General features: G+C 34.3%; 3 protein-coding genes across 3 annotated transcripts; 1 reads left to right on the top strand and 2 right to left on the bottom strand.

The window, feature by feature from the left end:
* Positions 1-8,210: 8,210 nt before the first annotated feature.
* On the bottom strand, positions 8,211-8,801 carry LOC131874902 (F-box/FBD/LRR-repeat protein At1g13570-like). The gene has a single exon (XM_059218848.1). It carries the CDS (start codon positions 8,799-8,801, stop codon positions 8,211-8,213), a length of 591 nt encoding a protein of 196 aa, XP_059074831.1.
* A 29,689-nt stretch (positions 8,802-38,490) lies between these two features.
* Positions 38,491-39,977, bottom strand: LOC131032909 (F-box/FBD/LRR-repeat protein At1g13570-like). The gene is made up of 2 exons (XM_057964010.2): positions 39,093-39,977; positions 38,491-38,793 (listed from the first exon to the last, which is right to left on the bottom strand). The coding sequence occupies exons 1-2, from the start codon at positions 39,975-39,977 to the stop codon at positions 38,491-38,493; spliced, it is 1,188 nt and encodes a 395-aa protein (XP_057819993.2).
* Positions 39,978-63,003: 23,026 nt separating this feature from the next.
* On the top strand, positions 63,004-64,048 carry LOC131874903 (uncharacterized). Its single transcript, XM_059218849.1, has 2 exons — positions 63,004-63,150; positions 63,410-64,048. Exons 1-2 carry the CDS (start codon positions 63,004-63,006, stop codon positions 64,046-64,048), a joined length of 786 nt encoding a protein of 261 aa, XP_059074832.1.
* The last annotated feature ends 8,041 nt before the right edge of the window (positions 64,049-72,089 follow it).

Genomic DNA, 72,089 nt, shown 5'->3' on the forward strand with positions numbered 1-72,089 from the left:
ATGCACACCCTTAAGAGCAACACAGTGAATCCAATCAGAAATCATGTCACTTGAACAGCATAATCAGGCATTGTTAAACTCGAAAAGGTCAAGCGAACAAGAATGAAGCTCAAAAATACGTGCTATTATATAGAATGCAATCTGCAAGTCGTCTAGGGTTAGTCAACTTCTTTTCCAAGCCATAATGAAGCACGGTATGCTCAAAGCCTAATGCTTGAAAAAATGGGAGAAAGGTTAGGGCATTAAGAAACTAATGGGAGTCAGAAATATTTATAGCGGTTTAAACAAATAAAGAAAAGGAGCTCAAAGCCAAGGCATGCAGCGTGAAGTAATTAAAAGTGTTCCACAATCTATCGTATGTTGCCAACTCCTTTTCATTTACCCCTTTTGTGTGGGAAGCTCAAAAATACATTCTAACGATGGAGAAACGAAATCATTTGAAAATTTTAGATTTTTTTTGAGACGAGAGAAAAATGCACTGCTTCTTTGAAGGGTATTTTACAGAGAATCAAGCGCAAAATGCAACCTACAAGTCGTCTAGGGCCAGTCGACTTCTTTTTCGAGCCATAATGAAGCGTAGTATGCTCAAAGCCCAATACTTGAAAAAATGGGAGAAAGGTTGTTGATAATTGATGCTACTCTAGGATGCAGCTCCATGCAGCTCCAGTTTGGACATGAATCTATCCATTCATCACCAATGCATAAGCTATTTTTCGTTTAAATCAGTTCTTGTTTATTCATGCAAATAAAGCATGTACTCCAGCATGCATTAATCCTTAGGATTATTTTTAGTTTTAGTTTTTGCATGAGTTTGTTTTTAGTAAATAAAGCATGTTGTGCATGGCTACACTTGGGGAAATTGTAAGCAATGAAGTTTTGATAAAAAAAGGTGTTGAGATCTTTTATACCCAGATGGAATCATGTAGCAATAATCATAGAAGAAAGCAAGGATTTGACAAAACTATAGTTTGATCAACTGGTTGGATCCCTGATGTCTCATGAAGAAAGATTGAAAGATTCTTTTGAAGGTGTAGAGAAAGTGTTTTCCTCTAAATTGTTAATCACAAAAAATGAAGATGCAAGCTGCAGTAGTGCCAAAATCAATCAAGGCCAAGGTAAAGGGCAAAGCCAAAATTCTTCAAGAGGTAGAGGAAGAGGTGGCTCAAGAGGAAGTGGTGATTTTAGAGGAAGAGGTAGAGGCGGATTTGATAAGAGAAATGTTCAATGTTACCATTGTAACAGGTATGGCCACTTTGAAAGAGAATGCAGATTGAAAGAAGGTAAAAGTGCTAACTATGCTCAAGTAAGTAGTGAGAATCCTTCTGATCACTTATTTTTATCTTATGCAAAGGGTGAAAATAATAGTAAAGATGTTTGGTACCTAGATTCTGGATGCTCTAACCATATGATAGGGAATGAGAAGTTGTTCTCAACAAAGCATGGAAGTTTCAAATCCAAGATCCCGATTGGTGATGATAAATCATTGGAGGTTGCTGCCAAAGGAGCTATGGAGGTCCAAACAAAAGAAGGTATAAAGAGTATTCATGATATTTATTATACTCCACAATTGAAGCACAATTTGTTAAGTGTTGTGCAGCTATGTGAGAAAAATTATAAAGTAGTCTTTGAGACTAAGACATGTACTATCTATGATAAGAATAAGGGTAATAGGGTGATCACTGTTATTCCTATGACAAGAAATAGGATGTTCTCCTTGAGGTTTGGTGAACATAATAATAGTTTGGCAAATATGGCTTATGAGGATTCAAGTTGGTTATGGCATCTCAAGTATGGGCATTTAAATTTTCATAGTTTGAAGTTTCTAAACTCACATGCATTAGTTTCTGGTTTTCCCAAGGTTGAGGAACACAAGGAGGTTTGTGAAGGTTGTGCTAAAGGAAAGCATGCAAGAGAAAAGTTTTCAAAGAGAAATGCATGGAGGGCTCATCACCCACTTCAGCTTGTTCATTCATATATATGTGGTCCTATGCAGACTAAGAGTTTGGGTAAGTCATCATATTTCATCACTTTTATTGATGATTACTCATGAAATTGTTGGGTATATTTTTTGAAGGCCAAAGATGAAGCCTTGGATACATTCAAGAAAGTTTAAAGCCCTTGTGGAAAATTAGAAAGGGTGCAAGATCAACTATTTAAGGACTGATCGTGGAGGAGAGTCTTGCTCAAAGGCTTTCCAAAATTATTGTGATTTTAATGGCATCAAGAGGCAACTTACTACTGCATACACACCTCAACAGAATGGAGTATCTAAAAGGAAGAATCGTACTATGGTTTAAATGTCAAAGTGCATGTTATAAACCAAGGGATTGAGCAATTCTTATTGGGGAGATGTAGTTGCTACAATGGTGTACATCCTCAACCATAGCCCCACCAGTGCACTAGAAAAGATGACTCCTTATGAAGCTTGGTATGGAAAAAGGCCTAATGTTAATCATTTCAAATTTTTTGGTTGTTTGGCTTATGTGCATGTACCTGATCAAAATAGATAGAATTTAGATGCAAAGAGTGAGACATGTATTTTTATTGGATATAGTGAGAAAAGCAAGGCTTATAGATTGTATAATCCCCTCACTAACAAGCTAATTATCTCAAGAGATGTGATTTTTGATGAAGGGGGAGTTTATGGTCATCAAAAAGGCCATGTTGAGAAGCCAAAATATGTTTTGAATGATGATATAATTACTTATATTGATCATGAGCAGCCAACTAATGTTTCTATATCTAGTGGTTTAGCTCCGCCAAGCAGCCCTTCATCAATTTCTTTAGTACCAAGTTCAAGTCTAGCTTCTTCTCCAAGTTATACAAGGAAGGTAAGGAAATTGAGTAATATCTACCAGAGGAGTGGAAATCAAGTACATGAAGAAAACCCAATAGGTGAGACAATGAATTTTGCTCTATTAGCCAAGGTTTATTTTGAACCATCATGTTTTGGAGATGCATATACTAATGAGGTTTGGGTGAAAGCCATGGAAGAAGAGATGGATTCCATTCACAGGAATGACACTTGGGAGTTAACAGAACTTCCACATGACAAAAAAAAGTATTGGCACCAAATGGGTCTACAAGACCAAGTTTAACAATGATGGGAGTGTTGAAAGATACAAGGCAAGATTAGTTGCTAAAGGCTTCACACAGAAGTATGGAATTGACTATGAAGAGACATTTGCACCAATAGCAAGACAACAGACCATAATAATGTTGATTTAATCAGCAGCTCAGAAGAAGTGGTGCATACATCATATGGACGTGAAAAGTGCCTTCTTGAATGGGTACTTAGAAGAGGAAGTATATGTGGAGCAGCCACAAGGTTTCGAAGTGGAAGGAAAAGAGCATCTTGTTTACAGGTTGAAGAAGACTTTGTATGGCCTCAAGCAAGCACCAAGAGCATGGTATGCCACGATTGATGGATACTTTCAGGTGAATGGATTCCAAAGAAGTAAGAGTGATCCTACCCTTTACTACAAACAAGAAGGTACTGATATTCTCATCATAAGTTTGTATGTTGATGATATTTTGTATATGGGTAGTAGTTCTAAGATGAAAGATGAATTCAAAGCTTCTGTGATGAAAGAATTTGAGATTAAAGATCTTGATCTGATGAAATATTTTCTAGAAATGGAGGTTTATCAAAGTAAGGATGAGATTTTTGTTTATCAAACAAAGTATGCACAAGATATGCTAAAGAAATTTAATATGATTGATTGTAACCCTGCCTCCACTCCAAGTGCTCATGGAGTTTTGTTATGTGGAGATGATGGTGTTGATTTAGTTGATGAGACAACTTAAAGAAGTATTGTGGGGAGCTTGATGTTTCTAATCCACAGGAGGCCTGATATTGCCTATTCAGATTCACTTGTTTCAAGGTATATGACAAATCCATCTGAAATACATATGAAGGAAGCCAAGAGGATTTTGAGGTATGTGAAAGAGAATTTAAGTATTGGTATTCATTACTACTCTTCTGAAAAGTTCAATCTTGTAGGCTTTAGTGATTCAGATTGGGGAGTAGTATGGATGATCGTAAATCTACATCTAGAAATTGTTTTTCTTTTGGTTCTGGTTTGATTACCTAGAGCTCGAAAAAGCAAAGTATTGTTGCCCTCTCATCTATAGAAGTGGAGTATGTTGCAATTACCTCAGCAAATACACAAGCTCTTTGGCTCAGAAAAGTTTTGGAAGAAATTGGAGAAAAACAAATTAAACCTACTGTAATTTATTGTGACAATGTGAGTGCCATCAACTTAGCTAAGAATCTAGTTCATCACAACAGAACAAAGTATTTTGATTTGAAATATCACTTCATACAAGATTTGGTGTAGAAGAAGGATGTTGAATTGAAGCACATCAACACCCAGGATCAGCTAGCAGATATATTCACCAAAGCAGTTGCGAAAGCTCAGTTTATAGCACTACGAGATAAGATTGTGAGCCTGCTCAACATCAAGGGGGAGTATGTTGATAACTGATGCTTCTCTAACATGCAGCTCCATGCAGCTTAAGTTTGGACATGAATCTATCCATTCATAACCATGCATAAGCTATTTTTAGTTTAAATCAGTTTTTGTTTATTCATGCAAATAAAGCATGTACTCCAGCATGCATTAATCCTTAAGAATATTTTTAGTTTTTTTTTTGCATGGGTTTTTTTTTAGTAAATAAAGAATGTTGTGCATGCACTTATTGTATTCTTAATTTAGGGAGTAGTTTGTTTTTTTAGTTTGAGAGCCAAAGTAGCTTTCCATGCAATGCTAGGAATATATTTAGAACTGCAATTATTATTATATATACAGCCTCTATGTAATTTTTTATTCCGAATTGTGATTTCTTTTTGCAATTTATTCTTTTTGTTTGTTATTCTTTTTTATTTCGTATGTTGCCAACTCATTTTCATTTACCCCTGTTGTGTGGGAATCAACTTTCATTTATGCATTAACTGTTGTTGTTTTGCAATATGTCTTTGGACACAAAATAGCTATTTAGTTTTTAGAATGTATCAAACATCATTATTTTTTATATTATAAATACATTACAATTTTAAGAATCTTAATGAATACTTTGGGGCTATAGTCACTTGAGATTGTTGGGGTGTTTGACCTTTCTATTAAAAAAAATAATATATGTAATGAATACTTTGGGGCTATAGTCTTCAGTTCTCTCTCTTTTTTATGTAGAATTTTTTTTTCATGATTTAAGAATACATTGACTAAAATCTATATGTCTCATATCTACAATTATATTTAATATTTTTTTATTATGAATATTTCAAACTTGTCATTTTATCCCATTATAAAAAATACAATTTTTTTTTTTTCATTTCTTAATTTTATATAATTTTTTAATAATTTTCTTCCTAAAGATGAGTGTAGATGAAGTCAGACTAAAGCTTCATATATTATTGACAATTTAAACATTTTTTGGTAGATAAAAAGATTAAAAAAAATTTAACCTTTCATTAAAATATTTGAAAAAAATAAAAAACATTTGTATGATGTGTATTTTTTACTCACCCATGCCCAAATTCCTATAGATATGAGTAGACTAAAGCTTCATATATCACTAACAATTTAAATCTTTCAATGATTTAATGATGATGCTGCTTTTGATTAAATTTTGTTTGGATCCATAGAAATAGAGGAAGATTTGTGGACTGGGGCTTTATAAAAAGATTTGGAAGGAATGAGAGAAAGATGCACAAGATTCAAGAGGAAAAATAATAATATTAATATATCAAAAAATTCCTAAAAAATAGAACAACAATTAAGAGAAACAAGAAATGAACAAAGGACAAGAACACAGAGTAGAAATGATAAAAATTTGAAAAGACAATTAAAAAGGATAAAAATAAATACTAAAAGTTGAAAAACTAGAAATGAATGAGGAAAAAAAAATTTACCCAAGATAAAAAAAATAATAATATAAAAATAGAGATAAGAAAGATAAAATAAAACACTAAGGTTAAAAACCAAAACACACACCAATCTTAAACATTGAGCCTCCTCCTAGGCCCCTTTTATATCTTTATATTTTTTTATTTTATTTTTTAGTCTTCTTTGTCTCTCTCCCTAGCCTTGGCTTGCTTCACCCTAATCTTTTTGTGCCCCTCTTTCTTTTAGATTTTCCTAATTATCCTTTCCCATCTTTCCCTTCTTCCTCTTTCTCTTTTTTCCTTCACCTAATCTTACACATACACTTGCACTTTCACTTTCTCATTTTGTTTATGTTTTTTAGCCACTCTCTTTCCCATTCTCAAAAACCTCTTCTTATTCATTTTTTGTAATATCTTCCTTTTTGGTTTTTTTGATTCTATCTTTCATTTTTTTTAGTTTTTCCTATTTTTGGGCATACACTGACACTTCTCTTTCAAAATTTTATCTTCTTAATCATAGGCTTATTGTCCCAGTATCTTTTTTTATATTTGTACACATATTTGTACTATTATATAAAATATATATAATGCGGCAACTTTTTTAACTATTCAACAATATCAGCTTTAAAACTCAAAAGGTGCTTAGTATATTTTCAAGACATATTTTTAGCAATTTTGAAAGTTCAATTGGTACTTTTTCAAAAATTTCTCATCATTAATAGATTTTATTTCAAACAAAAATTAACATAAGTATTATTTCCATACTTTATTTTATTTTATTTTTATTTCTATATATATATATATATATATGTCAGTAGCATCCGTAGGGGCAATTGAAAATAAATTAAATTATAAAATATTTATTAATTATTTAATTATTTAATAACTTATAAATCAAATAATTTATTTTAAATAAATTATTGAAATTATTTTAAAATTAGCAAGAGTTGTTATATGTTATTTAGTTTTACACTTATGCTTTCAATTCGTTGAGGTTTATCATTTCTATATAGGATGAAAACATTAACCCCTAATCTAATGAGGGTTAGGATTTAATTATATTTAGTGTTCAATTTGGTTTACAATTAAGGTTTGATTTTGTTTTAGAAATAAAAAATACAAACAAATTACTAGAAATTACTACAGCAATAAAAACATAAATATTTTTACTCAAATGATCAACTGATCAATTGATCGAAAACAAAAGACATCACATCCCAAATAATAAAAAACCTATAATTATCTACTTCATCTAAATTATTTTTTAACCTCTCATGGAGTTCTCCTCATGCAAAAGGGGAGGAATTAATCTTATGCCAATAAATGCTGGAGAGAAAACATTCCAGAAATAGCTTTACAATTAGTCATCCTCTCCACAAAATAAATATTTATGTATAATAACACCATTCATCCTTCCACCTGTAATATCAAAACAAAAATACTTCAATGTATTTCCTTCCAACTGTAAAATTAACCCCAAAAATAATAAGCACAAACCCTAACTAAACTCTCCGTCGATCTCCCAGATAAACCCTATCTTCCTCTTCACCGCAAGATTCCGTCTCACTCTCAGATGAAATTCACAAGATCGCAGTCGACGCATATCTTTTCGTTTGCAGTACACCGTGATAAGAAAACTTTGGTTTCTGTAGATGGTCGCTGAAGATTCCAAGCCAGATTGATAAATTCCTGAGCACGAACGCCATTGAATCCTTTCCAAGCCAGATTGATAAATTCCTGAGCACGAACGCCATTGAATCCTTTCTTTCGCGAAATTAATAATGTTTTCAAAGCCGGAGCTATTCCAAAAAGACAGGAAAGTAGATGCACAGGGTGATGAAAGTAGGTTATGTTCAAATGAACCCACTTTAGATTCTCCAGCGGTAAAATTGCCTCATCATCAAGCCGAAAGAAGTCTGTCTGCATTGCACCATCAGATCAAAGAAAGAATATCAATACTTTTGAGAGATTGAGTCAAAATTAGTAAATAAATATACAAGACAATACAATTCTAATTAAAGATTCAAATGGAGTATTATAACCCTAACAAATAATAGACGAAAAGTACAAAAAAGTCTGTAAATGGAGAATAGTACAGTATTCTTAATGCCTTGACTAGAAATGCTACACTGGAAGCGGTTGTCAATTTGTCACACTCACGCTTTTGTTTGGAAAATTAGATATACTAAATTTGATATAAAATAATCCATTAGAACTTACATCCGAGCATTGACCCTTGTGTACACACATATGTTCCAAGTCTGGAAATTCTTTGAGAATCTTTACATCGCGCCAAAAAATGCCATTCAAAAAGGTTTAAGGTTTAAGGTTTAAGTCCATTGCAGTTACTAAGGATTAAGGTTTCCAAACCTGGACATAATTGCAACATGAGCTCAACGATCTTGTCATTCAGATCAACATTACAAAGATCCAATGTTGTCAGGTCGGCCAAGCCACCAAAACCGTCTGGTAGATTTGTCAGTAGAAAATTCTTTAAAGCCAAAGATCTGAGATTTTGACATAAAAATATGGCTGCCGGAACTTCATAAATTTCTGAAACCTTCTCTACAATCTTAATCTCTTGCACGCCTTTAAGAGCAGCGCGATGAATCCAATCAGAAATCTTGTCACTTGAACAGCAGAATCGAACATTGTTAAGCTCGAAAACTTCAAGTGGACCAGAATGACGCTCAAAAATAAGATCTATTATATTTTGGATTTCAGTAGGGCTACGCGATGAAGAAAAGAAATCCTCTGGAAATTTTAGATTTTTTGCAAATGTCCAGCAAAATTTCCATCCTTTTGAGACAAGTGAACAATGAACTGCTTGTTTGAAACGAATTTTACTGAGAATGAGGGGCAGAATGCAATCTGGCAAGTCGTCTAAGGTTAATAGACTTCTTTTGCGAGCCATAGCGAAGCGCAGTATGCTCAAACCCTAACGCGTGAAAAAATATGTGTGAGAGATTAGGGCATTGAGAAATCACTGGGACCCTAAATATTTATAGCAATTTAAACAAATAAAGAAAAGCAGCTCAAAGCCGAGGCGTGCAGCGTGAAGTAATTAAAAGTGTTCCACAATCGTATATTGCCAACTCAGTTTCAGTTTTATTCTTCTATTAAATAGTTAATTTGAAAAGATTAATTTATTCAATTCTTTTTTACTAAGGATCAGAATCTGACCATAAAGCTCAAAGGGATCTTTTGGATTGCATACCTTCTATCTTGGATGCTGACCAGAATTCCTATATTACTGCTATCCCTACTAATGATGAGATTTTGAAGGATGTCAATTCTTTTGATGGTAATAAGGCCCCGGGCCCAGATGGCTACCCTATGTTTTTTTTTCAAATGTATTGGCATATTGTTGGAAGGGAGGTGTCCAGTGTGGTGAAAGAATTCTTTGGTGCCAGGAGAATTCTAAGAGAATTGAATGGTACTTTCGTTGCTCTTATTCCTAAGAAGATGGGGGTTGTCTCCATGGATCCTTTTAGACCTATAAGTCTATGTAACTCCCTATACAAGATCATCTCTAAACTCTTGACTTATTGGAAATCTTGTTGAGAAGGGAGAGTTTAGAGGTCTTAAACCTCCATCTGTAGACCAAGTGTACTCTCATCAGCAATTTGTGGATGATTCAATTATTATGGGTAATTCTTCTATAAAAGATTCTAGAAGCCTAAAGAAAGCTTTGGATAGATATGGGAGTGCAACTGGTCAATTGATTAATTGGTCTAAAAGTTTTGTTTATTTCATAAATACTCCAGAGAGAAGACATACAAAGATTAGTGCTATTTTGGGTAGCCAAATGGGGAATCTCCTTGCTTCCTATCTTGGGCTTCCTTTATGTCAGGTTCCTCCTGATACCTTTTGGGGTGCCCTGGTGGATAAAGTTCATAAGAAGTTAACTAGATGGAAAGGTTCTTTGCTTAGTCAAGTGGGAAAGGTCCAACTTCTAAAATCAACCCTCCACTTCTAAAATCAACCCTCCAGAGTATTCCTCTTTATGCCATTAGTCTTTTTAGAATTCTTGTTAAGTTTTCAGAGGCTATTGAAAAAATCCAAAGAACCTTTCTTTGGACTGGGGTTGAGGAAAAGAAGAGAATGAATTTGATTGCATGGGATAAGGTGTGCAAACCTATAAGAAAAGGTGGACTTGGTCTTAGAAGAATCAGGGATATGAATGAGTTTCTCATGGCTAAGCAGATATGGAGAGGATATAAATCTGAGGGAGAGTGGAAAATGATATGGGATAATAAGTACAAAAGACAGCGTTTCGACCCTTCATAGTTTCCTCAAGGCTGAAGATATTCCAATTGGATCCAACATCTAGAAAAATATCACAAGAACTAGAGACATAATACTCAAAGGAGTGAAATGGAAGGTGGGGAGGGGCAATTTGATTGCATGGGATTTGTATGCAGAATGAGGAAACCATTACTCACATGTTTATCCATTGTCCTTTCTCGGTGGATATTTGGGCCAGATGCCTGGACAATTTCAATATCAGTTGAGTTTTCCCTGAAGCTGTCCAAGATGTCTTCAATTCCTGGCTTCACCCCTCCAAGAATAATTCAATTAATCTGCTATGGAAATTTTCTTTACCGCATATTTGTTGGGGAATATGGAAAGAGAGAAATGATAGAGTGTTCAGAGATAAGGCATCAAAAGGCCAAATTATTTTTGAGAAAATTTAAAGAAATATGGTGGAGAAGCTCTACATAACATGTGGAATAATGAATCCTAAAGATCAAGGGGATAAAATCATTTTTAAGAATTGGAGATTAAAGGGGAGTGAAATCATATATGCTAATCCTAGAGACGAGGTGAGATGGGAAGGCCCTCCTCAAGGATGGATGAAAATCAATATTGATGGTGCTTCCAAGGGTAATCCTGGTAAGGTAGGGTGTGCTATGGTATTAAGAGATGAAGGGGGAATATGTAAAGCTATTAAATGTATTCCTATAGGTCACCAAACCAATCATGTTGTGGAGGCCATTGCTGCTTATCAGGAGTTGGTTCTTGCTAAAGATTCAAACTCAACAAAAGTGTGGGTTGAAGGAGATTCTGTAAACATTATTAACTGCTTGAATAATGTTTTCCCACCTTATTGGTCTATACACAATGCCATTGAAACTGCGAAGGATATAAGTAAAACCTTTGAAATATGTATTTTTACACATGCTTATAGAGAAGCTAACAAATGTGCTGACTGGCCTACCAACCTGGCTTGTAGCTCTGACAAAATTATTACCCTTTATGGTGAGAGTAATCTCAAGTGTGAGGTGAAGTCATTGCAAGAACTGGATCGGATCCAAATGAAACAACGTGCCTTAACTAATCATAATCTCTAATGCTTTATTCTCACTTGTCGAGGATTGATCACAACGACGACGAGGTTTGTTTTATCTATCATATCATATTTATTTGGCACGGATTCTGGGTGGCTCTGCATAGCAACAATAAAATTGTTAGGTTTTTTCATAGAGCTTGCAGACAAAATAACAGAGCCATGATAAGGAAGAACTGGGAATAAGAGGATAAAATGGGGGGCAATAAAAAGAGGTTTGAACCGGCTTCTTGCTCAAATTGGAAGAAAAACAAAGATGTATGGGAGATTCTTCAAGATGGAGGTTTGAATGTTTTTATGGAAAGGCTTTGTGGCAAAGACCCTTCTGTCATGAAGAACTTCATAAAAACTTGGAAGAGTGGTAAGATTCTTGTTGGTACCCAGAGGATGCAAGTGGATGAGGATGTCATTGCAGAAGCTACCGGTATGGTGAAAGATGGTATGAAATTCTATAGAGATAGAAGTATGTCTAACAAGTCTGTGGATAGGTTTCCTATCACAGATGGAGAAAGAAGAAAATTGGTTAAGGTGGACAATCCCTACTATTTGCCTAAGTGCATTTGTAGGTCATGGAGGTTTGTGTTGTTTGCTACCATCAGCTACATTACTCTGGATGAGAGATTCACAAGGGCTTATGGGCATCACTTCATGCTGCTCAACCACTTCTGCCATGGTGATAAGGTTAGTTTTTCGTACTATCTTGCATGCTCTATGGATCATACTATTCATGAAATGTAGAAGGATTCTCAAAATGATCATGCCCTACACCAGATTTTAATGGTTTTAGTTTATAAGATGTTGAAAAATAAAATTATTGAGAAACCCGTCAGTCAAGGAAAACAAATTAGGGATGATGAAACTGAAAGTGAGGATAGTGGGTTCAATCTTTATTCTGAAACTGAGGGTGAGTTTGAAGATTTTAGCAACAAGGGGAAGACCAAGGGAAAGAGCAAGGGGACTACTATGGAGTCTGACCTCTCGAAATCTAAGGAGGAGTCATTTGATGATAAAATTATAATGAGTAAGAAAAGAAAGGGGATGGGGAAGCAAACCCAGAGGAGCAAGAAGACCAGTAAAGGGATAAATAAGGTGAAAAGGAAGATTATTGTCTCTTCTGATCAGGACTCTAAGGTTGAAAAAATGTACAAGAAAGATGAAACGTGGGAAGCTGACTATGGGGAGAACGCAAACACTTAGAGAATGTAGAATGAAGATCAAGAGAATAATAGGGCCAATCAAAATGTCAGCCAAGGCACCATAGGTAATGATAGTATCAAGGGTTTCTGTGAGGTCATAAGCAAAATGGTGAAAGAAATTAGCGAATTGAAGACTGATCTCAATATGATCAAAAGGGCAACCATAAGTGAGAAGCCTCTTTTTGAAAATGTCAAAATTAATGGTGACCATTAATAAGGCTAAAGCTATTGAAGCAATGGCCAATAAAATTTTAGAAATGGAAAAGAAGGTGAAGGAGCTGGAAGGAATCAGAGATGATAAAGGTTTGGGAATTAACTTGAACGACCTTGTCAATGGGGTGGATAAGATGGAATTAACTATGAAGATGATTGCTGCACAAAATTTCTAGATCCTTAAGGACACTGTTGATCATGTTAACATGTTGATAAATAAATTTGAATAGATCAAAGGTAATGAAGATGAGAAGTAAAAGACCGAGAAGACGGGTCATGAAAAGAGAACAAGGACCAACACCCGGAAATAGGTGGGCATCAAGGAAAAAGAGGTTGATGATATGAAGAACTCTGCAGTCAATATGAAGCAGATGGTGGTACATGTAGAAGAACTCATAAGAAATATCTAGTTGTCTCAGTGCTATCTTTGTGCTATCTCGGTGTTGTCTTTTTGTTGTCCTTTGGTTGTCTTGTGTTGTTCTCTTTGTTTGTGATCTGTTTTTGTTTTTCTGGGATCTGATCTTTGATTAGGTGTCTAGGCACTGTTATTTCTAGTCACTTTAATGCTTTTTCTTTTTCCTTCTATGTAATCAAGGTTTCGGCTTCTTCCCAAACACATGTTTTTAATTATTCAAAATAAAGAGAGCTCCTTAACCTGCAAAATTATTATAAGTATGTTGCACACAAGACTTGATTTTTTTTTAGAAGGAATGGGCTCTTTTTATAGGGAAAATAGGGCAATGGATGGTTGAGATTGAATAATCTCAATAAGGGCTATGATTGAAAGTTATCAATCCATGTGAGCGATTCAGTCGAATCTCAAGTTGACAAATGTCACCTTGAGAGGGCTTGAGAGGAGATGTAAGAGGCATTAAATACCTGAGGAGACATGAAGGTTACCTTAAGAGGTAAGGTTGTGGTTAGGTTAGTGGATAACCAATGGATAAAGCCTTTACCCAAGGGATAAACTCTTGTGCAAGGGTTAATAGGATAAATAGGGTCAAATCCATGAGTTCTTGATAAGACCCTTGGGTTAGTTGAGGGTTAAGTTAGAGAGAAAGTCTCTAACCATGCAAGAAGGTTGAATTAACCATTAATGGTTATGAAGACTTTGGAGACAAATTTGTAAGAGCCCTTCCAAATTTGGGGAACTCAACAAGTTAGCTTGTTGAATGGATAAAGCTTTTATTGCTTTTAGAAGACTTTCCTCCAGATTTGAGAAGTGACCTCCTCAAATTTAGGGAAAGGACATGATTAGGAGTTGATTAGGCTAATTAAAAGAGTTTAGAAGAATCTAGAAGGATCTAGAAGAGGTTTAGGAGGCAAGTGGGAGATGTAGGATTTTGCAAGTGGGTGGGGAAAAATGAATTTAATTAAAATAAAATTGATTTATTTCAACTGTTGGTTGCAACTTGCATTTGTAGGATTTTGCAAGTGGGGGGGGGGAGGGGGTTTAAATAAATTTAGATTTATTTAAATGCACAAGGGGTTTTAATTAAATGTATATTTAATTAAAATGGCTAGAAGGGGAATTTTAATTAAATGGCTATGAGATAGATTTTAATTAAATGGCTAGGATAGAAGAAGGGAAATATTAATCAAATCTTTAATTTGATTTATAGGCTAATTTAGAGACGTGGGGATATTAATTAAATCTTAATTTAATTAATTGAAAGAAATAGGGATAATTAAATGAATAAAATTCACTTAATTTGTTGTGCAACTTTTAGGTGTCTAGAATAATATTAAAAGCAATGCCAATATTGCTTACATAAATTTGACACCTAAGGGATCATATGGTGTCCTAAAGGGTCATAGGACACAATATGACCCTTTCCCCCTCCCTCTCTCTATCTCTCTCTCTATCCCTTCCCCCTCCCTCTCTCTCCCTCTCTCTCTCTCTCTCTCTCTCTCCCCCACTCCCCCCTCTTCCTCTCCCTAATATCATATACTAATTTATTTATAAATTAATATATTGTATATTAATATATTATATATTAATAAATAATAGATTAACTAAGTGCAAATTTAGTTATTGAATTTACTTATTAAAATCGGGTATCTGATTATATTGGATATCCGATTTATGTTGTAAAAATTTTTAATTTTAAATTTTGGCTCAGGTTTCCCTTGGGATTTGGCTTGAAAGTGACAAGCCTAGAAAGTCAACCTAAAAAAAACATGTTTTTCAATATTCCTTGATTTTCCAGACTTTACACTAGTGGCTAGTGACTCTTTTTATAGCCAAAAATGATAAAACGAAAAGGATTTTTTAAGGACATTCTCATCTTTCCAACAATATAAGGCTTGTCTTATTTCGAATTTAATCAACAATTATTATTTATTTTCTAATTGAATTCTGATAAAAGTCCTGATTGATAGACTGATTGAAAAACACTCATAACTTTCAAACTATATAACATTTTTTGAATTTGAAACATGCGTCACATCCTATGCTTCGTCCAATACAGGGAAAAATAAAAATAAAAATGAATTTCATAAGGTTTTGACCAAGTTAAGGTGGTCAGACATAGGAGTTTTTGAATTTCTGAAAAGTTGTAGTAAAAAAATCATAAATAATTATTTACTTTATAAAAAATTATTAAAAATATGTGTCACATCCGGGCATGAGTCTTATACTTATATTATAAATATTATAAAAAAATATTATTATTTTAATGTTATTAGGGTGGTCAGACATAAGCCTACTTCTTATCTTTTTCCTGAAATTTTAGTACCATTGCATTGAAATTTGAAATTTTCATCAAATAAGATTTTTTTTTTCCAAAAAACAACTAGTAGCTTAGAAACTAAATTCAATTTTATATAGATTCTCTTCTTACATATTTTTAAAATAATGTTCACAACTTATTCAAATTTTCATGTCAAGTTGCATAACACTGATTTTCTAAAATTTCATTGCCACTTAAGGGCCTATTTTGGCACACCATGATCTTGCACATACCCCCTAAGGGGTCACGCACGTGTTATAACACATGTGTGACCCCTTAAAACCACATATGACACCTAATAAAATCCTAGTGTGTACGACGTACCCCTTAGTCCATCACATACTTTCCTAAGGGGTCATGTGTGGTCCTAAGGCATCATGCATGTGTTAATGCTTCCATGACCCTTTAGGACCACATATGACCCCTTATAACCTCCTAGTGTATATGGCATACCCCTTAGGATCACATAGTGTCCTAAGGGGTCATATATGGTTCTAAGGGGTCACACATGTGTTCTAACACGTGTGACCTATTACGACAACATATGACCCCTTATAACATTCTAGTGTGTACAACATACCCCTTAGGATCACATAGTATCATAAGGGGTCATACGTGGTCCTAAGGGGTAACACATGCGTGAACCCTTACAACCACATATGACCCCTTATAACATACTAATGTGTATAACATATCCCTTAAGATCACATAGTGTCCTAAGGAGTCAGATGTGGTCATAAGGGGTCATGCATGTGTTCTAACACATGCATGACCCCTTAGGACCACATATGACCCCTTAAAACATCTTAGTGTGTATGGCATACCCCTTAAGATCTCATAGTGTCCTAAGGGTCCATATGTGGTCTTGAGGGGTCACACATGTGTTCTAACAAATCCATGACCCCTTAGAACCACATATGACCCCTTGGTAAATCCCAATGTGTATGACATGCCCCTTAGTCCATCACATAGTGTCTTAAGGGGTCATATGTGGTCCTAAGGGGTCACGCATTTGTTCTAACATATGTGTGACCCGTTAGGACCACATATGACCCATTATGACATCCTAGTGTGTATGACATGCCCCTTAAGATCACATAGTGTCCTAAGGGGGTCATATTTGGTCATAAGGGGTCATGTATGTGTTCTAACACATGTGTGACCCCTTAGAACCACATATCACCATAAAATCCCAGTGTGTACGACATACCCCTTAGTCCATCACATAGTGTCCTGAGGGGTCATATGTGGTCCTAAGGGGTCACGCATGTGTTAACACATGCGTAACCCCTTAGGACCACATATGACACCTTATAACATCCTAGTGTATACAACATACCGATTAGGATCATATAGTGTCATAAAACATCATATGAAGTCATAAGGGGCCACTCATGTTTTCTAACACGTGTGACCCTTACGACCACATATGACCCCTTATAATATCTTAGTGTGTACGACATACCTCTTAGGATCGCATAGTGTCCTAAGGATTCATATGTGGTCATAAGGGGTCACACATGTTTTCTAACACATGTGTGATCCCTTAGGAGCACTTATGACCCCTTATAACATCCTAGTGTGTACGACATACCCCTTAAGGTCACATAGTGTCCTAAGGGGTCATATGTGGTCCTAAGGGGTCAGACAGTTTTTTCTAACACATGTGTGACCCCTTAGGACCACATATGACCCCTTATTACATCATGTGTGTATGACATACCCCTTAGTCCATCACAAAGTGTCCAAAGGGGTCATATGTGGTCCTAAGAGGTCACACATGTGTTATAAGACATGTGTGACCCCTTACAACCACTTATGACCCTTATAACATCCTAATGTTTATAATATACCCCTGAGGACCCAATTTGACCACATACTTATCACATTGTGATTTAGTCAAGATTTTCTCTCAAGTCCCTTAATTTAATCGGCATGTATTTGAATTAGTATATACATGTACATGATTTAGTCTTTTGAGCTCTCTTCCCTTAATTTTCTCAGCATGTGTTTTAATTTTTAAAAATTATGTTTTAATTTAGTACATGTATATATCTTTAATGATCTCTCTCTTTGAAATTAATGATATCTCTCTCTCTGCCATGAAAATGATCTCCCTCTCTCTCTCATTAATGTTTAAATAATTTAAAATGTATGTATGTGATATATAGATAAATTTATATATTTTTAATGATCTCCCTCTCGCACTCTTTAAAATAATTTATTTAAATTTGAATTATACGATAACTTCATGTATATAGACAAAATATGTCAGAACTTCATGTATATAGATGAATTATTTGAGTACAAGTCATATGTGTACATTTTAAGTTAATGAGCTCAAGATTAATGATCTCTCTCTCTCTCTATAATTTAATTTATTTTAATTTAATGTTTTAAATTGAATGCACTTCATGTGTGTGTGCTTACATAAATTTTAACTTTATGATCTACCTAGATAGATGGAGGATCAGGAGCCAGGCCATGTACCTATTTTTGATCATGATCTTGATGCAGAGGCTCCTGGTTAGGATCCACCTCCATGGGCTCCTGATAAGGACCCTCTCCTTGATATCGATACCATTTTCCATCGTAGTGACCATGAGGTGAGGAAATTGAGAGGTATTTTAGATGACCCACAGACTAATGGCCTGTATAAGAGTACATGCGAATCCATTTTAGGAGTTTATAGTCTTTGAGGGATCATATAGTTAGCCACACCTCATTTTCACCATAGGTTATAGATTCTATATATAGACAATTGAGGGCTGAGGTGAGGGGTCCTCATTCCTTCGTGGATGTGTTGGGGGCAGTCTCGAAGGAAACTATTAAGGAGAGATGTTTTCCACAATATCAGGAGAAGAAGAAGGTGAGAGGATATCGGGTGGCACAATGCATTGATCCATAGGTTGCAGAGTTGATTTACCCATGCTTCTTAGCTACCCATGGTCATTATCCTAATAATCACCAGATGTTGTTATACTTTGCACAACAGGTCTATGTTGAGGTTCATTGTTAGCTGAAACCCAATTACCTTGACATTCCTGGATATTATGGATAGGGGAGGGGCAATATTGCTGATAGAGATGCATATTGTAGGTGTGATAGAGCTCCGCCCAGACATAGGGAGCTTGCTGGTGAGAGATTTCTGGCGATAGCCCAGACCCTCACCCCCACAATAGATCATGTTGTGATTGTTTCGTAAAGAGAAGCAATTGATAGGATTGAATATATTACATCAATAAAAGCCACCATATCATTAGATGGGTTGGGTAGATATATGATGAGCCGACAACATTCCAGATCATCCACAAATGCATCTTTCAGTCACGTGGTGGCTTGAGATTTAGATTAGTATGTTATTGTTGGCATCCCCTCAACAGATGATGTAGTGGCTATAGAAGGAGGTGCTAGACATGTACAGATGTCATAGTATCTATGTGAGGACTTTTTACATTCATATCAGTTTATTTCATCTCGACTTGGGATACCATTGGCTACTATTAGAGTTGAGATTCTTAGAGACATGCAGGCTACTGCATCGTGCATATGCCAGGACGGTCACATCATTCTCATCACTCTACATATGCTTCGGGTGACCCACCTACAGATCACTCTGTTGAAGCAATGGAGCATATAAGGGCTAATCAAGTCCATATCACAGATGAGGGCTTGGATTCATTTGAGGTGCACTTACGAGGTCTAAGCCAGAATGGTTTTATGGATATGCTACTCACATCAGACACTTCATCGATTCCTAGTCATATAGTTAGCCCCTTACACTCAATCATTCATACAGGTAGAGAGAGATATGCATGCATGAATGATGTGGTTGATATGACCATAGGAGACGATCAGACTATATAGGCTCCTGATACATAGGTGTGTACATGCGCATAATTTTTAAAAGGATGTACATGCAATTTTTAAGATTTAATAAATAACTTTAAATAAGTATCATTTATTGTTCAAAGAAATCCTAAAATATAAATGTGTATGTACAACAGTACCTCATGTCACTCCTAGCTTGAGTTCAGAGCCACGTGTGCGTAGGCGAGATGCTTTGGATGCTACACCTGCTAGTGGACAAGTTAGTTGTGGATTTTGTAAGTACATGTGTGTTAGAATATATTTTAATTTACTCTAGTCTATTTGATTATTTAAATTTAATATTATACATGTCTAGATATATTTTTAATATTTAAATATAAATTCTACTTTTGCAGGGGTCTATTAGACATGCAGACTCTCATCAGGACTCTCACTCAGACGGTTGCTCTGTTTGAGGCCGACATGATGCATGTTGATTGGCCACTTTATATCTCATCTGTTTATATTTTTATATAGGCATTCTAGAATTTCATCTAGACATGCACGTATTGCTACATTCAGACTTGCTTTACATTGCTATGTATTCAGAGTTACTTTATATTGAGATTTTATTCTTGGACTTACTTTATATTGCTATGTATTCAGATTATATCATGTGCACGTTAGATTATACTTTATATATATGCATGTGTTTATTATTATATTGTACTTGAGTATAAATAATATACATGTACAACTATAAATCATATGTGTTTGATTATACTTAAATATCTAGAAGCCTCTCCACATAATAACTTTTGAGTAATTTGAAACTTTTATTGAACATTTTTTAAATACAAAATGAAAAATTTTGGTTTATTATTTTTACACATAAAAAACTTTTTTGAATACAATAGATGAACAAAAAAACATTTTTTTAATAGTTTGTTTTTCCTCCACATCATCTAACTATTTCTAAAGTCATGTAGAATTGTTTAAAAAAAATCTAAACAAATCTAAATTGTAAAATAACATAAATCCAATGAAAATCACAATTGATGATATCAATTGTTTGAAAATAATTTTACTAGTAGTTAAGTCAAAAATGTTTATTTTAAAATATTTAAATATAAATATTAAAGCTAAATGATTGTTAGAAATGAAAAAAAAATGTGAGTGCCAACATCTCATATTTATTTCCAAGATCATTAATTGGATTTCATAATAAATTGTAAAAAGAATAGAACTAAATGCGCTACTATATTAGTATGAGTTAATTACAAATATTTATTTATTATACATTGATAGATGTATCAAATAATGTCAATATAGGAAAATGGAAAGGATGGATTGCATAAATAAAATTATTATATTACATTTAATTGATTATTTCATCACATTATATTTGATCTATTACATATAACTTAAATAATTAAAAAAATAATTTTTAATAAAAAAGGAGAGTAAAAATAATGTAAATTGGTATTTAATTTATGTATATATATTAATATATAGAGCAATACTATAAGTTAGTGACAAATATTTCACACCAAACACTCAAGGTAAGATATATAATTTTTTTACACTTTTGAATATTTGTTTTGATTTTAGATTTTATTTTAAAAAAATATCAAAAGATGGGGTAAGAAAGGAATATGATTTATAAATCCTCATCTTGAAATTATATTAGAATAAAAGAATGCATATAAGCAAATAGATCTCAATGTAACTAATTTCTTTTCTTAACTAAACACAACCATAGTGCTACAAATAATTGAAATATTCAAAATATTCTTGAATCATAAACAATAGATTGAACATCCATTTTTGGTGCAACTTAATAAGATTTATATGTATTAAATTAAATAATAAATAAAAAGTTTCTTAGACTAACCACACAAGGAAGACATGCACTATTTACAATTTCCTAACGTATGAACACAAGATTGACTAAATACCTGTGGCATTCGCATTCACAATAAAAATTCAACAAGACTCGTCAATAAATATTGAAGTAAATTCTATTAAAAATTTCATATAGTTATATTATGCATTTAAATTGAATGTATAGTTGTAAATGCATTTAATTAAAAATTATTGGTGTAAATAATTATTCATCATGGATATTATTACATCTTACTTAATTTTACTTAGGAAATGCATTTCATAGTAGTTTGGGTATGAGACACTTGGGTGTTTTTGCCACATTGGGATAGTGTGTGTAGGAGAATTTCCACCTTTTGTGGACTTATCTTGATGTTACATTCCACATTCAGTGGGTGATCCACCTCATGTGGAATATCATATTGTTTCTATTACCTACCCACACCTATTTCCTACCTACCCTTGTTTCTTATTGAGCCACATGTCATGTTTGTGTGCTCACATATCCATATAGCCTTGCCTATATATGCAGACATATTCATTGTATGTAACGATTGATGATCCAGTTTATCATTATTTTCATCTTTGATAGAATACAGTTTATTCCTATCATCTATTTTGTTCTCTTATTTATGATTTTCATTGCCTCTTTATCTTGGCAAAATGTCACATGGTATTAGAGCCATTACAGTGTCATTGGTTTGCCAATTGAAAGAAATTTGATGCTATTTGGGGTTGTGTATTTTGGAGCTTTATATTGCAGGTTATTATTGAAGCTTGATGGGTCAAATATGAGGTTACCATTGGATTGAGGAGGTCCAATAAAGTCAATTTTGTCTTTTGTTTCATCCAAATCGGACTTCGAAGGCCAAATCTAGAGGTTGAAGTTTGAAGCTGCGACGGAAATTTTCTAGAAATTGTAATTTTGCAGGCAATTTTCAAATAGTGATATCTCACTCATCCGGACACCTTTTTTCTAGCAATTTTTTTTTGTTTTGGGGTAGGATTTCCTGATCGGTACAGTGGTGCAAATTTTTTTTGATTTTCAGATACAGGTTTTTTTGAAATCGTGAAATCCCAATTTTTACAACTTTGGAGGCATCGTTTGGGCTCATATGGACTCTTTTTCAGGTGCCATTTTTTTGAAAGTGCATAATTTTTTGTCTTCTTTCATTATCTGCCATTTTTTGCAGTGATTTTGAGTAGAAATTGTACTTTCAATATTTGGTCATTTTTTGGCCTATTTGGTAATTGCATTTTTCTCGGATCTCAGTTTAGATCACTAGCAGTATTTGTTGAAGTCTCTTATATCTCATTTTGATAAGTTGTAAAGTTGACATCAGAAGTCCACATTTCTTTGTTTTGTAAGTGGCCCATTGTACATGCACTAAGTATAAATTGCCAAATCATGATTTTGGGGGGGTTTCTTGATTGAGTAATTTGGTAGGGTGTCTTGTGTGATTGTGCCTCTCTCTATCTTGTGTTTTTCCCTTTTTGCTACTATGGGTTCTTCTAAGTTTCCTCTCTTAACTCCTCATAATAATGGTACTTGGAAAATTGATGCATGGAGTAAACTTATGGAAAAAGGACTAACTCATTACATTGATGGAACTATTGTTTCTCCCGCTGATCCTAAGATTGATCCTGTTGGTCACTTGGATTGGCTCACTAAAAATATCATGGAAATTGGTACCTTAAGAAAGTATGTATCAAAAGATCTCATTTTTTATATTGAGAAATGTACTCTAATCAAGGATGCTTGGCAAAAGTTTCAAGACTTGTATGGTCAACTTGATGAGATTAGGGGATATCAAATTGGTAGTGATCTCACCATGTTAGATCCCAAGAAATTTGATACTATACAAGATTATGTCACTAAGGAAAAAGAGTTGAGGGTACAACTCAAGGATTGTGACATTGATAAGAAGGATACTCAATTGATCTTCAACTTGATCGGCAAGCTTCCACAAGAATATGCAAAATTTGTTTCTAGTTTCCAAACCCATAGGATGACAATGGGTTCAAGCTATACAATGCCTACATTTGATGCTTTCACCAAAATGTTGATGACAGAACAAACTAAGTTGATAAGCATGGGCACTATTAAGACTTCTAAGTGTGGCAAATCAAGAGAACAAAGGAAATCAAGGAAAGGACAACTCCAACAAGAAGAAATGGCAATCAAATCCTAAGGAAAAAGCACCATCTTCTCCACAATAAGGAGATTCATCATCTTCCAAGAGGGACAATTCAATGAAGAGGGAGAGACCTACTTGTGCCTATTTTAAAGAGTTTGGTCATGAGGAGCGTCGTTGCCATTCTAAGAAGATTGATGAGCTCACACATATCTTCAAAAAACATAACATTGATTTGCCTAATATGTACAAGAATGATGATTCATCAACTTATATTTCCTCACATTCAAAAGGAAAAGGGAAAGCATTCATGGCTTCTACAAGTGGGAAGACTCAGTCTTTTGGGACAATAAAAGGAAAAGCTCTTTGTGCTACTACAACTCATGATTCATGGAGATGGCTTCTAGATTCAGGGGCTTCTCATCATATGGCATCTTTGCAGTCTATGTTTTCTACATTGTTTGTATGGATAATCAATCAACATCTTGTAATGATCTAGTTCATCATATTTTGCATCTTGATAGAATACAGTTTATTACTATCATCTATTTTGTCTCTCTTATTTGTGCTTTCCATTGCCTCTAGATATTGGCAAAATTTCATAGGTTTCCCAATCATGTCCATGTATGTATGATTGCCCATCAAAATTTGCGGCACGGTGCAAGGCTCAAATGTAGAGAATTGTGGAGTTCACACCTGAGTCAGTTTTCATTAGAGACTTGGAGTCTAGAGCTATCATTGCGACTGGGGTGGTTGACCATGCATCTCGGTTATACTCCTTTTCATTTTTTTTTTGATGACGATGATTTTACATATGATGATTCTACACATGATGATCACACTTCTTATGATGATTCAAATTTTGAGGAGAATTATGGGTACTTGAACTTAGGAATTCTCACATTTGACCCCATTCTTGAGCCTTATGTTTCATCCCCTCCTATTGATATCACATCACCTATTGCACCTGATGATGTGGATGGTGTGACAGTTTTGCCTTCATGTGATTCAGTGCTGCAGGACATTTATCGTCTTCCAGCTTCAATTTCTTGGGATGATTACTTGACAGACATTGCAGGTTTTTTTGTGGAATCCTACATTGCAGATTTGGGAGACACCATTGATGATATTCATCTTCTCTTTGATGAAGATGATCCTTCTTCGATTGTTGTGAGGGAATACTCTGACCCTCGTGTTCATTCTCTACATGATCATTCTTTCAAGGTTGATTTGATTGTGGATTCCTATGTACAACAGTTGGAGGAGGTCTCTTTATCCTTTGAGGAGACATGTGAGTCTTTGGCTATTGTTCTACAAATTCATCTCCACTAGATCTTGGAATGCCTTTTTCTGCATTGTGGAGCAGTTTACCACCTTTGGAGGGGGTATCTTTCAGCATCGACATGGGAACACTTGAGCAGTTTTCAGAGACTTCATTCATCATGATTTTTTTTCATACATCTTCCCTTCATGATTGAGGAGGCTTCATGGATACACCTTTGGTTTTGTTTCTTCCTAAGGGGAGGAATGTTGTTTGACATTCATGGAGTAGTTTCTTCATTCATCATCGAGCTTCTATCATTGGTGCAGATTCTACATTGGGGGGGGCGGGGGGCTTCCTAGCTTCTCTTCTTCTCTCATATGGGGGGGACTTTTTCCTCACATGGGGTTTTGTTCCTCACATAATTCTATGAAAGTTCTCCTGTATAGCTTTCATCTCTTTTTTTGGGGGGGGGAGGTATTTTTCTCTCTTTCTCTGCTTTGTGAGAGATTTCATTGCATTGGTTTGCATGAATTTGCATTTGTACATGGGTACCTAACATGGCCTTGTAGCCGGGACCTATCTTGCATTGCTTAGTTGCATTGTAGACTTAAGTGCATTCCCCTAAGTTGCACTTAAGGGCGGGTGTTGGTGTAAATAATTATTCATCATGGATATTATTACACCCTACTTAAGTTTACTTAGGAAATGCATTACATAGTAGTTTGGGTATGAGACACTTGGGTGTTTGTGCCACATTGGGATAGTGTGTGTAGGAGAATTTCCACCTTTTATGGACTTATCTTGTTACATTCCATATTCAGTGGGTGATCCAACTCATGTGGAATATTATATTGTTTCTCCTACCTACCCACACTTATTTCCTACCTACCCTTGTTTCTTATTGAGACGCGTCATGTTTGTGTGCTCACATATCCATATAGCCTTGCCTATATATGCATGCTCATATTTATTGTATATAATGATTGATGATCCAGTTGATCAGTATTTTCATCTTGATAGAATATAGTTTAATCCTATCATCTATTTTGTTCTCTCTTATTTGTGCTTTCCATTTCCTCTTTATCTTGGCAAAATCTCACAAAAATGAATACATGAACTAATTCATACTTAAATACAAAAATGTACTAGAAATAATTTAAATCAAATTTCATACATGTCCTAATTTAAAGATATACATGATCCTAATTGTGTATACATCTGGGCTTAAGACATTTTCAACTCATCCACATGTCACAAATTTTTACTTTGTACATGTGTACATGCACGTATGTTATTATTTTTAACATCACAAGATATATTAAAATTAATTTATGGGTTCAAACACATTTACTTAGGTGAACTATTTATATTTCATACCCATCAAGTGGTGCAAATCACTCTTCAATAAAACTTCATATTTTCTCATGATCTTCACTATCTAGTCTCCACTTTTAAGACCGCCCATGATGTGGAACTGTATGAAGAATTAGGCCAACATCAATAGCCAAGTAGCTATACTGATATAGCTTGTTGTCAATTTGGTATTCAGTGAAATGAATCCCATGTTTAACAATTTTAATTTGTTTGAAATATGTCCCTTTCACTACAACTGAGTCTGCATGTACATGTATAAGAAATGCGAAATTAAAAATTTGTGTAAGATGTGTATATAAAAATTTAAACATGTGCACATGTGCATGTTTAAAATAAATAAATAAATTTAAACGTTCAAATCAGTTAAAACCTGTGGGAAAGGACATTCCATCGCTTATTTCAAATTTTGTTAACTTATTTCTCTCTTCTATTCAATATAATAAATAATAACTAACACCTTCTATATTTCCATCTTCTACTATGACTGCAAAAATATCTCCTGCAATTCGAAACAAGTTATAAATTTAAAATATACTCGATTAAAAACTTATAATTTATTTACATACGCAACTTTTTTTAAAGGAAATATATAAATATAATTTAAATGTGTATACCTTTATTAATCAATCCTAAAATATGGTCATAATCAACAGAAAATCAAAGGAATGTCTTCAAAGGTTTCATCCTCATTTTTCTCGTATGTGTCAGAAACATCTAGTGGCACCAATTTTCATTCACTGACATATCCAAGCTCTTGGTTCTTGCAATAAACATAGTTTTCTAAAATGCAATTAGAACAAAAACATGAATAATCCCTAGTGTACAATGTCTTCAAAGATTTCGTCCTCATTTTTCTCGTATGTGTCAGAAACATCTAGTGGCACCAGTTTCCATTCACTGACATGTCCAAGCTCTTGGTTCTTGCAATCAACATAGTTTTCCAAAATGCAATCAGAACAAAAACCTAAATAATCCCGAGTGTATAATGTCCATGGGTGATTATATTTACTAAAATCTTTATGTCTCGTATCTACAATTATAGAATATATTGACTAAAATCTTTATGTCTCATATCTACAATTATATTTATAATATTTAATATTTTTTTATTATGAATATTTCAAACTTGTCATTTTATCCCATTGTGAAAATACAATTATATATTTTTTCATTTCTTAATTCTATATAATTTTTTAATAAGTTTCTTCCTAAAGATGAGTGTAGATGAAGTTAGACTAAAGCTTCATATATTATTGACAATTTAAACTTTTGTTGGTAGATAAAAAGTTAATATAATTAAAATTCATTATATTGGTTTTATTTTGAATTTTTATTTTTTTTAACCTTTCATTAAAATATTTGAAGAAAATAAAAAACATTTGTATGATGTGTATTTTTTACTCTCCCATGCCCAATTCCTATAGATATGAGTAGACTAAAGCTTCATATATCACTAACAATTTAAACCTTTGTTGGCAGATAAAATGATAATATCATTACAATTTATAATATTGATTTTATTTTTAAGTTGTAATAAAAGCTGAGAAATTTTGAACATTAGTTAAAATTAATGATAAGAGATTTCCACAATCAATGATTTAATGATGATGCTCTTTTGATTAAGTTGTGTTCAGATTTTTGGATCAACATTTTGGATCCATCAAAATAGAGGAAAATTTGTCGACTGATGCTTTACAAAATGATTTGGAAGGGGTGAGAGAAAGATGCACAAGATTCAAGAGGAAAAATAACTAGCTTATATATATTTAATAATATATATATAATAAGCACAGAGATATTCTTCTAGAGGCACCTATTTTCTATTAATTTATCAACATTAAATGGAAATAGGGGCCTCGAGAAGAATATATCTTGGTTTATTTTATATATATAATTAAATATATATAAGCTAGTAACAATTCCAACATGAATTGAAAGACATGACATAAATTAATTTTAAATTATATATTGTTGTATAGTTGTATATTTTGGATTGGTACAGTGTTAGATTTAGGATTCCATTTGGTTCAATTCTAGATTTATAATTATAGCTAGGATTGGAATCAAAATAGTAAGCCTAATTCAATAAGGATTAGGGTTCATTTTGGTTTACTATTAGGGTTAGGATTTGATTTGGTTTAAAATAGTAGGCCTAATTCAATAAGGAATAGGGTTCTTTTTGTCTTGCAATTAGGGTTAAGGTTAGGGTTGTTGTTAGGGTTTACATCATTGTTGAGGTTAGGTTAATGGCCAGTGTTTGGATTTACATCATGTTTAGTGTTACGGTTAGCGTTAAGATTGTGATTAGGCTAGGATCTAGGGTTATGGCTAGATTATGTGTAGGGTTACGGTTTATATCATAGGGCTATGATTAGGGATAGGATTATAGTTAGGGTTTACATCATTGTTAGGGTTAGATTAATGATTTGGGTTTGGATTTATTTCATGATTAGGATTAGGGATAGAGTTAGGATTGTGGTTAGGCTTTGGATTAATCATTATGGTTAGGATTATGTCTAGGGTTAAGGTTAGAGTTAGGATTATAGTTAGGGTTTACATCATTGTTATGGTTAGGTTAATGGTTAGGGTTTAGATTTATATCATTGTAAGGGTTAAGGTTCTAGTTAGGCTTAAATTTTAGGTATATGGTTAGGATTCTCTCTGTGATTAGAGTTTATATCATAAGGTTAGGGTTATGACTGCGGTTAGGGTTAGGGTTAAGGATTAGGTTTAGGATTATAGTTAGGGTTTACATCATTTTTAAGGTTAGGTTAATGGTTAGGGTTTGGATTTGCATCATGTTTAGTGTTACAATTAATGTTAAAATTGTGGTTAGGCTTAGGATTTAGGGTTATGGTTAAGATTATATGTAGGGTTAGGACCTTTATATCATAGGGCTAGGGTGGTTATGGTTATGGGTTAGGGTTAGGATTATAGGTAGGGTTTACATCATTGTTAGGGTCATTTTAATGGTTAGGGTTTGGATTTACATAATGATTAGGGTTAGGGTTAAGATTATGGTTAGGATTAGGATTTACATTTATGATTGGGCTTAGGATTAGGGTTACAGTTTATACATCACTGTGTTAGGGTGAGGGTTAGCACAATGGTTAGGGTTATGGTTAAGTTTAAGATTGTGGTTAGGCTTAGCATTTATAATTATGGTTATGGTTATGTCTAGGGTTAAGATTTATATCATAGGATTAGGGTTAGGGTTAGCATTATAGATAGATTTTACATTATTCTTATTGTTAAGTTAATGGTTAGAGTCAGGGTTAGGGTTAGGGTTAAGATTGTGTTTAGGCTTAGGATTTATGGTTACGATTAGGATTATGTGTAGGGTTAGGATGCATATCATAGGGTTATACTCAAGGTTAAGGGTCGGGGTTAAGGGTCATAGTTATGGCTTGTATCACTTTTAGGGTTAGGTTAATGGTTAGGGTTATGGTTGCAGTAAGGGTTTATATCATTGTTAGAGTTAGGTTAATGGTTATGCTTCGGATTTAGTATTATTGTTATGATTTTTTCTAGGTTTAGGGTTTATATCATGGGATTAGGATTAGGGTTAGGATTAGGATTTATGATTATGGTTAGTTTTGCAATTAGGGTTAAGGTTTATATCACAACGTTAGGGTTAGGATTAGCATCAGGGTTAGGGTTATAGTTAAGTTTATGATTGTGGTTCAAAGGATTAATATTTAGAATTACGGTTAGGGTTATGTCTATGGTTAGGGTTTATATCATAGGGTTAAGGGTTAGGGTTAGGGTTCTAGATAGATATTACATCATTCTTAGGTTTACGTTAATGGTTAGGATTAGGGTTAGGGTCAATATTATGTCTAGGCTTAGGATTTATGGTTATGCTTAGGATTATGTGTAGGGCTAGGGTTTATATAATAGGGTTAGGCTTAGGGTTAGGGGTTAGGGTTAGGGTTATAGTTGTGTTTTGCATCACTTTTAGGGTTTGGTTAATGGTTAGGGGTTGCATTTACATCATGGTTAGGGTTAAGGCTAGGGTTAGGGTTAAGATTGTGGTTATGCTTAGGATTTAGGGTTATGTTTAGGATTATGTCCAAGGTTAGGGTTTATATCATAGGGTTAGGGTTAGGATTAGGATTAATTTTATGGTTTATATTATTGTTAGGGTTAAGTTAATGGGTACAATTTGGATTTGCAACATGGTTAGGGTTAGGGTTTGGCTAATGGTTATGGTTTGCATCACTTGTAGGGTTAGGTTAATGGTTAGGATTAGGATTGTAGTAAGGGTTTACATCATTGTTAGGGTTAGGTTAATGGTTAGGTTTTGGATTTAGGGTTTAAGGTTAGAGTTAGGGTTAGGGTTACGATTATTGTTAGGGTTAGGATTTAATGTTCCTGTTATTATTATTTCTAGGGTTAGGGTTTATATAATGGGCTTAGGATCAGGGTTGGGATTTGGATTTATGATTATGGTTAATTTTATATTTAGGGGTATAGTTTATATCATAATGTTAGGGTTAGGGTTTATATTAGAGGGTTAGAGTTCAAATTAAGGGTTAGGGTTAGGATTATAGTTAGGGTTTATATCATTTTTAAGGTTAGGCTATGGTTAGGATTAAGGTTAGGGAAAGGGTTAAGATTATGGTTAGGCTTAGGATTTAGGGTTACATTTACGATTGTGTCTAATGTTAGGGTTTATATTTATTGTTATGGTTATGGTTTGGATTTATTTTTATGGTTTGCATCACTTTTAGATTTGGGTTAATGGTTAGGATTAGGATTGCAATACGGGTTTACATCATCATTAGGGTTAGGTTAATGGTTATGTTTTGGATTTAGGGTTAAGGTTAGGGTTAGGTTTACAATTGTTGTTAGGATTAGTATTCAGTGTTATTATTTTGATTATTTCTAGGGTTAGGCTTTATATCATGGGATTATGATTAGGGTTAGGATTAGGATTTATGATTATGGTTAGTTTTGTGTTTAGGGTTAGGGTTTATATCACAACATTAGGATTGGGGTTAACGGTTTAAGGTTTATATTAGAGGGTTAGAGTTACAGTTTTAAGGGTTAGGGTTAGGATTTTAGTTAGGGTTTACATCATTGTTAGGGTTAGGCTAATGGTTAGGGTTTGGATTTATATCATGGTTAGGGTTAAGGTTAGGGATAGGGTTAAGATTATGGTTATGCTTAGGATTTAGGGTTATGTTTAGGATTATGTCAGGTTAGGGTTTATATCATAGGGTTAGGGTTAGGATTAAGATTATGTTTATGGTTTATATCATTGTTAGGGTTAAGTTAATGGGTACAGTTTGGATTTACAACAGGGTTAGGGTTAGGGTTTGGCTAATGGTTATGGTTTGCATCACTTTTAGGGTTAGGTTAATGGTTAGGGTTAGGATTGTAGTAAGGTTTTACATCATTGTTAGGGTTAGGTTAATGGTTAGGTTTTGGATTTAGGGTTTAAGGTTAGAGTTAGGGTTAGGGTTACAATTATTGTTAGGGTTAGGGTTTATATCACACCATTAGGATTGGGGTTAAGGGTTTAAGGTTTATATTAGAGGGGTTAGAGTTATGGTTTTAAGGGTAAAGGTTAGGATTTTCGTTAGGGTTTACATGATTGTTAGGGTTAGGCTAATGGTTAGGGTTTGGATTTATATCATGGTTAGGTTTAAGGTTAGGGACGGGGTTAAGATTATGGTTAGGCTTAGGCTTAGGGTTACGTTTAGGATTATCTCAAGGGTTAGGGTTTGTATCATACGTTAAGTGTTAGTGTTAAGAGTTAGGGTTAGGATTTGAGTAAGGGTGAAGTTAGGATTATATTTAAGTTTAGGGTCAAGTTATGGTTTAGAGTTCAATCAGATCTAGATTAGAGATATTGTCAAGGTGAGGGTTTTATTATGGTAAGGTTTTCATTATAGTTAGTGTTTGTATTTTTTTTATGTTGTTAAATGAATCAATAATTAGTTTTAGAATAAATTTAAAACTAAAACTTATATAGCTTTCAATGATTAGTGTATGCTTTTAATGTTTATCAAAGCTTAATGTTAATGAAACCAAAATATTAATGAAGAGTTTAAAGTTTATGATATAATTTTAAAATTTTAAAAATTATATTGTTAGAGTTAACTTTAAGGTTAGGTTAGGGTTGAAATTCAATTAGAGAGATTAGGTTTAGGGGTTAAGGTTATAGTTAATTAGAGTTTAGTTTGAAGGTAAGGCTAGTAGGTAACTATTGTAAGATAATGCATTCATAACACTTATTATCATTTTTAATAAAATATTAAAAGAATCTTTAATATTATGTACTTTTCTTATGAATATTTTGTTTCCTTGTTTTAATATTTTTATGAAATAAATACGTTGAAACTTTGTTCTAATGACATAAAGATATTTTAAAATAGCTTAAACTCTCTTTTAATTGAAGTGATATTTTTAGTGTAACCTTTATTCCAGCCCTAACCCTAACAATAATTAAGGCAAAATCTTAGTTGAATTCTTATCAAACCCCAATGTTAATAAAATCAAATACTTAATTAAGGGTTTAACCTTTATAAAATAATTTGAAACATCAATATACATTTAAAAATTATTTGAATAATAATAAAATTAACAAAGGTTGTATAATAGTAACATGATATTTCTATTTTTTTCTTATACTTATTTATGTAATATGTATTATTTATATATTTTAAAATAAAAGTTAAACTTATACTCTACAGGTACAGCCTGAGTTGGCTTAGTTGTGGAGAACTTCTGCTCTTGAAGGAGAGGTCACAAGTTCAAAACCCACAAGGGGGTAAGGTATAAGATAACAAGAAATACCTATTTTGTGTGTTGATCCCAATTAATCTGAAAAATTAGATTTAAATTGGTTTTTTACATCTGAAAGGCCCAACCTTTAATGGTATTCATCTACACATGTATCCCTTTGCTATTCCCTATAAAATCCACATAAATTAAATTTCATGTTAATCAAAACAAATCTTGTGACTTAAGTTCCCCACATTCATGTTAATCACATCAAATCTTGTGAATTCTTTTGATGTCGGATTTGTTTGAATTATCACTGCAATCCCCTATACTTGCATGCATTGAGATCGGATTAGTTTCTCTTTTTCATCTTCCCTGGAAGTCAAAGCTGTATAAATAGAGTGACACAATCAAATATGCAATGACACAGTGTTCCAAACCTGATGTTCCCGCCAATCATCTATAAATGGAGGATATCTTTCATTTGCCATTTGACTCCATAATTAAATCTCATCTTCCAGGAGAGATTATTTGATTTTGTTATGAACTTGAAGTGGTTGGAAATTGTATTTTAGAAATGACGGTACCTCTTTCACTACGTTATCTCTTGGATATGAAGGAGGTATAAAGTCATTTTTTTGTGGGAACTTGCATCGAACTGGCAAAGGCCCTATGATGTGATATTTTACAGAATCACCATCCTTCCACCAGCCAATTTGGGAAATATTTTGGGTCTATAATGTAATGTGATCTTACCCTATTTCATCCGCTTTGTATTGCAAGTTACAGTCCTCTGAGGGGATTCGTTATCTAGAGGAAGGACATAAATAAACAATTAAAAAATTGAGAACAAAAATATACACCTCCAAATTAGTAAGACTTCAAATAATGGAAGCTTATAGATAGTGTTTCATTGGTTCAACATTAAAATATTATGATAAATTAAACGCCACTAACATTAGAATTCAAGTTTATATACTATTGTTACTATATACGGTGAAATGGATAACAACAATATTGAAAGACTAAATGAATTCAACCACAAAACCCTAGCCTAACAACAACAAAGATCCACCATAACATATGGAGATTACCTAAGACAATGCAAATCAAATGAAATCACAAAGATTATACCATCACATGTCCAATAGGGTTTGGATCTCCATTGATCTTGCTTGATATATTTGCTCTCAGATTTTGTGTGCACAAGAGCTGAATAAAGAACAGGAATGTGGTTGCAAGTAGGATCGCATATGAAAGATCGAATTCTAGGATGCTTGATTAGAATGTATATGTCCAGGGGGTTGATAATGAAGGAAGCATCTCCTTATATAGAAGACACTATAAGAAATGGAGGGATAAGATTAAGAGGTGTAAAAGATAAATGGTCGGCTATGATTAAAGGGTAGGTAGAAGAAATAAGAAGATAAGAAGAGGGTAGGTAGTGTAGGAATTAAGAGATGAATGACATGTGTCATGGGTAGAAAAGGATAGTGAATTAATTAAATAAATAAAGATTTATTTAATTAATAGAAGAAGTGGGATCAATTAAATAAATAAGATATTTATTTAATTTAGGAAAAGGAAAATTTAAATAAAGAAATGTATTTATTTAAATGAGAAAAGGCTTAGAAGAGGATTAATGAATTAATTAAATAAATAAAGATTTATTCAGTCAATAGAAAAATTAGGCTAAAATAATTAAATAAATAAAGATATTTATTTAATTAGACTAGACAATTTTAGGTGTCTACATTTTGCCCCTCTTTGAGATAATGCAACTTGTCGCGTTGTTTCAAAGAAGATAATATGAACTGATACAAAGTTGCCCCAAGATGGGAATGATATGCCCCCTCGAAAGATTGGATGAAAATGTCTGGAAAGATCGCAGACAATCTCTCGATAAGAAAGAAAGGGTAGAATGGACTGACTGGATAGGATAGAGTGACAAAGTCACGGGATAAAAAAGACTTACTCGGGAGACTAGGGCTAGGGCTAGGGTAGTCTATAAGATAGACCACGAGGGGAAAACATCCTCATTGTCATCCACACATCTAAGAGATCAGAGTGCAGAGAGAGAATAGTGCATCAACAATCAACAGTGATGGCATTGGTGCACAAATTCAATCACGTTCACCAATTTCAGAGGCCAGTAGATGCAGGAGAGCCGGTAAGTACCACAAAACCTCCTTGTACTTTGTTGCATTAATTGTTGTCATAAATGCATGTTAGGTAGCACATTTAATGCTTTTTAGAATATGTCAAACAAAGTCAAAAAATGCTAAGGCACGTCTGTGTTTGTGCCAGGCGCGTCTATGAAGGAAAAGGTGTCTATGTCAAATGCAAGCATGTTTGTATTGTGCAGGCGCACCTATGCTATGTGGGCATATTTGTGAAGAGCAGGTGCGTCTGTGCAGAGAATAGGCACATCTATGTATTTCAGGCATGTCTGGATAGAGCAGGCACGTTTGTGTAATATGTAAGCGCGTTTATGTCATGAATGGGCATTTATGTCATGAACGGGCATTTATGTCTTCTAGGCCAAATCGGCAGTTCTATGATGAACATACGTTGTCGATTGGATAATCTGCTGAGAGGATACACTCAAGAAGTTCATCTACAGAAGACTAGGATAGCAGATAGGGCTAGGATTGACAATTTTGTGATAGAACATACGTTGCCAATTAGGAAACTACTCAAGAGGATACACTCAAGTAGAGGCCCTAGGATAGGATAGATCAAGGCACTTTGTGATGAATAGGGAGTACCAAGACATAGTACTTTGTGATGAACATGGAGTACTAATATGAGCAGCACTTTGTGATGAACAGGGAGTGCAGAAAAATGTAGTACTTTGTGATGAACAGGGAGTACCACTAGGATAAACAACAACACTTTGTGATGAATAGTGAGTGTCACTGGGACTGACAGAGCTGATTTGTTTGACTGCAGGAGGACCTACCTATGCTAGAGTCACAGGAGAGATTCCCATTGACTTAGAGCTTACGACCGGAGCTGACATTTGAGGATAGAGCAGCTTTGAGGTTATGGGTTTGCGATTTATTTTGTATGTGCCTGAGTTTTGGGTGAAGATGGGGTTGCTGACTGCGTTGGCTGAGAGATAGCACTTAGAGACTTGCACATTCCATTCATCAATGGGTGAGATGGCAGTCACCTTAGAGGATGTTTACAGGATATTGAGGATACCGATCGGTGGGGACTCAATGTTTGCAAGTGTTTAGACTCAAAATGACTCAAAGAAAAGTGTGTTGTTTGACGTAAAAAAATTTTGCATACACTTGAAGACACAAAAGACACAATGTTTTGATGTTTGGTCTTGAATGTTTGACTATTCAAAATAAGACAAGCACAATTCTTATGGTTGGCCAGGACAATATTTGTTGATTTCACATGGGGTTTCCCTAAGGCTATGCTATTCAGAATGGATACTTAGATGCTTGACCCCACTGGCTCCAACCTCGGCACTCACTTCTCGAGGCAGCCAAGCATCAGTCTCTATGAAAACTCCCCATGGAAAACTTTGTATCTCTACTAAGAACTGTATGTGTGTGGATCACTCTAGAGGTCCGACCTCCTGACCCAACAACTAGAAGTATTTTGGCCTCTAAAACAAAAAGGTGCTAGTAAGGGCATCCACTCGTATGGCCGTACATGCGGCACTTTCAGCTCTATAAATACAGAAGGCTCCTAGTCGGTAGGGGTTACACCCTACAACTGATCAAATAAATTTGATCAAACGGGTTTATGGGGAGACATAGTGTCAGTATGAACTAATTAGCACACATTATCCATAGCTTTCACAATGAATACAGTTGTCTATAGTGGTTCGGAAGAGGTGGGTTTTCCTCACTACCACTTGGGTCGTTCTCTCCTCACTAGTAGTCCTAATGACCACATGGGGAGACAGGCCCTCTAGAGATTAAACAAAAAGATCCTATTGCCCAAGACACAAAAGACACTGGTTCAATTTTAGTGCACCAATTGAAGTGTTTGCTAATCTATGAAAACAAGACACACAATAAAGATCAAAAACCCTTGCCGAGATCCTACAACAAAGATTTGTTAGTAGTTTGGATTGTTTCAAATGATCACCCCTTCTTGCAAGCACACAAGTTAGATAAATTTTAGATCCAAAAGACTTTGTGAAATAGGGGCCTTCAACGAAATGATTTTTCTTTCAAGACAAGCTGCACCAATTTTGTTAGCTAGATCTGAAGATGTTAGCTCAATATAAACCAGATCTGAAATCTGAATGATGAAAAACCGAATCAAAGAAACCAACATGCAAAACCTGAACACAGACGCGATTATCAGTAACACAAATGCTATACAAATACGTAAACGCGACTAGATCTGACGCAGACATAGTTCCTGAACATAGACGCGCTTCTCGAACATAGATGCATTTGGAGGACTCGTAAACGTGATTAGCAAACACAGATGCAATTCCTGCAATCTGCAAAAAAAGAATAATGTCGAAGACGCAAACGCGATTCCAGATGTAACAAATGTGGCAGAAAATCAAAAACTCAATCTAAAGGTACACAGACGCGAATTTGTCGAAATGTTATCAGAAATGTTAGATTTGCAACTTCAAAAACACAAAATCTACACAAAACATGTTAAATGCAAAAAGGACAAGCATCTCACCAGGCATGCCAAAATGTATACGGTAAAAATAGATAACAACAATATTGAAAGACTAAATGAATTCAACCACAAAATCCTAGCCTAACAACAACAAAAATCTACCATAACATATGAAGATTACGTAAGATAATGCAAATCAAATGAAATCACAAAAATTATACCATCACATGTCCAATAGGGTTTGGATCTCCATTCTTCCCATCTCCATTGATCTTGCTTGATATATTTGCTCTCAGATTAATAGATTTTATTTCAAACAAAAATTCACAAAAAATTATTTCTATGCTTTATTTTATTTTTAATTTTTTTTAATTTTCACAACAAAAGACTAATTGACAAAATAAAAATATAAGACTGAAAAGGTCACCGGAGATTGAACATATAAACTACCATATATATATATAGAAATATATATAAAGAAAGCTGAGAGATATCGAGGCTTTTATTTCAAATTTTAACTTAAAATATAACTTTGTAAATAATAAATGAAAGCCTCCATATCTCTCATCTCTTAACTTAAATGAATTATTGAAATTATTTTAAAATTAGTAAGAGTTATTATATGTTATTTGTTTTCATTGCTTAATTTGGTTGAGTTTAGCATTGGGGTTAGGGGTACAGTTAGATTTATGGTTCAATTTGATGTAGGATATAGGTTTATTTGGTTTAGTGTTTAGTGTTACATGTAGGCTTGGGATGAAAACATTAACCCCTAATCTAATGAGGGTTGGGGTTTAATTATATTTAGTGTTGAATTTGATTTACAATTAGGGTTTGATTTTGTTTTAGAAATAAAAATACAAACAAATTACTAGAAATTACTTCAACAATAAAAACATAAATATTTTTACTCAAATGATCAACTCGTTGAAAACAAAAGACATCACATCCCAATTAATAAAAAAACTATAATTATCTACTCCATGTAAATTCTTCTTTAACCTCTCATGGAGTTCTCCTCTTGCAAAAGGGGAGGAATTAATCTTATGCCAATAAATGCTGGAGAGAAACATTCAAGAACTAACTTTAAAATTAGTCATCCTCTCCACGTACAAAATAAATATTTATGTATAATAACACCATTCATCCTTCCAACTTCAATATCAAAACAAAAAAACTTCAATGTATTTCCTTCCAGCTGTAAATTAACCCCAAAAAAATTAAGCACAAACCCTAACTAAACTCTCCGTCGATCTCCCAGATAAACCCTATGTTCCTCTTCACCGCAAGATTCCGTCTCTCTCAGACGAAATTCACAAGATCGCAGTCGACGCATATCTTTTCCCTTGCAGTACACCGTGATAAGAAAACTTTGGTTTCTGTAGAAGGTCGCTGAAGATTCCAAGCCAGATTGATAAATTCCTCAGCACTAACGCCATTGAATTCTTTCTTTCGGGAAATTAATAATGTTTTCAAAGCCGGAGCTATTCGAAAAAGACAGGAAAGTAGAGGCACAGGGTGATGAAAGTAGGTTATGCTCAGATGAACCCACTTTAGATTCTCCAGCGGTAAAATTTCCTCATCATCACGCTGAAAGAAGTCTGTCTGCATTGCACCATCAGATCAAAGAAAGAATATCAATACTTTTGAGAGATTGAGTCAGAATTAGTAAATAAACATACAAGGCAATACAATTCTAATTAAAGATTCAAATGGAGTATTATAACCCTAACAAATAATAGACGAAAAGTACAGAAAAGTCGTAAATGGGGAATAGTACAGTATTCTTAATTCCTTGACTAGAAATGCTACACTGGAAGCGGTTGTCAGTTTGCCACACTCACGCTTTTGTTTGGAAAATTAGATATACTAAATTTGATATAAAATAATCCATTAAAACTTACATCCGAGCATTGATCCTTGTGTACACACATTTGTTCCAAGTCTGGAAATTCTTTGAGAATCTTTACATCGTGCCAAAAAATGCCGTGCAAAAAGGTAATTCTTCTAAGAGTTCTTAGAGCTGTAAATGATTCAAGTCCTGCATTTGTACACAGGCTTAAACATGCTGGCAAATCCAATTTCGTCTCGGTGTTATCAAGCAATATTATAAGGCTTGTTAATCGCGGACAACTTGCTGTTATTGCTTTGATTTTAGAGGAGATAGACAGAGCAATGAGACTCTTTGAACATATCTTTAATCTTTCAAGTCCATTGCAGTTACTAAGGATTAAGGTTTCCAAACCTGGACATAATTGCAACATGAGCTCAACGATCTTGTCATTCAGATCAACATTACAAAGATCCAATGTTGTCAGGTCGGCCAAGCCACCAAAACCGTGTGGTAGATTTGTCAGCAGAAAATTCTTCAAAGCCAAAGATCTGAGATTTTGACATAAAAATATGGCTGCCGGAACTTCATAAATTTCTGAAACCTTCTCTACAATCATAATCTCTTGCACACCTTTGAGAGCAGCGCGATGAATCCAATCAGAAATCTTGTCACTTGAACAGCAGAATCGAACATTGTTAAACTCGAAAACTTCAAGCGGACCAGAATGAAGCTCAAAAATAAGATCTATTATATTTTGGATTTCAGTAGGGCTACGCGATGAAGAAAAGAAATCCTCTGGAAATTTTAGATTTTTTGCAAATGTCCAGCAAAATTTCCATCCTTTTGAGACAAGTGAACAATGAACTGCTTGTTTGAAAGGAATTTTACTGAGAATGAGGGGCAGAATGCAATCTGGCAAGTCGTCTAAGGTTAATCGACTTCTTTTGCGAGCCATAGCGAAACGCAGTATGCTCTAACGCGTGAAAAAATATGTGAGAGAGATTAGGGCATTGAGAAATCACTGGGACCCTAAATATTTATAGCAGTTTAAACAAATAAAGAAAAGTAGCTCAAAGCCGAGGCGTGCAGCGTGAAGTAATTAAAAGTGTTCCACAATCGTATATTGCCAACTCAGTTTCATTTACGCATTTACCGCTTTGTGTGGGAATCAACTTTCATTTAGGCGTTTATCGTTGTTTCATCTTCCCACCCACTTTGCACGATATTCAACATTTTTTTGGGACATCTAAAGTCCACCTCTGTAATATGTTTTTGACTTTTTTTATTTAATTTTTAGAATGCACCAAAATATCATTATCTTTTATTTATTATAAATAAATTATAATTTACTTTTTTTCAAATTCTATATTTAAGAATTGTAATGAATAATTTTGACTCTTGTTTAGCATGATGCGTTGGGGCTTCTTTAGGATTCAGATGTAGGTAAGAGTGGTTATGGTTGCTTGAGTTTGTTGTGGTGTTTGACCATTCTATTAAAAAATAAAATTAACAATATATTTTTTAATATTAAGTTTTATGTCAAATTTATACATTATAGTATTTACCAAATTAAAAATATTTTGTTTAGAGATATTATGATGTAGTATCATTTTGTTTTTAATTGTGTTTATATTGAATGGGGGTTTAGAAACATAAAAATATTGATAATAACATTATTTGTTTTAAAGTTGGATCTGTTCCTACTTCACCATACACCTTTTTATGTATCTGTATACACATAAAAATTGGCTATGAGCGATTAAATAAATAATTTATATTTATTTAATGTTTATTTTTCTAATAAATAGTTAATTTGAAAAGATTAATTTATTTAATTCATTTCGTGTCTTTTTATTAATTAATTTAATTGAAATATTTTATTAATTAATTCATCCATCCTATTCCTCTAATTAATGAAATATCTAATATTTAATTATCATTCTAATCAATTAATTAAATATCTAATATTTAATTATTTCCTCCAATCATTTAGCATAATCATTTAGCATAGTCATTTAGCTTTGCATATCATAGCATTAGTTAACTACTAGTTATCAGTCCATTCTTCATATGTCATCTTGGAAGCTATCACTGCTTGTCTGAGAGCACACCATCTGCAACAAGGAACACTGGAGTTAGGACATAATGAGACATAAATCATGAAGGTAATAATAGCATTTTTATTTCATATGTATTTCATGTAGCTTCATTGGTTGAGTTTGGATTTCTTGTAGCATTTTCTTTGTATTTTATGAAACTAACTTGTTGCAGGTAGTATTCTGATGATGAAATTCAAGTCGACACATTTTGGCGCCCACCGTGGGGCTCAGAGCCTCGCATATTCTTTCTAATATCCTATCTAATTCTAGCAAAAAGAAAATTTAACGCATTTGTAATACAGATTCACGCTTGTGTGAATTCGGATAGCCCCTTTATTTGATAGGTTAGCACTTTTGTCCTTCAGGTTAGCGCATGTGTCATTTAGGTTAGTGCTTTTATCTGTAAATTAATGCATTTAATCTTCAAAACAACGCTTTTGTCATTCAGGTTCGTGCATTTGTTAGTTTGGTTAACGCTTTTGTTAGAGAATTATCGCTTATTAGTCTGCAGAGAAGCGTTTTTGTGTTTTAGGTTAGTGCTTTTGTCCTTTAGGTTAGCGCTTTTGAGGTGAAAGACAATGCATTTGTTAGAGTAACTAACAAAATTTTATTGCAGGTCTGAATGTCCAAGAACTTAAATTTTTCAAACTATGGAAATGCATGTGTAGGGTTATTTTAAAAAAAAATTCATGCATTTCCTCACCTAGTTTATTAAGAGTCCTAATTTGGAAAGTAACACATCATGTTATGTTCATTTAGCTTAACTAAGGCGGATAAATTAATAGCATGCAACTTGCATTTTTGAGTGACTTCTTTAAAATAGTTGCATATAGATGTTACAAAAGCTAAAATGGACGTGTTTTTCATGCTTGATGAAGTAGTAGGTAAGTATGCTCTCACCATTATATGGTGATTAGAAAACTAGGCCTACTTGCTTTTATGTATAACCTTTAGAGGGCATGCCTTCCCAAGCTACCTTGAGGGGGCCAGTGAGAGGGGAATGACCCAAAGTGGAAACGGGCTAATACCGAGTCCTTCCAATCCACTCTAAATAAATCATGTTTGTGACAAAAGTCACAAGCAACATGTGTTGATAAGTTCATACAAACACTATGTTTCCCCATAAACCCTATGGAGCGTAACCTCTATAGGCTGGGAACCTTCTATAATTACAGAGCTGAAAGTGTCACATGTATGGTCACATGACCGGAAGCCTTTACTAAAAACTACTTGTAATAGTTCCCAAAATCCTTCTAGCTGTTGACGCGGGAGGTCGGACCTCTGAAGCGGCTCACACACAAACGGTTCTTAGAATAGATATAAAGTTTTTCATGGGGATTTTTCATGGAAAATGGTGCTTGGCTGCCCCAAAGAAGCAAGTGTCGAGGGTGGAGCTAGTGGGGTCAAGCATCTAAATATCCTTTTTGAATAGTGTAGCCTCGGGGAGAAACCCCATGTGAGATTCAACAATTATTGTCTTAGCCTACCATAGGATTTGTACTTGCTTATGCATTTTTTTTTTCAAAAAAATTGTGTCTTCTATGTCTATGACATGTTCAAAATGGTAAAAAATTGAAGAAAATCATCTTCTAAAAAAATGAGCAAAAATCCAACAACTTGCTGAAGGATTTGAGAAAAATCCTTGAAACATAATCAGAATGGCGCTTTCAAACAACAAAATAGCGCTTTTATCCCATAAGTTAACACTCTTTGCCGCAAGAGTTAGCACAAAAGTTTTTTCAATTTCTAAAAAGCATATCAAACCAAAATTTCAACATTAGTATCAAAACACTTCTTGAGTAGATTTGTCTCTAAACAATCACACATTTTCAAACTAGTTCAACAATTGGGTCACTAATCCAATAGGCTCTTTCTGAAAAGTTTCCATAAGCATAAGCATTCAACAAGCTCTTGATTCAAACATTTTAAGTGCAAAAAAATCAACATCATTGTCAACTCTCTCATCGGGATATAGCAAATCCTCTATCACAAAGCTTGATCAATTCATCTTATGTTCATTATCTTGGATATATCTTTCCTATTTTTGAACTTAAGTCATATCAAAATCAGAATTGCACCAACATTGGAATCAAACAAACTTGTGAACTATTAGATGCTTATATGAATTTTAAGTATTGTCTTAAGAATAGAAAACCCAGTTATAAAGCTACCTAGGAAAGAATAAGATTCTTGTATATAAATTGCAAGATCTTATTAAGACATAGGACATTCCTACATAGTTTTCGTCACTACTTACGTGGTTACAGAACAGAGTTTGATGGAGAAATTTTGCAAGGACGTGCTTTTCAACAAAGAGATGCTTTATCATGGCGAACAAACAATAGTGGTAAAATCACAAGGCATATCTTCCTAATCCAACAATCACCTATTGACTTGTCCTTTGAAAACTTCAAAAAATATGAAACAATCACATGCCAGTTTAGACTCTAGAGCTCAATATGAACAACTTAGAAAACAACAAAAACAAATGGAAGAAGAAGATAATCCGATATTCCAAACTTTTGGGTATATCACTATTGACGAAGAAGCAGTCAATAGCACCATTAGAGACCTCGAGCAAGATTTCAAATTTTATAGACTAATGGAAAAATTATTGGCAAAACAAAAAGAGAAATATCTTTTGATGTTGGCAAAATCAGGAGATAAATTACCACAAGACTTTAACATAGAAAGCTTGAAACAAGATGTAAAGGCAAGCAACACCCAAAACACAGATGATCCAAATAATGAAGATGTGAACAAAGAAAGTCATGAAGAAACAAGAAAAGAACAGGATGACACAAGAAAAGAGCATAGTGATAAAAGAACTTACGAAGAAATAAGGAGAAACTATATGGATAATTCATTGTTAAACCTGACTCAACAAATGCAAACTCTACAACAACAGATAAAGGATATGAAAGGGAACAAGCTCCAAGAAGTATTCATTAGAACATATCTGCCCATATCCTTTCAATAAAAATTTGAATATGGCATCATTTCCACAGCATTGTGAGATCCCTAAGTATGACAAATACGATGGAAAATTGGATCCTCGGGATCACATTAGGCAGTTTTGTACTATGAGTATGGAATTCACACACAACAAAACTTTATCTGATGTGTCTTTTCCCTAGGAGTAGCAATCAATGGAATGGTTATCAAGATTACCATCCAAAATCAAATCTTTTGAAGAACTCATGAATAGATTTATTTCATAGTATTCCTACAATGTAAGGAATGAGATAACAATGCTGGATTTATGATATGTTAAAAAAAAGAATGGTGAATCTTTTATGATCTTCTTGCAACGACGGAAATGGATGTTTAATAGGTATCCAAGAAATGTACCTGATCAAGAAAAGATGGACATATTCATTGATAATCTTATCAGTGAGATGAGTTATCGACTAAAAATGTAGTGTCCTCCCTCTTTCACCAAGCTGATGTCTGAAAATAGAAGATACGATGGTAAAGAAAGGAGAGCTAAAACTTTACAATAATTATTACAACAACAACAATGACAAACCTAAATTTTGGTCAAAGAGTAAGAATGTCATCAATGGAGGAAATGACGACAATAGTGCTATGAAACAACAACCAATTTTTAATCTCTCAAGTCAAATCCCAAACAATAACAATCAAGAAAGCAATAATGCCAAGTCTTTCTTCTCCAATCCTCGTAGGCAAACATTGGAGAACCATTAGAATCAGCTTTAAAAACTCTTCTTGCAAACAAATTGATTGTTTTACCAGAAGCAAGAAGTTATGAACCACCAATCAATCCTAATTGGTGGAATAACAATCATTTTTGTAATTACCATCGGAATAAAGGACACCAAACAAATGATTGTTAGAGATTGAAACACCTTATCCAAGATCTAATCGATAATGGAACTATAATGTTGGATAGCCATAAGATAAACGAATCACACCTAGCTTTCAAAACTCCACTCCTGAATTATGAAAAAGGTGAACCATCCCAATTAAAAGATGACAAAGAAAAGCCAAAGTGAACTACACAAACATATGATGATGTGGTAAATGTCATCATTGTTAAAGATAATCCACCTTCAGAGCCAATCAATGTCATTATGAGAAGCAAAGAAAAGGTCACCTTTCCGGGTATAATAAAAGACTCAACATCCACTTCACAACAATACGATCTAGTAGAGCAATTACAAAGAATACCCACTCAAATATCATTTTGGAACTTCTCAAAGTTTCACCTATGCATAAGGAAATATTGGAAAAATCTTTAGTGGAAACAACAGTTCCAAAAGACATGGATGTGGATCAGTTCCAAAACATGGTGGGACACCTTATAGCCCGTCATTGCTTATCATTTTCTGAAAAGGATGACGCATCCTTGCAACATCCTCACAATGCTCCTTTACATGTTGAAGTCACCATTAATAAAAATCATGTCAAATGCGTACTCATAGATGGTGGAGCGGGCTTAGACATTTGTGCATTAAGTTTAATAAAAGTTTTGGGATATTCAAAAAATGCAGTAGATCCAAAGAAGAAAATAACTATTAAAGCTTATGATGAAGCAAAGCGTTCTTCTAAAGGAACTATGGTGTTTCCAATCAAAATAGGACCTATGGAAAGGAATACATTATGTTAGGTTTTAGATTTGAACCTCTCTTACAACATTCTTCTGGGAAGACCGTGGATTCACACCATGCAAGCAGTTCCTTCTACATATCATCAATGTGTAAAATTTCCTCATGAAGGACAATAGGTCAGTATAATTGTATACTTTAGCCAATATTGCAATAATCTGAAGCCAACACAAGATACAAGAGTTCCACATAATAGAGAGTCAATATATCCTACCAAAGAAATTCAAGAAAAGTTATGGGAAACCTTTGAGAAAAAGCTCAAATTGAATGATGAAGGAATGGGAAAATATTCTTTGCATAATTTTCTACTTTCACCTAAGTCATATGGAAAGCCTACAAATATCCAATCAAATACCTCAGAGAAATCAAAAGATATATTTAATGGAGCATTTGTTAGAGCTGGAACCCTTGAAGAAGAAACCGAAGACAAGGACATTCTTGGTTGGTTGTACAAAGATGAAAATGAAACTAGAGCAACAGCTGCAAAAGTCAATATTCCCATAGAACAATATGGCAATGGTTATAAATTCATGCAAAAAATGGGATATGAAGGAAAAGGACCAATTGGTAAGCGAAATCAAGGTATTTCAAAACCTATTTGTCCCCACTCACAATCTAAAGAAGATAAATTAGGGCTTGGATATGTCAAAACAAATCAAAAGCAACATAATCATAAACAGCCAAAGTGGAGAAAGAAATCAGTCTCTAAAGAAGAACAATGGATAGAAAAGCTACATCAAGCAGCAGAAATAGTAGCCAATAAGCGAAAACAAGAAGAACCTGAGAAACAAGAATAAGAGATTGCAATCAAAAGAAAAGAAGAATCTTGTGAACAAGTTCAAGGAATATCAACAAGTACAAAATCTAAACAAGATATTCCAGAAGCAGTGAAAATTGAGATGACAGAAATCAGAGAACTTTTTGCACCATACAACATTCCTATGTGGTATAGTGGTATAGCCCTAGACAATGGTTTAGAGACAGATTCAAATGAATATGAATGGGGTCCAGATGTCTCATCTAGTATATCAAGTGAAGAAAGAAATGAAGAGAAAGCAGCCATCACAAAGGAAGACTTGTTTATTACAAAACAAAAGATGGAGTTAGAAAGAAGACAAGAAGAACTCAGAATGAAGGGAAAAGAGGCATATACAAGACAACAAAAGAAAGAGGATGACAAAGACAAAGAAATAATACCACAAGAAGCAAAAACACATATAGATCAAGCACCTGGAAATATCAGATTTTTATCAAATAAAGAGAAAGATGTACCAAGGTATGGTAGATGTTGGTGTAAATAATTATTCATCATGGATATTATTACACTTTACTTAAGTTTACTTAGGAAATGCATTTCATAGTAGTTTGGGTATGAGACACTTGGGTGTTTGTGCCACATTGGGATAGTGTGTGTAGGAGAATTTCCACCTTTTATGGTGTTGATCTTGTTGTTACACTCCACATTCAGTGGGTGATCCAGCTCATGTGGACTATTATATTGTTTCTCCTACCTACCCACACCTATTTCCTACCTAACCTTGTTTCTTATTGAGCCACATGTCATGTTTGTGTGCTCACATATCCATAAGCCTTGCCTATATAAGTAGGCTCATCTACATTGTATGTAAAATGGAACAATTGATCATTTATCTATTGATGAGAATATAGTTTATTCTTATCCTATATTTTATCTCTATTTTACTTTTCATTGAGCTCTTGATCTTGGCAAAATCTCACATGGTATCAAAGCCATTGGGGCTTCATTGATTGGTTTTTGGAGACATTATGGAAGGCTTCTATTTTTGAATCTGAGGGACTGTATTTTTTGGAGGCATCTTAGAGCATTTTCGACCTCACCATTGCGTTTGGGAGGCCATTTCCATAAAAATCAAGTATAAATTCAACCTATTTTGGCAAAAATCGATTTTTGGGTGTGGAGGAAATTTTCTGCCCAATTTGGGCAATACGGTACGTAATTTTTGGATTTCTTATCCAAAAAAAAATAAAAACAAAAATTTTGGAAATTATTTTTTGGGATCCATACCTTCTGCCTAGTCAGCAGTGCACAGTCAGTGCCACATTAGCAGTCCAGCTGGCTGCCAAATCACCTTGCCACATCAGCAGCCTAGTTGGCTACCACATCACCTGCCAAATCACTTGCACAGTCAGGGCCACGTCAGCACCCAGTCAGCCATGAAGTTTGGGCGATGGTCACACAACCATCAAATTTAACCCCACAGTTCATTGATGTCGTCATTTTTTCAAAAATTTTGCAGGCCCCTCTCATTGAGCTTTTTGATTTTGCAATTCAACTTCAAATGGCCATATCTTGCTCATTTTTGCTCCTTTTTTGGTGAATTTTTTTTTAAATGGGCTATAATTTGGTGTACTTTCATGTGGTGGAATTATTTTCTAATTTTGATGGACATATTTTTAGAATTCTCAATTTTTGGTGACTGTACCTGTCCAATCCTCATTTCTGCAACTTCCAGGTCTCCATTCAGGCTCATACGAACTCCTTTTCAAGTGCCATTTTTTTTTAAAGTACATTATTTTTTGTCTACTCTCAAAATATGCTATCAGTTTGCAGCAATTATGGGTAGAAATTTTACTTTTGTCATATGGTCTTATTTGGCCAATTTGGCATTTGTATTGCATAGATCTATCTTTCTAATCTTTTTTTTTGAAGTTCTCAGCCTATTGGGGCAGTTGTAAAAAAAAATTAGAATTCCACCTTGCCATTGTTTGCAAGTGGCCTATTGTACATGCACTACATATAAAGTGCCAAAATCATCATTTTGGGGGGGGGGGGGGGTACTTTGATTGAGTGAATTTGGGGGGGTGTCTCTTGTGCTTTTGTGCTCTTGTGTTCCTTCCTTTTTGCTTCTATGGGTTCTTCAAAGTTTCATCTCTTAACTCCTCATAATTATGCTACTTGGAAAATTGATGCATGGATTAAACTTATGGAAAAAGGACTAACTCATTACATTGATGGAACTATTGTTTCTCCTGCTGATCCTAAGGTTGATCCAGTTGGTCACTTAGATTGGCTTACTAAAAATATCATGGCAATTGGTACCTTAAGAAAGTATGTATCAAAGGATCTCATTTTTCATATTGAGAAATGTACTCTAATCAAGAATGCTTGGCAAAGGTTTCAAGACTTATATGGTCAAGTTGATGAGATAGGGGATATCATATTGATAGTGATCTCACCATGTTAGATCCCAAGAACTTTGATACTATACAAGATTATGTCACTAAGGCAAATGAGTTGAGGGCACAACTCAAAGATTGTGGCATTGATAAGAAGGATACTCAATTGATATTCAACTTGATAGGCAAGCTTTCACAAGAATATGTAGCATTTGTTTCTAGTTTCCAAACCCATAGGATGACAATGGGTTTAAGCTACACAATGGCTACATTTGATGCTTTCAATCAAATGTTGATGATGGAACAAACTAAGTTGATAAGCATGGGCATTCTTAAGGCTTCTAAGTCTCAAGCATTAGTGTCATTGCAGATTTGGGAGACTTCATTGATGACATTCATCTTCTATTTGATGAAGGTGATCTTTCTTTGATTGTTGTGAGGGAACACTCTGACCCTCTTGTTAATTCTCTACATGATCATTCTTTCGAGGTTGACATGATTTTGGATACTTATGTACAGTAGTTGGAGGAGGTCTCTTTATTTTTTGAGGAGACATGTGAGTCTTTGGGACATGTTCTACATCCATCTCCACTACATCTTGGAGTGCCTTTTTCAACAGTGTGGCACAGTTTACCACCTTTGGAGGGGGTATCTTTCAGCATTGACATGGGGACACTTGAACAATTTTTAGAGATTCCTTTCATCATGAGTTTTCTTCATACATCTTCCCTTCATGATTGGGGAGACTTCATGGATACACCTTTGGTTTTGTTTCTTCCTAAGGGGAGGAATGTTGTTCGACGTTCGTGGAGCAGTTTCTTCATACATTGAGCTTCTATCATTGGTGCAGATTCCACATTGAGGGGGGGCTTCCTAGCTTCTCTTCTTCTCTCATATGGGGGGACTTTTTCCTCACATGGGGTTTTGTTCCTCACATACTTCTATGAGAGTTCTTTGTATCTAGTTTTCATCTCTCTTTTGGGGGAGGGTTTTTTCCCATTGGGTTTTTCTCTCTTTCCCCACTTGGTGAGAGATTTCATTGCATTGGTTTGCATGCATTTGCATTTGTGCATGGGTACCTAACATGGCCTAGTAGCTGGGACCCATCTTGCATTGCTTAGTTGCATTGTAGACTTAAGTGCATTCCCCTAAGTTGCACTTAACGGGGGGTGTTGGTGTAAATAATTATTCATCATGGATATTATTACACTTTACTTAAGTTTACTTAGGAAATGCATTTCATAGTAGTTTGGGTATGAGACACTTGGGTGTTTGTGCCACATTGAGATAGTGTGGGTAGGAGAATTTCCACCTTTTATGGTGTTGATCTTGTTGTTACACTCCACATTCAGTGGGTGATCCACCTCATGTAGACTATTATATTGTTTCTCCTAACTACCCACACTTATTTCCTACCTACCCTTGTTTCTTATTGAGCCACATGTCATGTTTGTGTGCTCACATATCCATAAGCCTTGCCTATATAAGCAGGCTCATCTACATTCTATGTAAAATGGAACAATTGATCATTTATCTATTGATGAGAATACAGTTTATTATTATCCTATATTTTGTCTCTATTGTACTTTTCATTGAGCTCTTGATCTTGGAAAAATCTCATAGTAGAACCATAGAAGAACTAAGAGATAGTCAAGTAGAATTGACTATTAGTCCAGAAGAAACTGAGTTTGAAAGAAGACAAAATCTAGCAAAAGAATTCTCTATATCATGTGCACTAGTATGTCAACTTCAAAATGCAAATGAATTTATTGAAAATAATCAAGAAGGATCTTGCAGTACTAAAGACGTGTGTGTTGATATAATCCAATCGTTTAAGCGACAAATGTCAGATGAAGATCCATTTGAGTGTGAACCACAAAATGCTAATACTAATTTTGTTAGAACAGATTGGAGAATACTTGGGAGAGATAATCCTCAAGATAATTCTATCTATGACATTACCTACTCTACTCCAAATTATGACCATTATGTCATGAATTTTGAAGCACCTAACGATGACAATGATTATGACTTACCCATTCTTCATCCTGAATTAATTGATTGGGATAATCTAGAAAACCCTGAATTAGATATCTTTTCCAATGATCATGACTTAGTTGTGTATCTTTATGTTGTCAAACCCATAAGACCTAAGATATCTTCCATTGTCGAATCAAGTAACATTTCTTACAGTCAAGAGAATGCCAAACTTTCCAGTCACAAAATTGAAATAAAACAAGGAAAGAGACCTACTGTTGAAAACCATTTCATGGCAACACTAGATCAATCAAAAGGGAAAATAAAGGATGTATCTGATGGTGATAACCTCTTGGAGGCACCAGAAGATGGAAATTTTGACATCCTCCCTATGTATTTTTAGGAGAGATCTACTATTCTAATACAACCAACAGAAGCAATAAACATTGGAACATCAAAGGATCCCAAGATACTTTATTCTGCTGCCTCATTATCAGATAAAGAGAGGAAAGAATACATAGAACTCTTCAGACAAAGACAAATAAATTTTGCTTGGTCCTATGTTGACATGCTTGGACTTAATCCAGATCTTATAATGCATCATCTTAATATGGATTTAAAAGAAAAACCAGTTAAGAAAAAGCTAAGGAAGATGCATCCACACATTGCTCTTCTTGTAAAAGTTGAGCTAAAGAAACTATTAGAGGTGGGTTTCATAAGACCTATTGCCTATCCAGAATGGGTTTCAAGCATTGTACCAGTGTCAAAGCCAGATAAAAGCATAAGAGTCTACACCGATTTCAAAGATTTGAACAAAGCATGTCCCAAAGATGATTTCCCACTACCAAACATTGATATAATTGTGGACTTATTAGCAGGGCATGGAATGTTTTCAATAATGGATGGCTTCTTAGGATACAATCAAATAAGAATTGCCCCTGGAGATCAAAAAAAGATAACATTCACCTCTGCATGGGGTACTTATTGCTGCAATGTTATGCCATTTGGGCTTAAGAATGCAGGAGCAACTTATCAAAGGGCCATGACAACAATTTTCCATGATATGATGCATACATTTATGGAAGATTATGTAGATGATATAGTTGCAAAATATCATACAAGACAAGAACATTTGAACATCTTAAGCAAGATCTTTGATAGGTTGGAAAGATATCAGTTGAGATTAAATCCAAAGAAATGTGCATTTGGAGTAACCTCTAGAAAACTTCTTGGGTACATTATATCAGCTTGTTGAATTGAAGTGAGTCCTGAAAACGTAAAAGCCATCATGGAGATGGAGTCACCTAGGAACATAAGTCAATTGTGATGTTTACAAGGAAGATTGCAATCAATTAGAAGATTTGTCTCTCAATTAGTAGATAGATGTCATCCATTCACTCATCTTCTACATAAGAATGTTCAATTCAAATGGGATCAGAAATGTGAAGAATATTTTATGCAAATCAAAGAATATCTCATGAATCCTCCAGTATGGGTATCACCAATCGAAGACAAATGATTGTTGCTCTATATCTCGGTGACAAATGTATCATTAGGCGCTCTATTAGCTCAACATGATGAAGAAGGAAAAGAAAGAGAAGTGTATTACATCAGTAAAACACTTTCAGCTATGAACTAAATTATACAGCAATAGAGAAGACATGTCTAGCAGTTGTATTTGCAACTCAGAAGCTGCGATATTATAAGCTGACTCATTCTATGAAGTTAATAGCAAAGATAGATCCACTAAAGTATTTGATGAACAAGTCAAATTTGATAGGTAAATTAGCCAAATGGGTTATGATACTGAGTGAGTTTGATATAGAGTATGTTGATCGAAAAGCTATCAAAGGATAGGTCATTGTTGATCAATTAGCTAAAGCTCCTTTACAAAATAACATACCATTGCACATTGAATTTCTTGATGTAGACATTCTGACAGTAAGTATAAAATTTTGGGAATTATACTTTGATGGTTCTTATACACAATATGGATCAGGTGCAGGAATTTTATTCATCACACCTCAGGACATACAATTCCAAAATCATATAGACTGTGGTTTCCATGCACAAACAATACTGTAGAATATGAAGCATTGACTATTGGGCTCAAAAGGACTATTGAATGGAATATCAAGGAATTACATGTTTATGGTGATTCACAACTTATCATCAATAAAATAAATGATCATTACAAAACTAAGGATGGCAAGCTCATGCCCTATAAAAAGTTGGTAGAAGAGTTTAAAGGGCAATTTGCAAAAATATCATTTACTCAAACCCCAGGAAATGAGAATAAACCAAAAGGTGTAATGGCTACACTAGCATCTCTCTTACAGAATCGGGAGAATCAACAGCGTTACGAATTCCTCATGGAAGATATCTTAACCCCTACCATTCAATCCCAACATACCTACATGATTTGTCAAATATCAGGAATTAGTCAATCCTTATACGGCCAAACCTATCAATACTTAAAAGAGAATATCCTTCCTCCTGACCTATCTCGCAATTAAAGAGGAAATTTTATCCGCCAGTCATCTCACTATACTATTATTGCTGATACCTTATATAGGTGAGGTCTAGATGGTACTTTATTGAGATGTCTTGAACAAGAAGAATCTAAGAAATTTCTTAACAAATTTCACGCAGGTATTTGTGGCACACACTCAAGTGGATTAACATTGGCAAAGAAACTTCTTCCTATGGGTTACTATTGGCCTACATTGGAGAGAGATTCGTTCACATATGCCAAAAAATGCAAACAATGTCAGATCCATGGGAATCTCATTCACGCACCAACACAAGAATTGTATCCTATGGTCAGATCATGGCCATTTTTTCAATGGGGCCTTGATTTGGTAGGAAAGGTAAATCCTTCATCTTCTAATGGACATATGTTCATTTTGACTACTACTAAATATTTCACTAAATGGATTGAAGCAGTACCTCTAACAAAAGTGATAGGAAAACAAATATCATCATTCATCTTGAATTATATAATTTGTCGCTATGAAGTTCCTATGACTATTATCACTGACAATGGATGACCGTTTAAGAATCAAGATGTGAAGGAACTATGTGAGAAATTTCATATCCAACATAGGTTTTCTACTCTGTATTATCCACAAGGAAATGGTCAAGATGAGGCATCAAACAAAATTATCTTGAAAATATTGAAGAAAACAGTCAATGAAGCTGGAAAAGACTGGCACATTCAGCTAAATCCTTCTCTTTGGGCATACCGAACCAACATCCACACACCAACGGGGGTAACTCCATATTGCTTAGTCTATGGCTCAGAAGCCATATTACCAATAGAAGTAGAGATACTTTCTCTACGAATTTCCTTGAAAGGTCTTGTACCAAAGGAAGAACAACAAGTCTCTAGACTCCAAGAACCTGAACTGATCCAGGAACGTTGCCAAAATGCAATAGATCATTTGAAAGTGTATCAACAGAGAATGGAAAGAAGTTATAATCATAGAGTCAAGTCACACATTTTTCAAATTGGAGATATAGTTCTAAGGGAGAATACAAGAAATCAACAAGACCGAGAAAAGAAGGGTAAATTTGAACCAAATTGGCTAGGATCTTTTGTTATAGTAGCAGCATATGGCTCAAGAGAATACAAGTTATCTACCCTCGAAGGTGATTGGTTTGATGAACCTATCAATTCCATCCATCTCAAAAAAATCTATGCTTGAGATATAAAGTCCTGGAAAAAATCAATAAAATGCATATAAAGTCTTGGAAAAAATCAATAAATAGCATATAAAGTTTTGAAGAAATCAATAAAAAGAAGCAAATCAGAAATAAAACATTTAAAATAAATTAAAAGAAGAAGAAAAGGAGAAAATGCAATAAATTTAAATGGTGAAAACCTGGTAAACAGGCTCTATCTAAAAAGTGAGTTCTTCCATCTATGAGATCACTTTGCACACCTATCCACTTCATCCTATCACAATTATCACTTCCATCTATCTTATCTTATCCATTCCATCTTTCACGTCTATTTCTCTGAACCATTTAGTATGCAGCTTACCAACAATTATCAATTTTTGGCATACTTATCATAGTCACTATCTTAGATTTTATCAGAATCAATCAATCTACATTTGTATCCCGCCATGGACAAGGTTGGGGCCTCTCCCAAGCTAGCTTTATAAGAAAGAGTTCTCTTGAGAAAGCTTCATAATATTGTGGAAAAAGAGAAGATTTTTTAGTAGCAAAGATTCATACTTAAATGGATTAAGGAGAGTAATCTGAACACTAATTTATTTCATCAATCTATCCACAAGCATAATAAAAGAAATAGAATTTTTGAACTTATTTAGGTAGATAGTATGGTCTTCTATCATGATGAATAGATCTACAAGGAAGGAGTCAATTTTTTCAAGAATATTCTCAATCCACCCCCTAATTCTTATCCCCTCTTCAATCAAGTTTCAAATAAAATCCTTTAGGCTATTCCCAACTCCCTTTCCCCATGATTTGGAGGCCCTAGAACTTAGATTTTTAGAAGAAGCAAAAATTGTGGTCTTTTTTCTTAGCCCCTTTAAGTTCCTAAGTCTAAATGGCTTCCCCTTGACTTTTTGTCAAATGCATTGGAGTATTGTGGGTCCTGATGTTATTTTAGCTATCAAGGAGTTTCAATCTACTCACAGGCTCCTTAGAGAAATAATGTCCTTATCCCTAAAAAGGTTGGTGCAAATAGAATGTCAAAGTTTAGGCCTATCAACCTTTGTAATACTCTACATAAGTTTTTTTCTAAACTCGTGGTCAATCAAATTAAATCATTAACATGATTAATGCCCACTAGAAGGGGTTTCTTCTAGGTAAAAAAGTAAGAGATAAACTATGCTCTTAAATTTGGACATTTCTATAACATATAACATGGTATCATGGCTATTCCTCTCAAGGGTTTTAAGTAAGTTCAAGTTTCGTGGCAAGATTTTACAAATGATTGAAGTTCTCAATCATTCCCCTATGTTCTCTATTCTTGTTTATGGCTCCCCTTAAGGTTTTTTCTTGGTCTTTGGAGGGGTCCATCAAAGGGATCCCCTCTCTCCCTACTTGTTCATTCTATTGGTTGATGTGGTTGGAAAAAACATCGATAATAGTGTGAGAACATGCCTCTTTCAATGTGTTAGGCTATCTTCGTCCCCTTAGTTTGTTTCCCATCAATGTTTTGTTGATGATACCATATTCATTGGGTATTCTTCCATGGTGGAGGCTAAGGGTTGGGTCTCTATTTTGTTAGATTAAGCTATGGTCCTAGGTCAAAAGATAAATCTAAAAAAAACTACTTTCTATTTCATTCATGTCCATCCCTCTCTTCAAGTCCGTATTGCTAGTTTGCTAAAGTGTCAAATCTCCAACCTTGCTTCATCCTATTTGGGTATGCACTTAACAACATCAAAATTTTATAGTTTTGTTTGGTCATCTTTATTGAAACAGATTCAAAAAACACTTGCTGGTTGGAAAGGCCTCCTTTGAGTAATATTGGGAAATTCTACTTGGTTAAGGCTTCTCTCCAAAGTACCTATATCTCTCTTCTTTCTCTTTTTCACATTCTTTCTTCATAGACTAAGAAGTTAGAATAGAGTCAAAGAAGTTTCCTCTAGTCAAGGATGGATCAAAAGAATCATGTATCCATTGTGGATTAGGAGATTTTTTTCTCTTGTAAAAAGTCAAGGGGCCTTAACATTAGAAATACTAAAACCTCGAATACTTATTTTCTCTCAAAATTTAGCTAGATAATTCTTATGATTCCCTCTAATTGGTCAAGTGTTTTGAGAGCTAAATATTTGCAAGGAAGGGAAGGAAGATTGTTTCTTCATTTGGACACTTTGCCTCATGGTTATCACATCTACAATAGCATTCTTAAAAATAGATCCTTATTAAGTAATAATGTGATTTGGAAGCTAGGTAATGGTGAACTAGTCTACTTTTGGAAGGATCCTTGGGCCTCTTATGTTCCTCTATAGTTACACCCTCTATGCTTGGCTATTGAGGTGGACTTAACTAGGAGACTTTATGTCATTGTCAAGGACTATTGGAATATTTCTTCGTCTCCTCAGAAAATTGATCCTAAAAAGTTTGATCCCACAATTCATGTTGCTACTATTGAACTCCTCGATCTATAACATGCAAATATTTTATAGACCTCATTCTCTTGATATTCTGGTTTGGCCTTCTTCTAAGGATGGGATTTAATCGATCAAGTCTAGATTCAATCTCTTCTCTCCTTTGTGGCCTCCTCAATTTGAGTGGAGAAACATATGGAGATGTAGAACCATCCCTAAAGTCTACTTTTTTTGTGGATATTTTGTAATAGAAAAATTCTTGCCATTGATAATCTTTAGAAAAGAGGTAAGTAATTGGTCAATCGTTATTTTTTTTGCTAAAACATTAAAGAGACTATCATTCATCTCTTATTCCATTGTGAGTACTATTTAAACATTCTCTTCGACCTAGAATTGGCACAAAGATCCCATGTTGGGTTCATATTCCTTGACCCCCCCCCAGTTCTCTCACCCCTTGATTGTTCAGCTTTAGTGGTAGGGTTTTCTTCACTCAAGCTAGAGTATTTAGAAAGAGCATAACAACATAATTTTTAGGGATAAGAAATTTTTGTGGGAAGCTTTAGTCATCTCCATTATCCACAACATAAAGGATAATATAAAGTGTTATCCCTCTTCCAAGCACAAGAAGTCCCCCTTGCCTCTTAAGATCAACATTGCTAATTGGAAGATTTTTCTGTCCCTCTCTAATTTCATCTCTTGGGCTTTGGATTTAGAAACTTTATTCAGTAGTCCCCTTGAAATTGGTTGGCTAAAATTAACATTTTACAGCTCATCAAAGGGAAATCCAAGTCGAGTGAGAAAGGGAGGCATCATTAGGGATGAGTTAGATAGCTTGATTATTTCCTACATGATCAATTTAGGGGTCAAGACCTCCAACTTTGCTAAGGCAGCTCCTATGTACCATGGTATATGTCTAGAAAATGACAAAGGCTTTGTTACAATTATTGTTGAAGGTGACTCAAGAAACATAATCATGATGCTTAATGGTAAGGCATCCCCTAGCTAAACTATGAGAAATCTTGTCTTTGATTTTCACCATACAAATTAACTCACACTCTCTAGGAAGAGGGAACACGTCAGCTAATAGGCTAGCTAATCTGGGACCTTTCATAAAAAGATTGAAGGTGTGGACCTCTATGCACGACCTCCTAGATAATATGGGTGCAATGATTCTAAATGATCAAAAATCTAGTATGGACACTTGATATATGGGATTTCATATTTTTAATGGTCTATTTTGTTTTCTTTTTCCACTATCATCATTATCCTAAGTGGGAAAATTCCTTTCCTCTTTCTAATGGGATCACCTGTTTAAAAATCATTAAAGTCTAGCTTCTTGTGCTTTTGTCTCCAACTTTCCTATTATGCTTAGGCCTACCATGGGTGGTGATTTGATTCAAGTGGAGCCTAACAATTGTGCGTCCTTGAAAAATGATACCACTTTATGGTTGACATTTGAAAGGGGGGATTTTTTCCTTCTATATAGAGGCAATGGTAGGCCATGACCCTTCCCTTTGGGTTGATTTGTTTGTTCCTAGAAAGTTTAGGTTGGGTTGATTTCATAGAGATTTCTTTTAATTTTTTTGTTGAGCTTATCTATGTAGCCACTGGTATCCCAATAGAATTGGCTACTTTTCCTTTGAAACCCAAAGGAAATTACAACGACAACTTAAGGAAATCCTTGATGAAAGGTGAAAAAATCAATCATTTGTAGAATGGTTCAACAAGGAGGATCTTCCAAGGGAGTGGAAGGATTTTTTAGAGGTTCTGATGAGTTATATGACTCTTGAGCACATATTTAAAATATTTTAGTCTCAACTCTTCCCTATGTTAAATCATTTTAGACATGCTATAAAGATAAATTTTGCTTTTTGTATTCACTCTTCTCTGCCTCGGTCAATTGTGGCAACTCAATCAAAACCTAATGGTTAGCCCCTTAATCAAGGTTTGATTCTAAGACTTTATTACTATAATTTGAGCCTAACCCTAGCCTACAATTATTTGCCCTATATGGCTAATCTTTCTTTAATTGTGGACTTGAACAAGTCCCCTCCATCGAATTTGAAAGGAGAAAATAGCTTCACAGGAGTTGATTTGGTCTTATCAAACATATAAATCCAGATCTGAGCACCAATGAATACGCAGAAGGGAGAAATGGAGAAAAGTGATACCCAAAGCCCTCTTGGAAATCAATTCATGCTAAAACTCGAATAAGAGGTAGAACACTAAAAAAAAGCATTAGTAATAAAAAATTGATATATATATATATATGTATACATACACACACACACACACACACACACAAACACACACACACACACACACACACACACACACACACACACACACACACACACACACACACACACACACACACATATATATGCCACGTTTTTAGATAAATCTACAAGAGTTAATGAAATGGAAATCACATTTTTCAAAAGAGAATCGATCTGAGTCAGAAGGAGAACAAAGAAGAGTGTGGGGCGATAAGACTAGCAAGAAAATAAAGTATGGGAGGTGGCGATATTACCTTTGTTCATGGGATTGATTTGGTCTATCCAAATCGAATCTTGTAAAACCAAAGCAATTAACAATCCAAGACTAAGCCAACAATATAACCAAAACCAAGCAAATGGATATGTTAAGTCTGCAAAAAAAGAATAAGAACAAAATTTACCAGATCGCCTTGCAGCCAATGTGAGAGGAGATGGGGGTGTTAGAAGTGTAGACACCTAAAATTGTCATGACTAATTAAATAAATATCTTTATTTATTTAATTAATTTAGCCTAATTCTTCTATTAATTAAATAAATCTTTATTTGTTTAATTAATTCATTTATCCTCTTCTAGCCTTATTTCTCATTTAAATAAATACCTTTATTTATTTAAATTATCCTTTTCCTAAATTAAATAAATATCTTATTTATTTAATTGATCCCATTTCTACTATTAATTAAATAAATCTTTATTTATTTAATTAATTCATTAACCTTTTCTACCTATGACACATGTCATTCATCTCTTAATTCATACACTACCTACCCTCTCATTATTTTATTATTTCCTCTACCTACCCTCTAATCATAGCCAACCATTTATCTTTTACACCTCTGAATCTTATCCCTCTATTTCTTATATTGTCTTCTATATAAGGAGATGTTTCCTTCATTATCAACCCTAATCAATCATTCTAATCAATCTATGCATCCTAATCAATTGACTACCCGACTACACTTTTGTACTTTCATATGCGATCAAGCCTACTTGCAACCATATTTCCATTCTTTGTTGAGCTCTTGTTCACATATAAAATCTGAGAGCAAATATATCAATCAAGATCAATGGAGATCCAAACCCTATTGGACATGTGATGGTATAATCTTTGTGATTTCATTTGATTTGCATTGTCTTAGGTAATTTTCATATGTTATGGTGGATCTTTGTTGTTGTTAGGCTAGAGTTTTGTGGTTGAATTCATTTAGTCTTTCAATATTGTTTTATCCATTTTCACCATATACAAGAACATCAGGCATTGGAAATTTGTAGGAAAGGAAAGTGAGAAGGGGGAGGTGTGGTTCCTCCTCAACAGCAAATCGATCTTCCTTGTTGCTCTTTCTACCAATCAGTACCCTCTGCAGCACGTGGAAAGGAGAGGAAGTGATGGTAAAACAATAGTACCTTATCCTTTGACAATCAATTCGACCCCCCCAGCCCCCTAAGAAAATCGACTCAGCACAAAAAAAAAAATGTGATGCCTAAAACTTCGACATCTTTCATATGATAACTGGCTTGGTGTTTATAAATAATTTAGCTAAGTTTTTCATCCAGGAAAAGTGGATCTTGAATGCAGAAAAATTAGGGTGACGTCTTTCATATGATAACTAGCTCAGTATTTATAAATAATTTAGCTGAGGTTTTCATCTAGGAAAAAAAGATCTTGAATGCAGAAAAATTAGGGTGATTGGAGAGTTAGAAGTGAAGTAAACTCAATTAGATTAGTCAGTTAAGAAAGTTGATCAAGAGTTGGACTAGATTGATTAGCCAGTTATGGAAAACAACTAGAAAGTTGACAGGAAGTTATTGAGAGTTTAACTCTCCATCACAATTTGAACTCAAGTGTTAGATTTAAAACATGCTTGAATTCAAATAAGTCATTAATATGAATTAATATTTTAAATTCATTTAATTTTAGTCTCTTATTTAACATTTTTAATTTAAATTTAATATCTTATGCTTCAATTATATCTTAATGTTATTCATTATCAATTTCCCAAATCGAAATTAATTTGCTTAATTATTACATGTGTGTGTGTGAATGCATAGGCCATATTCCTTGGGTTACTGTCAACGAGCTAGGAGACCCCTCCTCGATCATATGTCTGTCTTCGATGGTCCTCGTTGCAACCATCTAGCGCTCAACAAAGTTGTCAGATTACATATAAAAAACAATTATTAACATCATCACATAATTATCATCAACTGGCATAATAATTAATCATCACATTAACAAAATGTCATCAAGCATAAAAATATCGCCAAGAATCATAATGTCAAAATAATAACATCAAAACCAATATTGTCAAGTAATATCAATGCCTAACTTATCAACTAAGTCTAAAACTTAATCATCTCAATCAAGTCGTGACACCTAGTAACTTGGTTGCATTTATGTTTGATCTTGCCTGGCAGCTTGGCTACTATTGTTTCGTGTTTGTCACATCTAGGAATCACTTTGTAGGCTTTGAGACTTTCTATTTGTTTTAAAGGTTTATAATTCCTTCAAAACCAACTTATCTTAAACAAAAAATAACAAGCAATTCATGTGCTAGACTGATTTCATTAGCGGCAACTGGGCTCCCTTGGAGGATGAGGTGATTGCTTTAAAATCCAATGCACTTAGAGGAGGAAAGGAATAACATGGAGAAGACCACCATTGATCTCTAGGAGAAGCAAAGAAAATGATGAAAATTATGTAAGATATCATTGCATTTAGCAAGGAGATGATCAACAAATCGATGGTCTCGATGCAAGTTTTGCAAGAGATGGAAAGGAAACATGCCAAGTGTAAGTGCTCTAATGTGGGTTTTGTTGGTTCTCTAGAAAGGTCTACTAAAAAAGGAAATGAACTGCTTCCCCTATGCCACTCTCTCCAAGGAGATTTCAACTAATAGGGGGCTATCCTTTCTAGGGCAGTTGAATATTATCAATCAGGAGTGGTAGGCCATGAAGGTCCCTAGTCTTTTAGGAATTTAGTAGGGGATTCCATAAGTGGAGAATTCTATGCCAGTGTATTCCTTGTGTATTTAGTTTGTTATTTTATTGCTTTTTTGTTTTAGATTTGTTATTACATAATCATAATATTGTTGAATATTTGGTTAGATGGTTGAACCCTTAATTGTTATCTTGAACCCATAACTTGTTTCAATCTCTGACTTGATGCTTCTAGAAATGCAAACTACCTGAAAGAAATTACAAGTCAAATGGGAGTGTCTATGATCACAAAAGATAAACTAAATGAAATAAGTTGTGTTTGATCACTGGCTTGAAGATGAATTTAAAAGCCAATGATGAGCCAATTCGCATGAGTTGATGAATGACATGTTCTTTATAGATTACAAAAATAAATCCTTATGTGAATTAATGGCTACCACGTTAATTATGTTTTTAATTAGGCCTTCACATTGGTTAATTGATCCTAAATTGAATATAGGGAGCACAAGTGCAACAGTACTCTTTAGCTGCCAATTTGTTATTAATCAGCTGAGTTAGAGAGTCAATTAAACATCATATCATAGAGCTTGTAGGCTTGTTCCTGAGAAGCTTGTATGTTTGTTTTAATTTCCCCTCCTGTTTCTTTCAAAATTGCACATTTTTGATATGAAAAGGTGTCATTATTCTCTAAGATTGTTAGTGGAAAATACATATATTTTATTGTATTTAATGGGTAGAAAAAAATATACCATAAAATTTTGCCTTTATGATTTTTTTATTTGCATTATGTGAATCCCAAGAGATTTCATTTTATGATAATGTATAAAACTTTTCACGGCTTACCATTTGCAATGTCGTCTGCCCAACCTATGTCATTTGCGGTGTTGCCATCTGCAGATGGTGCATTGCACTTTGCGGCTGTTGATGCGGTTTTGTCACCTTCTACAACTGATCTAGGTGCGATGGTTTTCTACTTCTCTCACTCGACTTGGATATGGTGAGAAGGTGAATTCTTCCACCACTAAGGTTGGTTCTAGTACAATGGTGTCTACCGTTGCCAGCTCTGGTGGACAGATTAGGGTTCCGAGTGCTCGTTTTCAACAAGGGTTGAAGAGACTGAATATTGATCAAGGGTTTATACTTGTTTCAATTGCCATCTCCATTAAGATGAAAGCAAAGACTAAAGAGGAAATTGATTGCAATGTTTTTATTTTCTCCACATAGGGGGTTATCTGTCGACTTACGGGTTTTGGGCCTAGCCTCCCTCAACTACACTCCTGGATCTCAGAACGTTTGGAGCCACTCGTTACTGGTAAAGTTCATATTTACCCCATGGCTAAAGGTTTTTTCATTGCAAAATTTGAGAATGCTCGGGATACAAATATAATATTATGTGATCATTATTTTAGTTGGGAGGACAAATTTATGCTAATGATTAAACCTTGGCTCTCGGATTTCAATCCTTCTTCTAAAACTTTTAACAAGATCTTGATTTGGGTTCAACTTCCTAATCTTCCCCTTCATCTTTGGGTTGATCCTCTTTTAGAGGAAGTGGGTGAAGCCCTTGGTGATTTTTTGATGGTAGATGATGAATCTTCTGACATTCTTCACTCCACCTTTGCATGTATTCAGGTTGAAATGGATGTTTCAAAACGGTTGTCTTCTGAGATATATCTCAAATCATCAAAGCGTTGTTGGGTTCAATCTTTGGACTATGAAGGAATACATTTTCGATGTAGAAGATATTTTAAAATAGGTCATTCAGCTGCACAATGTGGATTAGAGAAAAAGACAATGTCGTCTTCATGGTGGAAAGGGGCTTCCCAAAAACATTATACGATTGGGAAAAACTCTAAGCAATAGAGGAGTTTTTCTCAGGTGGTTGTGATGGGATCACAAGGTTTTGTGGCTTCTCCTCCAGATGCCACAAATGGTAGGAACGTTGATGCAGAATCCTCTTTGGATGTCACAGATGGTGGGAATGATGATTTTGTGTTGTTTCTTCATGTTGATTCCACTAATGAGAGTGGGAATGGGCCTCAGGCTACAAAGTCTTGTGACAGTATTCCAACGGTCAAATCTGGTGGATATTTTGACATTGTTATGTTTGTAAGGAGGAATACTGATGATGAAATGGTAGATGCTCTTTCTGTTGGCACTCATTCTCATAATGAAGGTGGATTTTTACTTGCTTGGCACAGTAAGACAGTGCAAGTGGAAGAGGGTCGAATTATGGTTAAGGGTAAGAAAGCTAAGCTTTCTAAACCCTCTTTTGACATGACTCTCCATTCCCACAAGAGTAGTGCTAACTGTAAATATTGATGATTTTAAGTTGGGAGAGCCTTGGTTGGAGTTTTTAAAGTCTTTCTCTGGTGTTGTTTTAGATTGTGGGAGTCTACTTTTAAAAAAACCCTATATTTGGTTTTGACAGTTTCATCCCTGGTTTTCTAGTTATTTCCTATTCCTTCTTTATGACAACTATTTGTTTGAGGGTCAGTTATGTCTCTACCCCATTGATGTAATATTGAATATGTTTTATATGGGGTGGTTTAGTTGTAGTGATCTATTTTGGCTTAATGTCTTGTTAAGTCCAAACTAATCTTTTTTTGTAAAGGGTTCCAGGTCCCTTCAAAACCCATTTTTTCTTTAATCAAAAACTTTGCAAGGCTTTACAATTTAACAAACATTTTAAACCTTTCGATTTGTTGAGCCAATAATTGATATTTATATTAGGTGAAAAAACTAAAACTTTTGCTTGGCTACCACTATGATTCCCAACCCAATGTTCAAACTTCATTGTTTGCAAAATTGATAAATGAGCTTATACAAAAATAACAAAAGGAAAAAATAAATCATGATTTGTGTATAGGACATGATAAAAAATGAAGACTTTATCTTCACCAAGTTTTGTGCTACAAATTAAATAATTTGTGGTCTTCTTCTCGAATTACACACCTAAGTTCTAGAATTGTAGAAACCTCTTATTGTTGGAAAGGTTAGGCTATATCCTTGTGCTAACGACTTCTCCATACGAGATTTTGTCTCCTCATGGGATATGGATTTGGTGCTTGGTAGTAGGTTATGGATGTGGGGAAAGCACTACCTCTTTGTCAAGCCTTGGTTTACCTCCTTCAATCTCCTCTCGGATCCTCTCAATATCAAACCAATTTCGGTTAACTAGTAAATATTCCTCTCCAATTTAAGTAAGACTCCTACTATGAGAACATTGGCAATGTCATTGGTTGATTCTTGAAGGTTGACTCTACTACTTCCTACATGGGTCACTCTATTTATGCCCATATTCTAGTAGACATAGATATCTCCAAGGGTTTTTATAGGTATATTGTTTTGATGGTTGGGTATACATGATGGACACAACCACTCGGCTTTTGATTGTCCACTTTCTCCCATATAGGTGAGGCTACATGGTGGAAGAATGCCCACAGTGATCACTTGACCATTTACACTTTTTATTCTCTAATTGACGGTTCCTCTAAAGATGATGAAGCTTCTTAGTTTGTCTCTTGAACTCCCCTTGTGGTGAATCATGTTCCCAATGGTTTTTCTTAGGGGACTGGAATGGCTCTACAAAGTCCAACTCCTATGATTCCTTTGGCTCCTAAACCCATCTAACTCCTGATACAATTGTTCATTGGTTGGCTTATCCTTCTACATGTTCATCTGTTTGCATTGTGCATATGGATGGGATTTTGAGGGTGTGGCCACACCCCCAGATGCAAGTCTTAATTTAACTATTTTGCATTTAAACAAATGAATACGATTTGTCATTTAATATGAGTGCAAAATACTACATTCAATATAAAGTAAGATCCATAAGTTAAATTTTTTTGACAAAATGGATAAATGTTCTATCCAATTAGTTAGTGAATATATAAATGAGTTAAATTATAGATACCATAGTTAGTGTGTATGAAAAACTATGAACACTATGTCAATTTAACGACTTCTACTAAGGATAACATAGCACCAATGTAACCATCCAACCTGAGCGTCAAGCATTCAAAGAACTCGCATACGTAATGGTTCATACGTATGGTTAAGGTAAACTCGGAAAAACTTAAAGTAGCATCAACTTAACCCAAGCATTCATGAAATGAAAGAAAACTTAACATGAAGGCACACATTCCACAATCATGCACAAATAGGACACATGTTCGTAGGTTAGTGTTTAGTAGTTTTCCTTAATTTTTGGTTAGTTACATATCTCATGGCAACTTCCTAATGTGTTTACATCATTAGACCTCATAGACCAATTACATGGCTTACATAGCTTAAATCATGACACCATATTTGGTCTTATTTCAATGATTTAATAATACAACATGCTTTTAATGCACAAGATATCACAATGAAATACATGAATCTTTGTCTTCGGATGTAGCCTCTTCCTTGCCATCAAACTCACCTCCATCTGCAATCTAGAAGATGTACATATGAGCCAGGTGTTTTTTCATCCCAACCAATCAAAGCTTACACTTCCCCGTGCTCATGACAAGCTCTCGTCCCTCACTGTTGGTGTTGGAAATAAGCCACACCCAGACCGACGATGGACTTGTCCAAGAGGGGCCAGTAGCTCAATGGTAGAGTACTCCAGCATCATATGGAAGGTCCTAGGTTCGAGTCCTAGCTGGTCCATGTCTCAACATGGTATCAAAGCCATTTCACGGCTAAGAGCCCCAAGCACACGAAAGGCGTGGCTTAAGGTGGTGCTGGAAATAAGCCACACCAACATAAACTAGCATATATACATAGAAATATATATAAAGAAAGCAGAGAGATATCGAGGCTTTCATTTCAAATTTTAACTTAAAATATAACTTTGTAAATAATAAATATATATTTCTATATATATATGCTAATAGCATCTGTAGGGGAAATTGGAAATAAATTAAATTATAAAATACTTATTAATTTACAAGTACAAGATTTTACGTTATATTAATTATTTAATGACTTATAAATCAAATAATTTATATTAAATGAATTATTAAAATTATTTTAAAATTAGTAGGAGTTGTTATATGTTATTTAGTTTTACGATTATGCTTTCATTTCGTTGAGGTTTATCATTTCTATATGTTTTCAAGTTAACGGGTTAGAATTCCATTTTGTTTGGTTTCATTGCTTAATTTGGTTGAGTTTAGTATTGGGGTTAGGGTTAGGGTTAGATTTATGGTTCAATTTGATGTAGGATATAGGTTTATTTGGTTTAGTGTTTAGTGTTACATGTAGGCTTGGGATGAAAACATTAACCCCTAATCTAATGAGGGTTAGGGTTTAATTATATTTAGTGTTGAATTTGGTTTATAGTTAGGGTTTGATTTTGTTTTAGAAATAAAAAATACAAACAAATTACTAGAAATTGCTACAGCAATAAAAACATGAATATTTTTACTCAAATGATCAACTGATCAACTGATCGAAAACATAAGACATCACATCCCAAATAATAATATAATTATCTACTTCATGTAAATCTCTCATGGAGTTCTCCTCATGCAGAAGGGTTGGAATTAATCTTATGCCAATAAATGTTGGAGAGAAAACATTCCAAAAATAGCTTTACAATTAGTCATCCTCTCCACAAAATAAATATTTGTATAATAACACCATTCATCCTTCCAACTGTAATATCAAAACAAAAAAACTTCAATGTATTGTATTTCTTTCCAACTGTAAAATTAACCCCAAAAAAATTAAGCACAAACCCTAACTAAACTCTTTGTCAATCTCCTAGATAAACCCTATGTTCCTCTTGAAATTGGTTGGCTAAAATTAACATTTTATGGTTCATAAAAAGGGAATCCAAGTCGAGTGAGAAAGGGAGGCATCATTATGGATGAGTTAGATAGCTTGATTATTTTCTACATGATCAATTTAGGGGTCAAGACCTCCAACTTTGCTAAGGCGGCTCCTGTGTACCATGGTATCTCTCTAGAAAAGGACAAAGGCTTTGTTAAAATTATTATTGAAGGTGACTTGAGAAACATAATCATGATGCTTAATGGTAAGGCTTCCCCTAGCTAAACTATGAGAAATCTCGTCATTGATTTTCACCATACAAATTAACTCACACTCTCTAGGAAGAGGGAACACATCAGCGAATAGGCTAGCTAATCTGGGACCTTTCATAAAAAAAATTGAAGGTGTGGATCTCTATGCATGCCCTCCTAGATGATATGGCTGCAATGATTCTAAATGATCAAAAATCTAATATGGACACTTGATATATGGGATGTCATATTTGTAATGGTTTATTTTGTTTTCTTTTTCCACTATCATCATTATCCTAAGTGGGGAAAGTCCTTTCCTCTTTCAAATAGGATCACTTGTTTAAAAATCATTAAAGTCTGGCTTTTTGTGCTTTTCATCTCCAACTTTCTTAATTCATCTGTTTTGAGTAAAGTTACTTCCAGTGTTATACTCAGGCCTACCATGGGTGGTGATTTGATTCAGGGGATTTGATTCAAGTGGATCCTAGCAATTGTGTGTCCTTGAAAAATGATACCACTTTATGGTTGACATTTGAAAGGAGGAATTTTTCCTTCTGTATAGAGGCAATTGTAGGCCATGACCCTTCCCTTTTGGTTGATTTTTTTGTTCCTAGAAAGTTCAGGCTGAGTTGATTTCATAGAGATTTCTTTTAATTTGTTTGTTGAGCTTATCTATGTAGCCACTAGTATCTTTTCCTTTGAAACCCAAAGGAAATTACAATGACAACTTCAAGAAATCCCTGATGAAAGGCGAAAAAATCAATCATTTGTAGAATGGTTCAATGAGGAGGATCTTCTAAGGGAGTGGAAGGATGTTGTAGAGGTTCTGATGAGTTATATGACTCTTGACCACATATTTAAAATATTTCAATCTCAACTCTTCCCTATGTTAAATCATTTTAGACATGGTATAAAGATAAATTTCGCTTTTTGTATTCACTCTTCTCTACCTCAATCAATTGTGGTAACTCAATCAAAACCTAATGGTTAGCCCCTTAATCAAGGTTTGATTCTTAGACTTTATTACTATAATTTGAGCCTAACCCTAGCCTACAATTATTTGCCCTATATGGCTAATCTCTCTTTAATTGTGGACTTGAACAAGTGCCCTCCATCGAATTTGAAAGGAGCAAAGAGCTTCACAGGAGTTGATTTGGTCTTATCAAACATATAAATCCAGATTTGAGCACCAATGAATACGTAGAAGGGAGAAATGGAGAAAAGTGATACCCAAAGCCCTCTTGGAAATCAATTCCTGCTAAAACTGGAATAAGAGGTAGAACACTAAAAAAAGCATTAGTAATCAAAAAAATATATATATATATATATATATATATATATCACATTTTTTGAGAAATCTACAAGAGTTAATGAAATGGCAATCACATTTTTCAAAAGAGAATCGATCTGAGTCAGAAGGAGAACAAAGAAGAGTGTAGGGCGATAAGACTGGCATGAAAATAAAGTATGGGAGGTGACGATATTCCCTTTGTTCATGGGATTGATTTGGTTTATCCAAATCGAATCTTGTAAAACCAAAGCAATTAACAATCCAAGACTAAGCCAACAATATATCCAAAACCAAGCAAATCGATATGTTAAGTCTACAAAAAAAGAATAAGAACAAAATTTACCAGATCATCTTGCAGCCAATGTGAGGGGAGATGGGGGTGTTAGAACATCAGGCATTGGAAATTTGTAGGAAAGGAAAGTGAGAAGGGGGAGGTGTGGTTCCTCCTCAATAGCAAATCGATCTTCCTTGCTGCTCTTTCAACCGATCCGTACCCTCTGCAGCACGTGGAAAGGAGAGGAAGTGATGGTAAGACAATAGTGCCTTATCCTTTGACAATCAATTCGACCCCACCAACCCCCTAAGAAAATCGACTCAGCACAAAAAAAAAAGAAAAAAGTGATGCCTAAAACTTCGGTGTCTTTCATATGATAACTGGCTCAGTATTTATAAATAATTTAGCTGAGGTTTTCATCCAGGAAAAGTGGATCTTGAATGCAGAAAAATCAGGGTGATTAGAGAGTTACAAGTGAAGTAAACTCATTTGTCTAAATCGAATCGTGACACCTAGCAACTTGGTTCCAATTATGTTTGATCTTGCCTGGTAGCTTGGCTACTATTGTTTTGTGTTTGTCACTTCTAGGAATCACTTTGTAGGCTTTGATATTTCTATCTATTTTAAAGGTTTATAATTCCTTCAAAACCAACATATCTTAATCAAAAAATAACAAGCAATTCATGTGCTAGACTGATTTCATTAGCGGCAGGTGGGCTTCCTTGGAGGATGAGGTGATTGCTTTAAAATCCAATGCACTCTTAGAGGAGGAAAGGAATAACATGGAGAAGACCACCATTGATCTCTAGGACAAGCAAAGAAAATGATGAAAATTATGTAAGATATCATTGCATTTAGCAAGGAGATGATCAATAAATCGATGGTCTCAATGCAAGTTTTGCAAGAGATGGAAAGGAAACATGCCAAGTGTAAGTGCTCTAATGTGGCTTTTGTTGGTTCTCTAGAAAGGTCTACTAAAAAATGAAATGAACTTCTTCCCCTATGCCACTCTCTCCAAGGAGATTTCAACTAATAGGGGGTTATCTTTTCTAGGGCAGTTGAATATTATCAATCAGGAGTGGTAGGCCATGAAGGTCCCTAGTCTTTTAGGAATTTATTAAGGGATTCCATAAGTGGAGAATTCTATGCCAGTGTATTCCTTGTATATTTAGTTTGTTATTTTATTGCTTGTTTGTTTTAGATTTGATATTACATAAACAGAGTATTGTTGAATATTTGGTTAGATGGTTGAACCCTTAATTGTTATCTTGAACCCATAACTTGTTTCAATCTCTAACTTGATGCTTCTAGAAATGCAAACTACCTAAAAGCACTTACAAGTCAAATGGGAGTGTCTATGATGACAAAAAGATAAACTAAATGAAATAAGTTGTGTTTGATCATTGTCTTGAAGATGAACTTAAAAGCCAATGATGAGCCAATTCGCATGATTTGATGAGGGTGAACTCACAATAATGGTTCCCACTTTTTTGCCACTTTTGACACTGAGATGTACATTTTTAAAATAATCTTCAACTTCCGAGAACTATAACTTTTAAACTATTAAAAATTTGAAGATGATGTAAATTAGTGATTTCTAGCATTTTGTTTGTAGATTCTATATACATTTTTTTCAAATTTTTTTGAAAGGTTTTTTAAAAAATTTTCCATCTCCCTCGAAAAGTAGTTTTTTACAACAAACTACATTTTTTAAGAGTGATGTGCCTTCCGTAACGCATAACTTTTTTTCTATAAATGATAAAAACTCAATTCTTTCGAATTTTGGTTTGTAACATCAATATCCAGGGCATGCATTTGGTTTTATAGTGATATGTTCAATATTTTTCATTTTATAAAGTTTTGAAGTCCGACTAGTCATAATTCAAACATAGGTTTACGTTTGAACACATAACTTGTTCTATATAAATCGAAATTCAATTTTTTTTTTTGTTAGAAAGAAGACATCAATACCAAGGGCATAGATATTTTTCAAAATTTTTTTGAATTAGTTTCTTATTTTTCCCAATGCGTTGAACAGAGAAGTTCATGTTCGGTTAAAAACCAACTTTTAATAAAATTAAAAAATCAAGAACATAATAAATTCAAAATATAACAAAATTATATCCGTTGGAAAGCTTGTTTCGAGTACTACCATCTAATATTTTTGGGTTATGAAGATTATTTCATTCGTGTACTGAACCAGAGCTCCGAAGTCATTACTTCTTCAGAACTCTGAAATTTTTTGGGAGAAACTTCCAATTTTGGGGTTTCGATCAAACACATGTTCGATCGGATTGGGTTCGCTCGAACCAAAGTGGGTTCAAG

The sequence above is a fragment of the Cryptomeria japonica genome, chromosome 4 (assembly GCF_030272615.1).
Source record: "Cryptomeria japonica chromosome 4, Sugi_1.0, whole genome shotgun sequence".
Classification (NCBI taxonomy): domain Eukaryota; kingdom Viridiplantae; phylum Streptophyta; class Pinopsida; order Cupressales; family Cupressaceae; genus Cryptomeria; species Cryptomeria japonica.

Coding starts and splice junctions, on each gene's coding strand:
- LOC131874902 (XM_059218848.1), bottom strand. CDS start 8,801: ATGGCTCGCAAAAGAAGTCTATTAACCTTAGACGACTTGCCAGATTGC.
- LOC131032909 (XM_057964010.2), bottom strand. CDS start 39,977: ATGGCTCGCAAAAGAAGTCGATTAACCTTAGACGACTTGCCAGATTGC. Junction 38,794..39,092: donor ACAAGGATCAATGCTCGGAT/GTAAGTTTTAAT, acceptor GGTGCAATGCAG/ACAGACTTCTTTCAGCGTGA.
- LOC131874903 (XM_059218849.1), top strand. CDS start 63,004: ATGTATAAAACTTTTCACGGCTTACCATTTGCAATGTCGTCTGCCCAA. Junction 63,151..63,409: donor CAACTGATCTAGGTGCGATG/GTTTTCTACTTC, acceptor TTCTCCACATAG/GGGGTTATCTGTCGACTTAC.